This window comes from Callospermophilus lateralis (genome assembly GCF_048772815.1).
Source record: "Callospermophilus lateralis isolate mCalLat2 chromosome 11 unlocalized genomic scaffold, mCalLat2.hap1 SUPER_11_unloc_3, whole genome shotgun sequence".
Taxonomy (NCBI): Eukaryota; Metazoa; Chordata; class Mammalia; order Rodentia; family Sciuridae; genus Callospermophilus; species Callospermophilus lateralis.
Window position 1 is genome coordinate 2,083,564 of NW_027510155.1, and position 72,089 is coordinate 2,155,652.

The following is a 72,089-nucleotide window of genomic DNA, read 5'->3' on the forward strand; positions in this document are numbered from 1 at the left end:
TGTTTTCACCACATGAAATGGTTAACTATGTGAGGTGGTGGATAAGCTACTTAGCTTGACTATTGCTGTGCTTGAGTGTCCTCCCAAGGTTGATGTGATATAAACCTGATCCTTAGTGCAAATGTATTAGGACATGGGACCCTGAAGAGGTGTGCAAGTCCTGAAGGAATTAAGGCCTTTACTACAGGAGTAGCTTCTTAATAAATGGAGATTTGCTTCCACTCTCTGCCACCCAATTCTCTCCCTGGACCCTTGTTTTATTCTGTCCCCCCTCACTGCCCCTGCTATCATGAAATGACAAAGAAAGATGTGGCCCCTTTATCTTGATCTTCCCAGCCTCCAGAACATGAGTCAAATACATTTCTGTTCATTATCTATCCCCAGTGTGTGGTGTTTTATTATAGCGGTATAGAATGGACTAAGACAATTTTGGTAAATATATAAAGAGATCAAATAATTTATACCCTACTCTGTACCATTGGTCTACATATCTATTTTGATGCCAATACCATGGCATTTTTGTTACCATAGCTTTGTAGTATACTTTAAGGTCTGGTATTGTGATGCCTCCTGCTTCACTTTTCTTGTTAAGGACTGCTTTGGCTATTCTGGGTCTCTTATTTTTCCAAATAAATTTTATTATTGCTTTTTATATTTCTCTAAGAAACGACATTGGAATTTTAATTGATATCACATTGAATATATGTAGTGTTTTGGGTAATATGGCCATTTTGACAATATTAATTCTGCCTATCCATGAGCCTGGGAGATCTTTCTATCTTCTAATGTCTTCTTAAATTTCTTTCTTTAATGTTCTGTAGTTTTCATTGTAGAGGTCTTTCACCTCTTTTGCTAAGTTGATTCCTAGTATTCATTTTTTTTTGAGTGAATGGGGTAGTTTTCCTAATTTCTCTTTCAGAGGGTTCATCACTGATGTATATAAATGCATTTGATTTATAGGTATTGATTTTATACCCTGCTACTTTGCTGAATTATTAATTAATTTCTAGAAATTTTCTGGTGGAATTTTTTTGATCCTCTAAGTATAGAATCACGTTGTCAGCAAATAATGATAGTTTGAGTTCTCCTTTTCCTATTTGTATTCCTTTAATAAAACACAGAGACAACCCCACATAAATAGAGTTATCTCATATCAGACAAAGGTGCCAAAAACATACATTGGAGAAAAGATAGCCTCTTCAATAAGTGGTGCAGGAGAATTGGAAATTCATATGCAGCAAAATGAAAATAAACCCCTATCTCTCAGCATGCACAAAATTCAACTCAAAGTGAATCAGGGACTTAAGAATTAATACAGAAACCCTGTGCTTAATAGAGGAAAAAGTAAGCCCAAATCTTCATCATGTCAATTAGGCCCCGACTTCCTTAACAAGACTCCTAAAGCACAAGAAATAAAATCAAGAATCAATAAGTGGGATGGACTCAAGCTAAAAAAATTCTTCTCAGCAAAAGAAACAACCAATGAAATGAACAGAGAGCCTACATTTTGGGAGCCACACACACATTTTTGCCACACACATCAGATAGAGCACTAATCTCCAGGACATATAAAGAATTCAAAAATCTTAACATCAAAAAAAAAAAAAAAACAATCAATAAATGGGCTAAGGAGCTGGAAAGACACTTCTCAGAAGAAGATGTACATTTGATCGACAAATATATGAAAGAATGTTCAACATTTCTAGTAATTAGAGAAATGCAAATCAAAACTACACTAAGATTTCATCTCATGCCAGCCAGAATGGCAGTTATCAAGAATACAGACCACAATAAACGTTGGTGAGGATGTAGAGAGAAAGGTACACTCATACACTGCTGGTGGGACTGCTAATCAGTGCAACAAATCTGGAAAGAAGTATGGAGATGCCTTAGAAAACTTGGAATGAAACCACCATTTGACCTAGCTATCCCACTCCTCAGTCTATACCCAAAAGATTTAAAATCAGCACACTATAGTAATGCAGTCACATCAATGTTCATAGCAGCTCAATTCACAATAGCTGAACTGTGGAAGCAAACTAGATGCCCTTCAATAGATGAATGGATAAAGAAATTATGGTATGTGTATACAATGGAATATTATTCAGCATTAAAAAAGAATAAAATCATGGCATGTGCAGGAAACTGGATGGAGCTGGAGAATATAATGCTAAACGAAGTAAGCCAATTCCAAAAAACCAAAGGCCTAATGTTCTCTGTGATAAGTGGATGCTGATCCAAAACACAGAGCTGGGAGGCATGGGGAAAATGGAGAAACTTTGATTGACAAAGGGGAGGTAAGGTGGGGAGAGTACAGAGGGACAGGAGAGATGGTGGAATGAGATGGACATCATTACCCTAGGTACATGTAAGATTGCACAGGGTGTGATGCTATACTGTGTACAACCAGAGCAATGAAAAGTTGTGCTTCAATTGTGATCTATGCATCAAAATGCATTCTGCTGTCATATATACCTAATTAAAATAAATTTTTGAAAAAGCATTTTATATAAAATATAAACAAATAATGTATAGCCTAAATATCTATTTTTATTTGTCTATCATGTACAAAGCTGGGGTAGGGAAAGAATGTGGTGTTACTGCCCAGGAGTTGAGGTAACCATTCCCTTAAAGAGAAGTGTGTCAAGTCCTAGTCTCTAAACAGAGATGTTTAATAATGATGATATACAATGCCCTAAAAGTAGATTATGATAGAATTGGAAAGTCCATGAGGACCTTAGGTACCAGAATGGAAACCTAAGGAAGAGAAAGGGATCAGTGTGGAAAGCCCAGATCTTCTTCCAAATTGTAGGGTGTAGACTAGCACAGTGGGGTCAAGAGAGAGGCTGTCAATGAGCCCAAGAAGTGCCTGAAGGCATGGGCTATGAGCTTAAACCCACAATCCTGCCTACCAATGCCTTTTGTGGCTTTTGGTAAGTTGCCCAGTCCTTATAAACCCGTTTCCTCACCTCTCCAATGTGGACACTAAGCCTCCTTCACATAGTTGAAAAAGTGACCTCTTATAAAGTTGTGAGCAAAGGCTGGGGTTTAGCCAGCTCTTAGCTAATGCTAATTGTCCTCATTATTGTTATTGTTAGGGGAAAAAAGAGTCATTTACCAGAGATGCATGATGTAGCTCTAGTGAAAGGGCAGTTTCCTTTTCATTATTCCTGAGCCCTCCCCATATGGTAGTCTTCCAAGAAACTCATGTTTAGAGAAGTGGCTATGAGCCTGTAGGCCAGCTCAGATTAGGAAGCATAGTGACCCCAGAGGCTTATGTGCTCAGCTCCTCTCTTTGTCCATAAGTACACCAGCAGGATATGCCACCAGAAAAAATATCCAGGATATCATTAAAGTATTCAAAGCTTTGAACTCTTTCATTCAATTCGCAAAATGTATTTAACGCTTCTTTAATGGCATAACTAAACAACACTTCAAATTGACCCAGATATTGAAAACTAAGAATGTACCATGTAATCTTCTTACAGATTTAAATGTTTCTCTCCTCTTTTCTTACTTGAAAAGAAGATGAGTGCCAAAGAATTACTGAAATGTGCAAAATTTAAGCATTCAACATTCAAAAATGTACAATAATGGGGCAGTAATCTTATGATATACACTCTAATCATATTAAAAGTATTTCAAAATAAAGATAACTTATACCAATCTAAAAATTTGGAATTATAATTTTTTTTCAGTATCATGCTTTAAAAGTGTTATCTTTTAGAGTAAATTTGAAACTACAAATTCAAATTGACCTCATGCATCTGCAACAGAAGAGTCAAAACAACAGTAGGCATTCTTTTGTTCTGACATTTGATTGATTTCTCGACATTTTTCATGTCTATTCATTTAACAGCATTTTTAATTTTAACCAGTACAATTAGCCTGTGGACAAAAAAAAAGGACTGTTATAAGGATCCCAGTCATTTTCCAGCATAAGAGGCTGTAGAGCAGTTATGAAAATTTTATGAGGAAAAGGAATCCAAAATAATGAGATTCGTGTATAAAAAGCAAACCAAGGCTAGTCTGTGTATATTAAAATGGGAAACCCAAATTCCACAAGCTTTTACCCACTGATGTGCAGAGTTGTAAATTTCCATTTGTTAAAATGAAGACAATTGTTTTATGCCTTTATGAATACATCAAAATGACCCCCACTGTTATGTTTAACTGTAATGCACTAATAAAGAGATAAAATTTTGATATGGTAAAGATAATGAAACTAATGTTGAATGTGCAGTGATATGCTATGGAGAGCAAAATATGATCAAGTTTTAAATGATTGATAAAGTAAACTTAAAGGGAAATATTTATTAATTAAAACAGAGATTGATAAATTCTCATGAAAATAATATCAAGTCCTTGGAGTAGTTAAAAATTGATACAGTGAGATATATAATGAGCATTAGAGTTCCTGAAATACCCTGATGTGATGACTATGCCTTTCAATGATAAAAATTAAGGTTCTAGATAGCAGGAAATCATGGGTGAAGAGAGAGAGCTGCTTAAGGATAAAGTTTCAGCTTTGTTGTCCTAACACCGAGGACAGACATATTCACAAATTTTCAATAAATGTGTGTTATGACAAATCAAATATGTGACTAATAAAAACAACTGGGTTATTTTAGGGTTTTTCCAGGGACAATACTAATGAGACATGGAATGCATTATGTAAGCTAGAATCAGGCCATATCTCTAAATCCAGATTAAGTCTGTAGAAGAGAGATAATTAGTTAAGGTACCCTCAGAGATTCTTTTATTCATTTATTCAATATTTTAAAAAATTTATCAAATTCATTCACTTTTCCAGAAAATAATCTGAATTCTGATATTTAATAGCATTCAACAGGCTATTCTTGACTTTCAGGATCTTTTCAGGTAAAAACCTATGTTCACACCACCTGAGCTAATGGATATCTTGAAAGAGTTGGGTATCAAAATCTCTAAAGCTTCAATCTAGTGTTATTCTTTTCCTTAGACTTCTTCAAGGTTTTTTTGTTGCTTTGTTAAGATAAAGTTCAAACTTCTTGGCATTGCTCACAAAGCCTTTCTCAACTAGTGCTCCGCGTGTTTCTGACCTCAGCTAGCTCTACCTCAGTCCTCTGACACTCTTTGAAAAGGCTGCACAACTTAGTAATTCCTCAAAAGCCCTTGTCCATGATGACCCCTTCGTCTGGAATGCCATTCCTGGTGTTATCCAACATACTATGTTCAATAAATCCAACCAGTATGTCAATTCTTCATCTTAGTGTCTCCTTCCCTAGGAAGAGTATATATGTGCATGCACACACAGGCACACACATGAGCCACACCCAAGGCTGAGTCAGTTGCCTGTTTTCAATGCTCATTCTCTGGACTCCTGTGATATTGTGAGTATCTCCATGATACTTACCACATAGCTTTGGAAATCACTAATTGTTTTGCCTCAAATTTCAAGAGGAAATCTCTCTCTTGTGTGATGCTGTGTGAAAGGTGTGTACCATTTTGTCTGTCCATTAATAGCTCTTAAGCAAAAGTACCCTTATTATAATAGATGATAGAGATCATTCTGGAAATGAAGATATTTCAGAGCTTCAAATAATTATGCTTTATTTTGCAACCTAATATTCTGGTTAGACCTTTGTGCATTTTAAATTTTTGGAGTTTATTATCTCCATAATCCATAAGATGTAATACAATTTTACTTAAATTCAGGAAGACACCAAATATTTACATAAAGGTTTTGGTTCTTGTCAGGTCTTTTGGTCACAGCAACCAAAAAAAAAAAAGTTGACTCAAACAGAATTAGAGGAGGAAATGTTTATCTGTGGCTTACAGTTTCAGACGCCTCAGTCCACAGATGGCCAACTCCATTGCCCTGGACCCAAGGTGAGCAGAACATCAGGGCAGAAAAACATGGCAGAGAAAAAGCAGCTCAGAACATGGCACCAGGAAGCAGAGAGAGTGACCTCAGCTCATCAGCAACAAAATATATACCCCAAAGGCACACCCCCAGTAACATTCTTGCTCCAGCCACATCCTACCTGCCTAAAGTTACCAGCCAGTTAATCCCTATTAGTGGATTAATCCACTGATTAGGTTAAAGCTCTCTCCTAACTCAATCATCACCTCTAAACTTTCTTGTATCTTGTCTTACATGAACTTTTGGGGGACACCTCATATCTAAACTATGTCAGTTACCAATTAGGAAAAGTAGAGATTGGATGCTCAATGAATGCTAAAGGCAGTTAGTTCCTCTCTCCTCCATGCTCAATGAGGAAGGACTCTTTTAGTGATATTTCCAGTCAATTGGTCATCCCAAAGAGGTAAGCACAAACATTTCCTACCACCATGACTATACTTCTTCCTTTCATAGACCTGAGTGAAAAATAGCAAGTTAGAAAGCATATAGATATCATGTGGGGAAAGAAAGGTGTTAAGTCATAGAAATCGATTGACTTTAGATGAACTATTCTTAATATTTCCTTGGTAAATTGCATAATTTCACAGAAATGTTATTAATTGAACAGAGATTACAGTTTTGAAAAAAAATTTTTTTAGCTGTATTAAATGTGGCCCAGAGCTAAATTAAGACATCCTTTCACTTCTCCGGGCATAGCATTTTTTCCGAACAGCTGGTTTCTGTTAATAGGCATATCTTTCCTACAGAGCTAGCAAATTTGTAATCCCATGATGCTTGCTGCGTAACCACCCCAGAGCACATAATCACAGAGCACATTCCCGTTGCTTTACAAGGATTTTTTTTTCTTTCAAAGTTGTACTTTTGGGAGACATACCATCTATTTTGTACCCTTGTTTCATGCCTTTCTTTAATTATAGCAACTGATATTTATGGTGGGGAGAAGATGATAAAGATGTACAATTGCCTATTTAAAATATGTGTGCTCACAAATCCTCAAAATATAAAAAAAGTTCTCTGAGCTGCTAAAGAAACATATTGAAAATTACAGATGCATCCAAGTATATAATTAGGAAATATTAAAAAATAGACAATGGCCATAATGTACTCAGGACCAGATGAGTTCCAAAATGTGTTGTGGGTGATGGCCACAATGTTGTCCCTTCAACCATGTCACTTAAGGTTCAACAGGAATCTTCAGTAATTTGCTGGGATATTTTTAAAGTTTTATTTTATTTTATTCTTTATTTTACATAATGATTCTATTCACAATTTAATTATAGAAAAACAATTGTTGAACTCAGTACTTCATTCAACAAGTAAATGTGATTTATGGGAGTTTCAGACTGTGGGTTGTCCACCGTCTGAGCTCATTACTCCAGGAAGGAGGATGCCTAACTTCAAATACATTAATTGAAAATGTGTAGTTATTTGGAAGGAGAATGGGTCTAAGATTATCTTTCCACAAAGGAAGAGGACACTCATTTAAATGGAAGTTGAAAGTGAATATTTCACTTATTAGGAGGAAAAATAATTACACAATTTGATTTTTTTAAGCACATAGAAATGGTTCTTTTCAAAATATCTTCAGAGATCATATAGAAAGCTGAAAGCAGTTTTACCTGCCAGTATAGGAGACATTAGGTAGGAATGATTGCAGGAAACCCAGCAGAGTTGCAGGACAGAGGCAGATGGTCAGAAGATGGGTTTACTTCCTACCCACACTGAACTGGACACTTCCAGAGTGAGGGTGTCCTGAGGCAGGGAGGGACAAATGGCAAGAGCAAGGTTCATGGGAGTGGATACAGGAATGATATGCCATAGATGCCAACTCTCAGCTTAGAACTCAGAACAGCTCCCACCTCCTTCCACACAATGCTGAGAACATCATTTGCTTGTTCATTGATGTGTTGGTTGCAGAAGAAAACAAGGATGTGTGTTTTTGTCCATACTACTGGGCTATCTGCCTGCCTTCAACTCTGGATACTAGGTACAAATCTTATTATTTTATGAAGCATTGGTGTGTTCATCATACTGACATGGAATGATCACTCAATTTGAAACATAACCATTACATTTAGGATAACCCAAATTTCCTCATATACTTCACCTACTCTAAAAATATTCAACCAAAAATTTTGAAGGATGTTTACAGATGCTTACTGTACTAAAAAAACTATCTTGCACTGGATTTATAATACAGCACTCACCCAGCATGTGCAAAGTCCCGGGTTCAATCTCCAGCATCCCAAAAAAGAAAAAAAAAAATAGAACATAGGAAGATAAATATCACCAGTCTTTGATATTAAGAAGATAATAAGATACTAAGTATACCAATAAACTTGAAAATTTCAAAAAATGGGAAAATTCTAAGAAAACATATTTTACAAAATCTAGAATAAAACGAATAGAAAAATATGAAAATTCAATATCTATAGGAGACATTGAATCTATAATTATAAAACTTCCACAAAGAAAACTGAAGTCCAAAATGGTTTTAACCACAGAATTCTACCAGCCTTTCAGAAGAATAAATTCAGCTCTTGCACAAGTGTTTTTCCAGAAGAACAAAGATGGGAATATTTAAAAGATTCAGCACAATCTGAACACCAAAAGTAGCATGAACATATTAGAAATGTTAAACAAAACACCAAATCCTTCCACATAAAAATTATGAGTATGTCAAAGATTGGCTTTGCTCCAGGAGTAATGTTTTCATTTTCCAAAAGTGTAGCATGATTCGCCATATTATGATAAAAAAAAGAAATGTTGCTGGGCATGATGGTACATGCCTGTAATCTCAGCAACTCAAGAGACTGAGGCAAGAGGATCACAATTCCAGGCTCCTCAGCATCATAGTGAGACCCTGTCTCAAAACCAAAAATGGAAAAGGGATGGGGATAAAATTCATTGGTAGAACCCAAAAGCCCAGTACCAAAAACAAAAACAAACCAGAAGAAAATATTACCATCTCAAAAGATGCTGAAAAAATATTTGATAAATTTCACCTTCCATTCTTTTTAAACAGAAACAAAAGTAAACTCTTAGTCAACTTCAGAAAGAAGGACATTTCCATACACAGAAATAAATTCCAGGTCAAATTTATAGATATAATTTCAAAAGATAAAGTGATAAAATTTCCATAACCTGTCATCTAAATGAAACATATCTTTATTCTAAAAGTGTAGGCAAGTTCTTAAAACAAAAAAGTATTAACTAGAAAGAAAAGGTTTCATAAACCAAATTATATTAAGGATTTATTCTCATGAAAAGTCATTAGCTAAACAATATAAAAATAATTATGGAATAGGAGAAGATTTTATAAGACAAATAGCCAACAAGAACTTATACCCAAGTATGTATTGACAAGTAAAACAACTTGAATAAATGGAGAAACCCATTAAAACTAGAAACTCACAAAAGAGTCTACTTATTTTTAGAAAACTTTAGATGCTCCTCAGATACATGGGTACCTCTTCCTCATTTTTGTGGTAGGTACACACTTCCACTCTGCACTTTCACTTTTTATCCATGTTTGTTGGAGGGTCCCTACACTATTCACCCCTCCACTTTCAATCTTCCTTAAAGAGCACTTCTGAAAGAAAAGCCAGACCACCACACCAGAACCCATGAATAATTCATGCCACACAACTTCAACCTGACCCTCACTGGCTCTGGGTGATTCTTCTATTCAACTTGCATTGATTTTATGGAGAAAACTGAGTTCATGTACTCTCCCCTCTTCACATCCAGGAATCAATGTCCCCACCTTTTCTCTAACTTCCAGACTCAGGGAAAGATAGAACTATTACTGTGGAATGCATAGACTTGGAGAACTGAAGGGAATGTTGGAGGTCACGTAGTCAAAGCCTTTCATTTTTAACCCTGATGAAGCAGTAGTCAGGAAACTCAAAGAACCAAGATGTCTATTCAGTCATTTAACTCATTCTTTTCCTAAATAAAGAAAAAAAGAGCTGTGATTTAGTTCTAGCCTTTCCTTTCTTTAATGTAGAGTCAGTGTATTCCTTTGAATTGGCAATTTTCTTATTTCATATGTCACTGTATCAATCAGGAGTACATTAAACTATAAGCAAGATAAAAATCTGACTTGTAGTTGCTTTAAAACATATGGTATATTTTCTTATATTACAGGACAACCTGAAGTTAGGGGTGTTATAATTTGGATCTGAAATGTCACCCAAGGGCTCATGTGTTCAATGTTTGGTCCCCACTCCACAGTAATGTTCAGAGATGGAAATTTGGGTAGGGAGTTGAGTAGATCACGGGGGCTCTGACCCATGAGTGAATTAATAATCCACTGAGGAATTCATAGTTGAATGGACCATCGGGAGGTGGTGGAAACTAGGAGGTGGAACCTAGCTAAAGGGAGAGGGTCTTTGGGGGCATGTTCTAGGGGACTGTATCTGTCTCCAGTCCCTTCTTCCACCTCTTGCTAGGTCCTAGCTACATGAGCTGAGCGGCTTTCCTCCCCCACACACTGCTGCCAGGTTGCTCTGCCTCACCCGAGGCCATAGCGATGAGTCCACCTGACTATGGGCTGACACCTCTGAAACAATACACCAGACTGGGAAGATTTGTCATAGCAGTGACTAAAAACCTGGAAACGATGCACTTGGTTTTAGCGATGGAAAGCTGAACATCAGAGGGGTGCATCCATTGACTCAGCACTCAAGGGTGACAAGACAGGCTTCTCTGCAGTTCTTTGCATCCAAGGCAGGAGAAAAGGGCCAAAGGCATAGGAACAGTCACCGTTGTACCTATTGCAGGCTTCACTCAAATATCTTTCCCCTGCTACTGGATTGAAATAAACCACAGAGCTCTCCTGCATGCAAGGAGGCAGGGGACCACCTTGAGTTCTGCTTGTTGGCTCATTTTTTAATAACATCACTGTCCTCAACAAAATCAGAATTTTTTTTTTTTTCAGTAAGGAAGCAAAAAGAACTCATAGTGGGCTGGCAGCCAGCAATCGTCTCTGCACTCTTGTGCAGAGAAGCCACTGTCCTCAAGTGACCCACAGGCTCAAGCCCTGAATAACCTGCCACATACCATGTCACTTTGCCCCTGTGTCCCAGCTACTCAGACCCTTTCAGTTCTGTCGGCAGGCCAAGCTCTTCTCTTCAGGGCTCTGGGCAGGCTGTTTCCTGCCAGAGGACTCCCTTCTCTAGGCTTCCAGGGCTGGCTCATTCCCATTCCTTCTCTGCTGAGACCTTCATCTTTCACTGAAATACCACCTTCTTGGAGGTGGTATTTCCTGACCATCCTATTTTTAAAAATTTCTTTCTCCATCATTCTTGGTCAGCAATGAGGGATTCTTTTCCTCTTAGAAATTGTGCAACTTGAAAATAGTCTCATATTATTTGTTAATGTTTCTTTTTGATCATCTTCCCTACTCATGTAGCTTGTATTACTCAATTTGTTCATCCATTTGCTATATAATGAGCAGCAACTATGTGCCACGCATTATCCTAGGTGCTAGAGGCAGCAATGAACAATGCAAAAAGACCCTGATCTCATGAAGTTCACATTCTAATGGGTGTAAAACCCATTAATAATAAGCAATTAAAATGAATAACATGTCTCTTCCATCATGTCTCTAGAATATATCCCATTGTTTGATGTTTAATAAATATTTATTTAATGAAATAGTAAGTAAATATCACTCACAAAACACCATGTGCATGAGGGTGCAGCCTTCATCCTTTTGAAACTACATCTGTAAGTAACTGGAATGCTTTTGACAAAGAACAAGAAGAATCAGAATCTGCACCATCTCTTTAGGCCTGGAAGTATAATTAAAGAAAAGTATCTTCATAAATCACTCATTAAGGCAAAGTTGAATGACTCCATTATAAATAATCTCCAAATAATTCGATCAACAACTAAATTATTTGTTTAAAATATTTAGACAAGAGGTTTAATGAGAAAGAATGGCCTGTAAGTATCTATAATATTTTTTCATTGAACCAAAGAGACAATGATAGATGAAGACTCTAAGCTAATCCCAATAAGAACTTTAATGATGTAAAGAACATCAAAAGATGATTTTAGAGAAGATTTTAGTGCTTAACCACTATTTTATTATTTTAACGAATCCAGGACAAGAAACTCTGGGTCAGATAGATTTTCAGCCCCTTTTGTCCTGTACGTAAACATTTTTTTTTTCCATTTAGACCCATTAGGAAAACCAAAAATGAAATCATACTTATTAGAATAATGGGGATGTGCATGTTATACTTTACAACAGATGATGATACCTTATTATCTTAATGGATGGGGATGAACCAAAAGGAAGAGCCCCGGCTGTGAATTACAAACCATAATGTGCAGTCTAACGTAATGCATCTCAGCGCCCTTCTAAATATTCTGCAGGTGTGTTCGGGAGGAAACAGATTTGGACCTCAGACTCATCTCAAGGATAAGCATCAGTTCCTTCATCTGTAATTTTAGTGTGATCACTTATTAGTCTACAAGACTGTTTTAATTGACAGTGAAAAAGTGTTTTACATGCTACAAACTACTAGGCAAGAAATTGTTGATATACACACAAACACCATCTCTTTATAGATACAGGCTGTATGTGTTGAGTGAAATTCTTCAAACTTCTGTTCTCACTTCACAAGAATTTTGCAATTGGTCCTTATGTTTTATTTTTATTCAATTTTTTCCTCTGGTTATGTCACCTAAGTTACCCTCCAAATTAGAACATAAATTTTGTTAGTTTTTAACATGTTAAATATGCTCCTACTCAAGAGTAACATATATTAAACAAAGACATGAAAAGTTAGAATACATGTTTGCTTCGGTTAACAAAACTGAAAGATCCTTGGGACAAAACAACATCTTATGTTTTTGTTTGTACAGTCAGTGCTAAATAAATGCTGATGGACTGATAAGCTGATAAAAATTGGATCTTTCTTAAATTCACAGAAAAAGATTTTCATTTGATCCATATACTTTTTGTATAACTGTTTATACAATATTTTTATACAATTTAGGTGTTTTCGTTATTATACAACTCATCCTTGGTGAAAATATTTTCACATAAGAATCTCTTTCATTTAAATTGATTGTGAACACTTACTGTGTGCTTAGCTCTGTCCTAGACAGCAAAAGCAACACAGTTTCTTTGTCACTTGGACCGTTGTCAAAGCTGTCAGTGATCACACATGAACTGACCTTAAATAAGAGACAATTTTACATAATCAGAACTTTTGAAAATATTCACATTCTAGGTCACAGAAATTTTTGCCTGTAGAAGTTTAGTCTATATCCCACAATGTGACCTTATGGAAGATGTGTTCATAATAAAGTATCCAGCAGGCACACTTACTGAGTATAAGTGACTCAATAAGATTTGTTTCCACAAGTCCTTTTCCTTTTATTGAAAGAGAGGTGGAGGAGGAGCACGAGAGGAGAAAGAAGAGATGGTATCTAAAATAACCACATACTGCATGTGTCAATCCATTGAAAGATTTACAATTTTCAGGAAAATCTGATGATGATCAAATCTGTAATTCCTACCACATATAATGAATGTTAAGTGGAAATTTGATTCATCTTCTCTAGTATCATTGTATGAATGATAGCATAATCGTCTTTGAGATAAAACATGCTTCTTCCCTAAAAATATATTCACATCTTTCATTCACATTAGAGATGAATCCATTCATCTGAGCCCATTTCCTTGTCTTCAAGGGAAAAGGAGAGAAAACATCTTTCTTTTATCTCCCAAATATATGTAGGTATTGCAGGAGATCTATAGATATAGAAGCACACATTTACATGTCAGTGACTCCTGGCATCTTTCTCTCTACTCACTGTTTAGTTCTGTGTTACCGCAAGCTCTCCACCTTCAGGTGCTGCTGGTTTACTGAGTAACATGCTTTACTGACCGACGGCACATATGCTCAGTGCTACACTGTCCCCTGAGTGTCGAGGCTAACCTGTTCATTTAAACCAAGCTAGTGCTGGCAGGGAGCCCAGATTACTGGGGCACAGCAACTACATGAAGCTGGAGACTATTCACAGAGTGTTATTGGGGATAAATATTACAAATAGTTGGTACAGAGCTTAGGAAGTCTGTCCTCCCAACTATAGGAGAGCAATGTTGGGAAAACATTCTCCCTCTTCTCAATTCCATCCCTCCATATGCAGTTCTGGTCCATGATACTCAATGCCAGGAGCCCTACTTTAATATGAATTCAAGAAAAAAACTTTTTCTATTAATATGAAAAGGACCATAGTCAGAAGTCTCAAGAAACTTATAATCTTTATGTATATGAAGAAATCAACTATTAGGGGTTAGATGTAAAATATCCCCCAAAAGTTCTTGTCCTGAAAACATGGTGTCCAGTGCAGCAATGTCCTGAGGCGGGCTTTTGGGAAGTGATTGGATCATGAGGGCTTTAACCTCATCAGTGGATTAATCCTCTGATAGATTAATACTTTGAATGGACTTCAGGAAAGAGGTGGAAACTGTAGGCGTTTGGGGAATGGTTGGAAAATGGTTGGAGTTGTGCCCTTGGACTACATCCTGTCCCTGGTCCTTTTGTCTGTCTCTCTCCCTTCCTAGCTGACATGAACTAATCAGCTTTCCTCTGCTACACCCTTCTTCCATGATTCCGCCTCATCTCAGTCCCAAAGCATTGGAACTGGATGACAATGGACTGAAATTTCTGAAAACATAAGCCAAACTAAATTTTTCCTTTTAAAATTATATCAGGGACTTTGATCACAGTGACAAAAGCTGACTAATACAGCCACCAAAATGTTTACAGGAGGTTTTCTTCCTCCCAAGACTATTATTACTTATTCCTTAGCTGAATCTGTGGGTGCATAGACATCAATGTGAGAGTAAAACTTCACAGGACCACTGACTCTCCCTTCTTAAGACATTTAAAAAAAAAGTATGATATTTCAGATGATGGCCCTTCTACTGACAAGTACCAAACAAAAATCAACCTCAAAAGGTAGTTTTTTATCCTATTAATTATATTTCTTTGAAACAAGTCATCTTTGTTATCTCACACAATCTCCCATGCAAATAAGTTTTAAAAGTCTACAAGTTTTTATTCTGAAATTTTTCATAATATTTAATTTGAGTGTTGTTTTGCTTTCTCTGGCTTAGAGAAGCCAAAGACAGATATCTTCATAATTCACTATTGTATTTTAACTTTTTATACTTAAATTCCACCTAAAAACACACCAACCACAAATATACACATTTTTTAATATGCTGAGACGACAGGATAAGCCTGCACTCATATTTTTTTTTTATTATTTCTTTGTAGTTTCATTTGATTTCTCAAGATACTGGTTGATGCTGAATGAGGTGACAGACTGTTTTGATTTTACCATTTGGAGAGTTTCATTGACTCATTAAAAATGATTCAAAAGGAAGGAAACATAGTGCCATAGAAAGAGACAAAGACAAAACATACAAAACATGAATTTGGCAAATTTCAAAACATACTTCCAAATATTTCATGCAATAAAAAATTACAACTATATATTTTTAAAATAGCATACAACACAAATAGTACTTAAAGAGGATTTTATAGCTTAAATGCTTACATTTTAACCTAAGCAGACTTTAAAATTAATTAGCTACCTTTCTCGATTTAGAAAGTTTTAAAATTTAGAAAGATACAATAAATACAATGAAAGGAACAAATAATGGATATACAACCAGAAATTAAAGAGACAGAAAATGAAGACACAACTAAAAAATAAGGCCAAACTTCATTTTTCATATTCATACCACCCAAAGAGATCTATAGATTCAAAGCAATCCCTATCAAATTTCTAATGGCATTTTTTACATAAATATAAAAAAATCCAAAAATTTATATAGAACCACAAATGACCCCAAAGAAAAAGGTAATTTTGAGAAGGCATTACATTGGAGGCATCACATTGCCTAAAAAATGTATATTACAAAGTTAGATATGCAGATTTTAATCTAATACAAAAAAGAAGACTTAGCAAAATAATGAGGCCACCAATTTATTAACATCAAAGAGTTAAAATGTTAAAATAATTCAACAGAAATTTGGAACAGTGAAACATGGGAAAAAACAGAAGGGACAAATAAAAAAATAAAATGATAAACCTAAATCCAATTATGTCAAAAGTTGCACTAAAAATTATTAGTCTAACCACTTTACTTAAAAGGAAGAGATTCACAGCAAGGATAGAAAAAAATCAGCTGTACACTACCTATGAAAGAGATGTCTTAACATACAAATGTGAATAAGTTGAAAGTAAATATATATTAAGATACATAACAAGTATACCTATAGACACAAGAAGGCTAGAGTAAGTGTATGAACATTAAATTAAATTAATATAAAGGGTAATACAAGTGATTAAAAATACTTTATGATCACAGAATCTGCAATTTATTGGGAAAAGAGAACATTTATAAATGTGTGTGCTAAATATAAGAGCTCCAAATTATAAGGATCAAAATTAAAAATCGAGAAACAGACATTTCTAGAGCCACCAGCAGAAGCTTAGCACTGCTCTCCCAGCAATTGACAGGACAATTAGATGAGACATCAGTAAATATATATCTAAACAATATCATCATCTACCTTGATCTAACAGACTCTTATTGAATGTTTCATCTATAACTGCAGAATATTCATTCTTTTCAAGTGCCCATAGTATATTTACCAATTCAGACCTAAACAGAAAGCTCCAGGCCCAGAATTCTTAGTCACCAATTCCATCAAACATTCAAGAAATATTTTGACACAAACTATTTTTTAAAGTTTTAAAAAGAGGAAGGGACATAACCTAAATATTAGAACTTGTCTAAAGCATTGCCAAAAAATTGGAGACAAATATTCCTCATAAATATAGATGCAAAAACCCTTTTAAAATGTTACAAATTAAATGCAATAGTCTGTTTATAGTGGATAGTATATTAGGACTAGGATGAATTACCAGACAATGCAAAACTGACAAACTTAAAAAGCTACCAGTGTAAATCATCGTACCAACAGAATAAGAGAAAATGCATATGAATATTTCAATAGATACAGAAAAAGCATTTGACAAATTCAACACCCATTTATGATAAAAGAAAAAAGCACTCAGCAAATTGGGAATGGTAAAAATCTAACTCAAGATGATAAGCCTACAGTTAACATTACATGTAATGATAAATAACCAAACACTTTCCCTCTGAACCTGGGGACAAGAAAAAAATGTGCACTTGTGCAATGTCTTTTTAACATACTGAGGACAGTTCTGGTAATGCTTTCTGACAATTGTAAAAGCCATAAAATTAAGAAAAAAGAAATAAAACTATGGGTATTTTCAGGTGATAAAGTTGTATACAAAGAAGATGTCAAAGAATCTATAAAACCACAGAAGTATTAACAAGTAAACTCAGCAAAAATCAGTTGTTTTCTTACATTCTACTAGCAGAAACTAGAAAATGTAAAAAAAAAAAAATCCATTATGATGACATCACTAAGCATTAAGTATTTAGAAATAAATCTGACAAAATATTTTCAAGACTTTTACACTGAAAACTATAAAAATTTATTGAGAAAAGAAGACCTAGATAGAGAGCTATATTATATTCATGGAATGAAAAATAATATGATTAAAATGACAGTTATCCCCAAATAGATCTGTAATTCAGTGCAATGCCAATCAAAATTCCAAATTTTTTTTTCTTCCAAATTAACATTCATCCCAGGAGCAGGATGAATCTTTGAAAAGCATGGTAAATGTTAATTATCTTGACTATGGTATTGGCTTCACAAGTGGACATATATGTCCAAATTAATAAATGGCACATTAAAATACACAAAATTCACTGCAAACCAATTATGCCTCAATAAATTTATAAGCAAAATATAAAAACAGGAGGAAGTTTGATCACCTTAATGCCTATATATATAAAAACAGACAAAATAAGCAAATTCCTGGAAAACTACAAAATATAAAGACTGATCCTGAGAAGATAGAAAGTCTTATTTTAAAACTAATAAATTGAGATATTTAATTTTTTTAAAAATAGTATTATCCCAAATAAAATATCAAAGGTCAGATGATTTTGCAGATTAGTTTGATCTTTTCCCTCCAGAATTGATTAATTCAAAATCTTTCAAGTAATGGAAGAGGCTGCCCTTTCCAACCAGATCTGCAAGTCTAGTATAACCAAAACAGATCGTGACAATTTGAAAAAGGATATCTAAAAGCCTACCTTAATCTTGACATGGTACAAAATTCCTAAACAGGATATTAGCACAATGAATTGATTATATAAAAATAAAATATGTAATGCCCCCCCCAAATTTAAGGATTTAGGAATAAAAGATCACATGGTTATATCAACATCTATGGAAAACACATTATATGAAATTCAATTAATGTTTTCTCATTATCAAAATAAGTATAGAATAAAATTACCTTAATTACAAGGTGTATTTTCAAAAACCTATGGTCAATATTGTTTGGATGGGGAAACCTAAAAATTTGGCTGTAGTCTACTCAGTGCTTTTGTATAAATTAGAAAAAATAATCTTCCTTGATTGATGGATGGATTAATATTTAATAAAGAACATACTTAATGATAACTATTACAAGATTTATGATTCTTGTTATAATACTCTGTATAAATGCAAACCATATTCTTGAGCAGAATAAATTAGAAATATTCTTCATAATAGTCAAGAATTCAAAAAGTCATTTAAAGTTCTTATTAAATACATTAAATACATTTTTAAAAGATGTGTACTTATTTATTTATTTATTCTAATTAGGTATATATGACAGAAGAATGCATTTTGATTCATTGTACACAATTGCAGCACAACTTTTCATTTCTCTGGTTGTACTCAATGTAGCATCGCACCATGCTTACAGTCATACAGGAACCTAGGGTAATGATGTCCATCTTATTCTACCAGCTTTCCTACCACCATGCCCACTCCACTTTCCTCCCTCCCCTTTGCCCAAAATTCCTCCGTTCTCCCCATGCCCTTCCCCATTATGGGTCAGCATCCACTAATCAGAGAGAACCTCTAGCCTTTGGTTTTTTGGGATTGGCTTATTTCGATTAGCATAATATTTTCTAACTCTATCCATTTACCTGTAAATGCCATAATTTTATTCTATCTTAATGCTGAGTAATATTCCATTGTGTATAAATACCACAGTTTTTTTTAATCCATTCATCTGTTGAAGGGCATCTAGGTTGGTTCCACAGTTTAGCTATTGTGAATTGTGCTGCTGTAAACATTGATGTAGCTGCTTACTATAGTATGCTGTTTTTAAGTCCCTGGGGTATAGAATGAGGAGTGGGATAGCTGGATCAAATAGTGGTTGCATTCCAAGTTTTCTAAGAAATTTCTATAATGCTTTCCAGATTGGTTGCACCAATTTTCAGTCCCACCAACAATATATGAGTGTGCCATTTCCCCTATGTCCTTGCTAACACTTATTGTTGTTTGATTAGTACAAATCTTGCTTTCATAAAAATAAAATTCTTTGACAATTTCAGTGCTTATTTTCTCCAATATATCATCTCAGATAGAAGCAGTCATTAGGTAGATAACTCTTTTGTGGGAAATTATTTAAGTAGGCTTTAATAACTTTGAACATGAGGAATTATGTTATTCACTTTTTAGTGATATTAATAATATTGGCAAAGTTAAAAACTGTCTAAAAATAATGAATATATCCAGAAAAGTTTCCAATAAATTTTACGGCAAATATCTCATGAGTTTTGGCATGAGACTCTGGAATTCATTTAGCATAAATATGATATCACTATAAACACTTTTTAAAAAATAATTGTAGTTTCTTCCATGATTTCAATGTTAAAACAACCACTAAATTTTGGCTTGTGTATCATTTTGTATAAAAGCTTATTAGTTACTATATTTATATCTGGCTTTGTAATTAAAATATTGATAAATTTAAACACTGAATATAATAATGCCATCTTGATACAGCAAGCAAATGTTGAATGATATGCAATTCAACATGAAATTCCAAATTTGGCAAGTATATTACATCAATTTTATCTATTCCCAGTTTAAGACACCAGTTAGAAAATTATTAAGCAAATATTATTTTACACGTTGTATCACAAAGTGTTATTTAAACAATTCCTTGTCAGAAGTTAGAACAGTAAGTATTGACCCCATTTGGAAATGATAATTTCTAAACGATGGAATAAAATATCAAAAAATTCTGATTTTTTTTAGAGTAAGACACTTTATTGCCTGTTTTGGAAAAACAATTACAATAATCAGTATATAAATTTCTTACATCTAAAATCAATAAGAACAATTTTAAAAATTAATAATTCTAAGTATTATATATTAGATTAATTATATAGTAAAAAATCGGAACCCTAGAAAATGTGACCCTGATAATATAGCAGAAAAACATAAAGGCCAACTTGTTGGGGGTCTAGAATTCAGATTACATAAAAACAGAAATATGATTACCAAGTGGGAAGGTTACCTAAGAGAGTTGCTCAAAGAAATAAGTGGAATAAAGGAAATCAAATCTCCATTAAAGTGAGGAATTTATTACATTTCCCCCAGTTATTTGTATTTCTGTTCAATTTATTCTATATTTGTTACACCACTTATAATATATAGTTTAGGATGAGTCCATCATTTTATGTTATTTCAATGAAGATATTATTGTAAATTTACTTCTTTCCTTTTGCTCATCTATATCATCAATTTAGTCCACCCCAAAATATGTACTAAGCACCTGTTATGTACCAGACACTATTTGAACCATATATCATGAGTGAATTAGATTAAAAATCTCTGCCCTCAAAGAGTTTATATTCCAGTGAGAAACACAGCTACCAGCGTATATTCTGTTACTTAGAAATCTCACTGAGTTCGAATAATAGTGCCAAAGTGGAAATAAAAATCAATGGTGGCCAAATTTAAGCATATAGCATGTCAGCAATTGTCAATAGAGTATTGAAAGAAATAGAGGTAAGTATTGTAGCCTGTTACCAAACTGCGTGGGTGTGAAGAATTCTTGTGGCAATACATGCCTAGTTAAGAAAAAAAATAAACTTCCACAACTGAGGATAAGAGCTGTTATATTTACTGAGCTACATCCTGAATATAACAGTTACTTAAGGACAATGTTCAGTGCCAGATAAAGCAATCCCTAAATATATGTCAACTAGCAATGTAAAATGGGTTCATTGCATCCTTGAAAATCCTTCATAATAAAAGATGGCGTACAAACCTGAGCCCTTTGCTGGGCTAGTAATTTATATTCATGAAGAGGATGCATCCTGCAGTGATCATTTAATTAACAAATATAGAGCATTCTAGAGAGAAATGATCCTTCCCTTATGCCAAATGTGTCATTCAACATCAGTGTCACTGCTGAGGTATCAAGAGTGTCAGATAAATCTTCAGATACCATATACTCTGTGCAGTGGAAGTAATTTCACTGGGGATAAAACTGCCATTGGGCTCAATTACCTCCATGCAGTCTAATTCTGGAAGGTAGGCAGGCACTCTTTTAAGCTTCAAAATGCTTCATCACCAGAATGATTTCCCTGGACATGGAATATGTTTCTCTTCAGCATTAAATGCAGTTTAAAACCAAACAATCTTTGGGAAAGATTTTAGCAGGCACTTTAGCTCTCTCAGTTAGTGGGTTTCTTAAAAGCATGCATAGCAATGAGGAAGCATAGTCATTGCACTGTATTACCATCCAGATTTTTAAAACAACCTACAGAGAAGGAGTGATATTTTATCAATGGATTGTGAAATGAGTCATTTATATAAGGTCAACAAAGGTTTACAGTGAGCATAGACAGATATTCAAAATCCACTAGGACTTGCTCATGTTTACCATTCATTTCCCCATGAATTTTGTGTGTTCCTTATAATCTATTTGCATTGAGCTTTCCATTCATACAAAGTACTTTATAATGAAAGAGTTACTTAAAATCATTTAAATTTGTTTTTAGCTCACAGGCAAATGGTAACTTGTTAAAAAAAATACAGCAAAGTTATTACACCATAAGCACAATACAATGTGAATTTCATTTTTTTAAAGAATAATAAGTACTCTTCTGATAAAACAGTTGAATTTTGATAGACCAAAGAATGCATTCTGCTGTAGGGAACCCTGAAAATCAGATTATTTAATCAATATCTACCAACTTATTTTTATTATCTTGCTCAAATAATTCAAACATAATGTTTTAATTTTAAGAAAGTAAATTTTTAAAAAACTCTGTTTGCCAATGCAACTGTTTGTATATTGAAATTTTATGTTACTACTTTGCTACATTAAAGTATTTAAGAAGTAAAAAAAAGCATGAATGGACATTTAGTTATGCCTCGATGTTTCAATTAATTTCTAACTAAATATTTCAAAATACTGAATTTTGAATGTTCTGCATAATATATTGAAGTTTGGTCACCTTTACAAAGAAAATTTTATTTTCCAGAATATGCACAATTTCAAAATGTGTTCAATCTATGCACAATTAGCAATCTGTGTTTTGTTCTTTGGAACTGCTTAAGTTGTAATAAATACCTTTTACACTGAGTGATCTCTTAGTCAATAAGGAAATTCTTAAATATGTAATATGATATTTTTATTTTTTTCTAGGGAGAAATTTTAACAGAGAATTAGAAGCTGCTTTTGCTAAAACACTGACCCTCCAATTAGGCCTGCAGATGCCCAATGGGTAACTCAAAGCAGGATGAAAAGCTTGACATCTCTGCCATCATTTTGTCTCTACCTTTTATCAGCTTAGACTCTGGATCAGGTCCCTGCTCAGCTCTGTACACAGGGACGTGAATCACTGAAGGATATCTGTGCAAAAATGGGAAACACAAGTTCGACTAGCCCTGAATTTACCTAACCTATCTCATAACACACCAGAATGTTCTGGTTTTCAACCTCATGGGGCCAACACTTGCCCAGTGTTACTGTCTCAAGAAGATGTCCACACTGACCTGTGGATGTAGGTCCGCTTCTCACCAACAGGTGCTGGGGGTGCTGCTGCAGGCTCGGAGCAGACTTCCATTGCATCCCCTTCATCCCTGAGAACTGCAGTTGACAGGTAAGCATCAGACCCCCGAATGGCTGGGTTGCAGAAGACAGAGTGTCAGCAACGGCTCAGCATAACTCCCACAGCCCTGGCTTCCCCCAGAAATAAACTTTCAAGCAAAGGACTCTTTTTTTCTTGCGAAGATATTCTTACTCTGTTGGCATAGTCTAATTTTACAGTGCAATTTCCAGGCTATCAAAAAAAAGGGGTGAATGCTTATGGCAAGGTCACAGTTCACATATTATGCCCTGTATTTTATATATTTAAATATGATCATACTCTGTCTTTCAAATATAGTGTTTTTATGGTGCCACATGGTATAAGCCTACCAAGGGGGAGGATGCTCATGGCTTTGGATGAACTCCATAGGCCCCTGCTGGCAGCTTCCTAACTCTGAAAACTAGGGCATGTGGGATTCAGCCCAGATGCAAGTATGGGAAAGGAGTGCCTGCCATTCCTCCATCCCTGTTTTGCTACTCCTGGCCAGGAACTCCTCTGAGATTTCCCTTTGCGGGGAGGCTACCCTATTTGTGTAACACCTTTGAGTACTGACCCCCATGGTCAGAATGTCAGCTACCTGCAGGTATATACAAACAAAAAAAGCCTCCACCCATTCAAGCTGCTCTCACATCTCCTAAGACCAGAGGCGGCCAACAACCCTACTCCTCACGTACCCTCTGCTTGTCTTGGGCTTATCAAACCGGAAATCCGCGGGGTACAGGTGGAACCTCACCATGTGATCCTTCTGGTCTTGGCTGGTCTTAAACTTCTCTGGGCAACCTTCAATCAAGCACTGGTACTGCAAAAGAAAGGGTGTCACCTCCCTGATCCAAGTCCCTAGCACAACGTGTGCCCAGCCTGATTAATTACCCACCATGTCCTGCCTCTCCGCCAGGATCTGGAAGAGGGAGTCATGCCACTCCAGAATGAGGGCATCCAGCAGGTGTCCGGAGGGGAAGGCGTGGCTGCAGAGGGAGTAGGCATTCCCGTGTAGCATGTTGTAATGGTGCTGGTAGTCCTCCAGGGCAGCGAACACCTGGCAGCAGCCGGGGATCTGACAGGTGAACTCAGGCACCCTGGGAAAGGAGGCTAATCTCAACGGAGGAGGCACACTTGGCTGAAGCAGAAACCCCAGTGTGACTTTTCATCCAGAGTAAGAGGCCCAATAAAGCTCCTGAAGTTCTTTTGGAACTGGGAACTGAACTCAGGGGTGCTCTACCACTGAGATACATACAACCCTAGCCCTTTTCATTTTTATAGTGAGACAGGGTCTTGCTACATGACCCAGGCCGGCCTTGAACGCTGGGATTCGAGGAGTGCGCCACCGCGCCACACTCCAAGCCTTACTTATTAAAAAATGAAATTTCCCTAACAGGCCACAGACGGAGTAGAAGCCAGTCACCAGATGTGCCAACGCTTGCACCGGAGGGTCTCTGTGGAGGGATCTGAGCCCTCAGCTGCACAAGGTGGTGCGGGGGAACGGGCGCTGGCGGTGTCGCTCACCTGGATCTCTCCGGCTCCTCGGCCACCTGCGTGAGCACATCCTGCCGGTAGAGATGCTTCTGCACGTCCCGGTCCTACAGGAGACAAGCGCTGAGGTTAAGGCCGGGGCCCGCCCCTGCGCCCCTGCACCTCGAAGAGCTCGTGCTCCCGCGGGAGGCGCACTGGACGTGCCACAAAGCGGAAGGGCGCCGCCAGGGCCGCGGGGTCCCTCTCCACTGGCAGGTGCTGGCCGCCCCGGGAGTGCGGGCCAGGCGGGCGCGCGGTGCGGCGGGCAGCAGCATCACCCTTCGCGGCGGCGCTGCAGCCCGTCGAGCCGGACGTGACGTAGCTGCGCTTCCTGGGGCGGCCCGCGAGCGCAGCGGCTATGGTGGCGGCGGAGGTGAGTCGGCGCTTAGCTGGTTCTTGCAGCTTCTGCCCCTGCCCCTCCCTCTGCCCCTGCCCCTCAGGCCGCATTCTCCGCCCGCCTGCACCGGCAGGATGCGGCCGCCTCTCCCCGGCCCCGGAACGGCCCTGCAGCTGGGCCACTGGACGGGGAAGTTGGCGTTCCACTGTGACCTGCCTCCGCCGGCCGAACTGCGGGGGCTTCCCGAACTCTGCCCGGCGGCCCTGCCTGTGTCCTGCGGGCTCTGCCTCTCCCGGCTCCTCCACTGTCCATCACAGGTAACGGGGCGAGGAGGTCCCAGGCGGTGCTGCCACCCGAGCCCACCGCCGTGCAGGGGGACGAAAGTCGGAGGACAACCTTACCTAGTCGGCGGCGTGGAGCCTTCACTCTCCCAGCGCCGCGGTTTCTACTTTTTTGGCGCTGGGGCTTGAACCCACGAGCGCTTTACCACCTGCTCCATCCCCAACCCCGTTGATTTTGAGCCAGGGCTTGAGCTTACGGTCCTCGTGCCTCAACCTCCTGAGTCTCTGGGATTGCAGGTATGGGTCACCCCACTTTGTGGAATGGTTCATCTTTGAGCATGGCTTCTGTGTACCTGTGTGCAGTGCCAAGGAATAGAGGCCCTGTTCCATTACTGTGGTTACATGAGCGCCTCTTGATTGGAAAGTAAGGTGCTGGGGACTTGGGCACCGCTTCAGGCCTCCTCCTCTCACCTTCATTCTTGGAGACACTTACCTTGTCCAGGGCTGGAGGTTCATTTAACAAGCTTTCCATTACCCTGAGGTTAGAGTTCCAGTTGATGAACCCTACAAAATTAGCATGCTGTGGGAGTGTGTGCTGGGTCTCCGGTTCTTGAAGTCTAACTCAACAGCTGTTTCTGTCTGAGCTGTTGGTGCAGTACTTTTTAACCTTTTGGGTCACAGAACCTTTAAAAATTTGTTGCAAGACCATTTCCTCACAAAATTCACAGACAAATGATTATGATTATCTTTAAGGGTTCTTTTATTATTTGTGGATCCTAACTTAAGAACCCACACATAGGTGTTTTGAATTGTTCATATGAAATCTTTTTAATTCTTTTTAGTTGTAAATGAACAACTAAAAAGTTTTATTTATTTTTATGTGGTGCAGAGGATTGAACCCAGTGCCTTACACTATTGTGTATGCATTAGCCAAGGGGAGCAGCACAGCCACTTCCTGCTGGCCTAGGGCTAAGTGTGCACATAGTCTCCCAGGAGAGAAGAGCCCACAGGGCCATTCGCACAACCTGCCTCGTGCACTGCCTGAGTGGTAGAGTGTGCTAAAAGCCCAACTTGTGAAGGAGCAGCACTTTGGGTTGTCAGAAGGGTGTAGCACTGGTGAAAGCAGTGAGGCCAGCTAGCATGCCACAGCTCCCTGAGGAAAAGGAGACAAGTAGAACTGACTGCACAGGGGTAGGGGAGGGGGAGGGCATCGTGGTGTGGGGGGGCCTGGGCTGGGCCAGGTGATCTGTTTTGTCAAAGCATGAAGTTAGTCAAATTTGATCTTTTAATTTTTACATAGAGGTTAATTTTATGAATAACTCTATTCTTTCCTTTAGGAGAGTGTGTCTTGTGATGTTGATCCTCAGAGCTGAAACCATGAGTGAATTTAGGATTCATCATGATGTCAATGAGCTGCTCAGCTTGTTGCGTGTCCACAGTGGAGATGGAGCTGAGATCTATCTGCTGCAGAAGAACCAGACCCCGTATGTCACAACCACCGTCTCTGCCCACAACGCCAAGGTGAGCACTAGTCCTTGCTGCAGGGCCATGCACGTCAGGGTAGGTACTTGTTTCTGGCAGTTACAGCAGCTCCCATGAGGGAAGCCACAGTACTTGTTGAGTGCTTCCCATGGGCCAAGGACATGCTCCACTCTGCTGTTCTCCTGGCTCCTGGTAGCAGCTGCTGAAACTTCACATTGTGTAGATGAGTCACTGGAAGCCCAAGTGAGCTGGCTTTAACCCTGACGTAGGTGCTACCCTGCTGTTTCCCAGGGAGGGGCTCACAGAAGCTCGGACATTCCTACAGGTAAAGAGCTACCGCTGTAACACATTGAATTTTTTCAAGGTGTTTTCTCAGTCACATTACACATTATTTAAAAAGATTTTCAGTGAAAGATGGTTTTAAATTTGAAATCTGTTTCTAAAACACACTGTGAAGTTTCACTTTTTTGGATAAAAGTCAGGACAGTCAGACAAGCTAATAGGGTAGGGTGGAGGGAGACACGCAAACTTCTGTAGTCATCGTCAGCATACACAAGTCACTGGGTTAAATGTGTCCTAGAGCCATACATGGTAATAAATCCTATGGGGACTAGAGTTCAGAGTGTGAAATGAAAGTGTGAGCTACCAGGAAAAGGTAAGTGCTTATTATTTGCTCTTGTCTAAGAAGCAAAAAGTGAGAGAAACTGTAGAGGAATTGTGGATAGGTTTGATCAAAGGTTTAGGTCAATTTTCTTAGTTTTAGGTGTGTGATTATTTAGCCCATATAATTTAACTCTTTTTGGTCTTGTGCTTAATTTTCTTAAAAAATTTTCCAGCTGCTTAATTGCCATCAGATTACTCATGCTTGTGTTTTTGAGGTCAAAATTGCAGAATTTTCTCGTACTCCTGAAGATTTTCTAAAGAAATACGATGAGCTGAAGTCTAAAAATACAAGGAACCTTGACCCTCTGGTGTATTTGTTGTCAAAGAGAACAGAAGACAAAGAGGTAAATGCCCTGTGCATCCTCTGCTCCACCTGACAGGGTCTGTCAGGCGCACCCTTGAGTGTCTAGAGGAGTCTTATGTACCATGGTCACTCAGGGAACCCCTGTGCCAATGCAGGTAACGCCTCTTGTATTCTTCTTGTGCACCCTGTCCCTTCTCTTACTGACTTTTTCCTATCCCATGCCGGGAACACTTTGAGGGCATGTGGAGTGTGCTTGGTGAATCAGAATGAACAGTAACTCACAAGGGACATAGACCTGAGAAACTGGCACAGCACCCTGCAGTGGTGGGCTTTTGCTTTTTACCGTGTGTCGTGCTGGGCTCCTGCCTAGTACATGTACCGTGCATCAAGGTGACAAAGCTAGTGAGTGGTGTGCTAGGTTGCTGTGTGGAGGGGTGTGCCAGGGGCTCATAGACCAGTAGTGCCAGGATAGGTTAGAGGAGGTGGTTGCTGCTGCCCAGGAACCACAGGTGATGCGTAGAGAAGAACTTCTCCTTGGTGGCACAAGAAGGTATTGGCTCTTTAAAAAGGCTGTGAGATTCCTTCCTCTGACATTTGGGAGGTATGGTAAGTGATACCATGTAGCATGATCCTCTGGAGAGCAGAATGTGGCTGTTGGGCCATGGGAGTCTCCTGCCCTCCACAAGTGGTGTGTAGGTTAGGAAGGAAGGATGGGGTTTGCTCTGCCAGGGCAAGGGGGCACATGCTGGCCCAATGTGAATGCACAATTTTACATATTTTCAGACTCTGCAGTATTTGCAGCAGAATGCAAAAGAAAGAGCTGAGCTTGTAGCCACTGCTGCGGTCTCCAGCACTACCAGTTTCAGCGGCCCTGCAATGGCCTTCAAGATGTCCATGCAGGAGTTTGAAGAGCTGAGGAAGCAGCTGGGCAGTGTGACCACAGGCTCCACACTACAGCAGGTACAAGTCCACCATGGCTGCTAGGTGCCACGGTAGCAACAGCAGTGGGTGCCAGCTGGGCAGGCTTGTCTCTATTGTCTATTAAGAACAAATCCAATTTTAGAGAGGCTAAGACTGATCATGCCCTTCAGTCAGGAATTCTGGATCACAAGAGTGAAGAACGGTGGTGAGATTCTAGTAGGGGCCACCTGCCACAGACTCATGGAACATGGGTCACACTCTGATTTCCCTCCTGAAACCTATAGTGGTTCTGACTCTGCACCTCTCAGTCATCATGTGTCTGCCTGTGGTGGCTCTGATGCTGTTGTGTTCGTAGGTCATCTGGATTTTCTTCTCCTGAGCTTGCTGCTCTTGGCTTGATTGTCCTGCTCTGGTCTGTACTTGTGAGTCTCAGTCTCAGGTGTGTTTTTGATAGCTGATGCAGACCCTTCTCTGTGGCTCTGGACCACTCTTTAGAGCCACATTCTGCCATGTGTCATATAGCCTAGCACATGTGCTAAGGACAGAGCTGAGCTGTTGGCATGCCATGTCTGCCGATCGAGTGCGGAGCCTACGTTCTCGACCATACAGCCTTCACACTACTCTCCCCATGAGTACCTGTTGCTGGAACAAACCAAGTTGGTCCTTCTGCAGGCTGACTGGCCAAATATGAGCTGGCCACCCTCTGGTGTCCAGTCCTCTGGGAGGGTTGACCTTGATACTGCCTCTAGATCTGTCCTGGGGCCTTCCCCAGCATGCCCTTTGCTGGTGCCTCTTTGTCCAGCAAGTCCTGTTGGACTTAATCACTTCCAGGAAAAAGTGACTTGGGTTCTTCCCATGCAGAGGGTTCTGGTCTGAAACACAGGCTCCCCACGCTCACATTGCTGGTACTTCAGCCTCGGCCAAGGCCTGGGGAGAGGACTGGGTCTTTCCACCTCTTGTTCCCCAGGCTTTGCATCATGAGTGGCAGGTGGAAATATATCTTGTTTCCACATAATTAAGCTTTGTGTGTAAGTTTGTTCTTTCTCTGCCACAGATGGGTCATTTCCACAAATGTCTTGGTTCTCATTGCACTGATGTGTATCTTCTGTTTTTGTTTTTAAAATATTTTTGTTAGTCTCTGGAACTTACAAGAAAGATGCTTCAAGATAAGCAAAAAAAAAAAAATTCAGGCCAGCAGCTCCCTGTCTTCCCAGCTTGGGTGTATGAGAGACCAACTCTGGTCGGGGATTTCCTAACTGGCTCCAGCTTGAGCTCAGATGTGGCTTTACCCATAGGTATGTCATGTCTTCACCGTCTGATACCCGGGGATTTCACGATGAGTTGCTTGCACGGTGATGCTGGGCAGGGAAGGAGACCACAGGTGACATGCCTGTTCTCAGCATGCTGTTGTGGGCAGGCTGGCCATGCTCCACATTCTGTCCCTGCCCACAGCAGACACTGACTTGCTGGGGTCTTCACCTGGCTCATCTTGTGCCCTCTCACTAGAGTTGTGGGGCAGGCTGCAGCTGGCTCCTCCCAAGTGTGTGTCCTGGTGTCTGGAATGGTTTGTAATGACCTTGGGTTCTGCAATGGTGCTTGAGTTAGCACTGTTTTCTCCAAGGCCTTGAAAGTCCTGTGTCTGGTACATGGTGTGGTTGTTTCAGGACAGGCCGTTGGGGATCTGGAACTATGTACTGGCACACCACAGGTTGTATGCAGCAGTTCGTAAGTCCTTTTTCCGGACTGAGAAACGAGGCTACAAATCAAGAATGTAGCATAGCTGTAGCATCCTGCTCATTGGCTCGCAGTTGGATCAAGAGAAAGTGTGGAGTGGCACACCTGGCTCCATGCAGTGTCAGTGGGAAATCGCTCTTGCCTGCACAGGATGGTGGGTAAAGTCCAGCACTTTTCTCCTGTCCCCAGGCAAATGTGATCCTGTTGCAAGTCAGTGACAAGGTATAGAAAATGATCTATCTGTGTGTGTCTTTTCAGTTGTAACTTAAGCTGACAACGCACAGCTGAAATTCAGCTGGGGTCCTATTGAGTGGCCTCAACACAGGGCAGGCAGACTCATGGGCAGAACCAGGAGCTGTCCACTGGAGAGTCAGGAAGTGCTTGCTGTGGCCTAGACTCTGGAGTGGCACAATTCTTGCAAAATTGTGAAGCAATTAAAAAATAAGATTCCAGACCCCACAAGAACCTAACTGGAATCCTGGGCAGCCCTGGAGAGGCAGAGAAGAAGGCGTGAGACCTGAAGTCTGCTGTCCGTGCTGGCAAGGAGCATGAGAGATGGTTTTAGAACCTGTAGGGCATCTTATAAGAAAATGTATTTCCCCATTCTGGAAACGGCTGCACAAAGGAGGGAGATATTATGTGACAGGAATACTACACACTGACCCTGGGTATGTTGGTGAGTGGTTTGATGGAAGCCTGTGCAGCTGTGGGCAGGCCTTAGGGACCTGGGTCCCCATACTCTCAGGACACCCCACTTGTGGCTGTTCTGGAACCGACTGGCCTTGCCACATCATGCTGTCACCACCCCCAGGTGCCCTGTGTACAGATCTTTGCAGTGCCTTGAATCTTGTCACTCCATGTCAAGGAGTTGGCGAGGCCTTGGGCCACCATCCTCTGCTGAGGGTCACTGGAGCAACGGAGAGAAGTGGGACTTGAGATCGTGGGTCTGACTTGTGTCTGGCATTGCTGGAGAATGATCACAGATCACATTTTCACCCTGATTTTTGTATCTATCTTGTGGTCACCGGACACTGCCTTGCACAGCAGTGTGCAGGGCTAACAGAAATTTTGTCAAACCAAAGTTTGTCATTCAACATCTTCCTGAGCTGCCTCAGGTGCTGCAGGCACCGGCAGGCATCTCGGGATGGCAGGAGATGCTGGAGGGTAGCCTCAGTAGGTGTCCTCTGACTATCCTTACAGGTTCCTTGGATGGTCATAGGGAAACCTCACTGTGCCTGCACCATTTGGTCCTGTGTTCGAAACAGATAGTTTCTTGGAATTCAAGAAGATATTGTTTTAAAGGCCTTTCTTGTCTGTGCACAGCCTGGGCTTCTCAGTTGTGACTGTAGAGGCTGGTTACCTGGCTGCCCAGGGTCTCTGAGCTCCCCTTGCTAAGTGACAGGCAGCTAATACTGCATAGGATTTCATTTTCTTTTTCTTTTTCATACCAGGGATTGAACTCAGGAACATTTTACCACTGAGCCACATCCCCAGCCCTTTTTATTTTTTTATTTTGAGACAGAGTCTTGCTAAGTTGCTTAGGGCCTTGCCAAGTTGCTGAGGCTGTCTTTAAAATTGAGATCCTCCTGCATCAGCCTCCAAAGCTTCTGGGATTAAGGAGTATGTCACTGGGCTTGGCCTAGCATAGGTTTTCATTTGCTTGGCCTAAGGAGGACCCTGCAGTGTCCAGGCATATATCCTGCTAATGCCCGTGGTGCTACAGGGGGACCTGTCCAGGCTAGGGTAGTGGCTTGCTGATTGTGTCCATCAGTGTGTGGGGGGTTACCAAGAAGGGAACAGGCAAGAATGACTGGTCTTTGGGGAGGCTGGGCTCCCAGCATGTCTGTGTCCTGCAGGCACGCTGCCATTGGCCTCCCAGGAGTCAGCTGTGGTAGAGCACCTGCTCTACGTGCTGGTGGGTGTTGATGGTAGGTACATCACTGCCCAGCCCCTGGCTGGGAGACAGAACCGCACTTTCCTTGTGGACCCCAACCTGGACCTGTCCATCCGGGAGCTGGTGAACAGAATCCTCCCTGTGGCCGCCAGCTACTCCACCGTGACCAGGTGGGCTGGGCTTGAGAGTTTGCGACATGGGAAGGAGGTCAGGCCTGTTTGCTGCAGAAACACCTCCTCCCTTGCTCCTGGCATGTTGCAAGGGTCTGATAATCACCACTTGGCCTCCTCCCTCTTGGGACAGGTTCCTTTGGGGGTGAGGGCTTGAGTGTCATTTGCTTCCTGGATGAGGAGAGACTTAGAAGATCTGAAAATGTGAGTTTTGCCTTTTCAAGGATGTTTGATGCATTTTTCCTGTAGGTTCATTGAAGAAAAATCTTCCTTTGAATATGGGCAGGTGAACCATGCCCTGGCGGCTGCCATGAGAACCCTGGTAAAGGAGTACCTTATTCTAATCACTCAGCTGTAGCAGCTGCACAGGCAGGGCCTGTTGTCACTGCAGAAGCTCTGGTTCTACATCCAGCCAGCCATGTGCACTATGGACATCTTGGCCTCCCTTTGTATGTTCCTGCCTGATGGAGGGCAGCAGGTGGCAGGCTCCTGATAGCACATGTGGAGGGAGCCCAGGATGGGCAGGACACTCACTCAGGGTTGACTTTCTGGAGTATGGTCCTGAGGCAAAGCCTGTGGCTTGCCATGTTAGTGGTCTGCATGCGGAAGGCCCTATAAGCTTTCTTTGATGAGCTTTAGTTAACAGCTACAGCTTTACCATCTGGGCGTTCCCAGGGAGAAGCACTATCCAGCAAGGTTAGGGTGGACCAGGAGGCATTTCATAGGCAGTGAGCGTCTCTCCTTCTGCAGCCACCTAGGTGGATAGAGGGGAGTGCATGGGCAGGTCTACACTGAGCCTTCTGCATGACAGGACCTTTAACTATACGGGGGACAGCCAGGCGCAGGAGCTGTGCCTGTACCTGACCAAAGTGGATCTACAGGGGCATCATCCATGACCCTTACAGGTAGGGCTTCAGAAAGCAGCCATGCCTGCCTGCATCTCCCTGTGCAATCTGCTGCCACCCAGGGAGAATCTGGGATGGGATGTTGCTCTGCAGCTTTTTTCTGCTGAGTGAAGCTTTTGGGGTCACCTGGAGTCAGTCCACAGTCACCTTGATGTGGGGGCGTCTCCTCAGCATGATGCCTCCAAATTCATAGGACAAAAATGGGCCAGTTCCTTAGGGGTTCTGTGGTGTTGAGATGTGCTTGTCAAAACTTTTTGAAGTATATTTATGACATAGAATTGTGTTTCTTTTTCTTTTGATGCTCAAAACTGGGGCCTTCCATGTTGAGCACTCCCTCTTCTACGCAGCTACATCCCATTCCCTTTTCTTTGCTATTGTTGTGGTGGGCCTATCAAGGAACCCAGCTTCTACCTCGCTGTATGCAAGTGATGCTAGAGGCTCTGTGGAGGGTGTCTGGTTCCCCTTGGTGACACTGGGTGGCCTGTGCTAAGGGAAGGATAGATATGCAGTATCGGACCACCTGCCTCTGACCTAGGGTCATTGATTACTCCAAAGTGAGGTCGGAGGTTCATTTTAACTCACAGCTGAGAGGTAACTATGGCGAGTCACCTTGCCCTGGTAAGACCTCTCTGGAAGTGGCACTCCATGGTGGCCTGAGCATCTGTCTGTGGCTTCCAGTGAGTTCATGGTGGAAGAGCATGAACCTCGGAAGGAGAAGATTCAGGAAGACTACAACGACAAGTATTGGGACCAGCGATACACCATGGTGCAGCAGCAGATCCCATCCTTCCTGAAGAAGGTGGCTGGCAAGATCCTCAGCACAGGTGACTCCATGGTGTGGAGCTCTCAACCCAGGGGGCCTTCCCAGGGAGATTGTGGCCTCCTGCTATAGCACATCCCTACTGGGATGGTTGCAGCCTTCTAGCTCCAGTGCCCATGGGGTGATTTTGCCCAGGGGGTCTTCTTGTGTACCAGGCTGCTGGCCTCTGGTGGGTCCTGAACACTCAGGCAGTGGCCTTGTTTATTCCATGCCCTGACCAGGAAGCTGTCTCAATCCTTTACATCTTTGTTTTTTAACTTCTAAAATGTCACCACTATGGGAAAAACCATTGAGGATACACACGACCTTCATTTTAGTCAGTCCGAATGAGGTTAGGATCCGATTTAGGTGCTAGTGGCCCCCAGGACTGTGGTGTGTGGGTTCTGAAAGCTGAACTGGCACAGAAAGGGCCCAGTAGGTGATTTAGCACCCTGGTTCTCCTCAGGCCCATGTGAAGTTACTTCCACTCTCTTGATTGGAAAACCCCACGTGTGAGAAGCCTCTGCAGGCCAGGCGGGCTTTTGGCCCTGTCCACTGGTGTTGGTTGTCTTTCCAGCTAGAGTGGAGTGTGAACAAAAGTCTGCACTGTGCCCAGCCCTCTGCCCCATGCTTGTTGGGCTAATGAGGCTCTGGGCGGAGGTCGGTGTGGCAACTCCTCAACTTCACCTTCCTCTTATCAGGAAAGTACCTCAATGTGGTCAGAGAGTGTGGTCACGACGTCACCTGCCCCGTGGCCAAAGAGATCATCTACACACTCAAAGAGCGAGCATATGTGGAGCAGATTGAGAAGGCATTCAACTATGCCAGCAAGGTGCTGCTGGACTTCCTGTTGGAGGAGAAAGAGCTGGTGGCCCACCTGAGGTTGTGCTTTGCTCACCCTTCAGCACAGCAAGTAGGGTGCTCAGGGCCTGGGACTGAGGGTATCATGTTCCTCCTAATAGTTGTCTTTATCCCTGTAAGAGCTATCTGGCCGCCTGGGACCTGGCACCTGTGTCACCTGTTCTGTGGGCTGAGGTGGCCCTGTCTAGTGTAGGTCTCTTGAGTCCCAGGGTACTGTGCCCACAGAACTGTCTTGCCTGGTCCCACTGTGAGATGGCTGTGCTCCAGGGTGGCAGCCCTGAGCTGCATGCTCAGCACCTCCTCACCTCCTCCCTGGCACAGGTCTATCAAGCGCTACTTCCTGATGGACCAGGGCGACTTCTTTGTGCACTTCACGGACCTCACTGAGGAGGAGCTCAGAAAGCTGGTAGAGGACATCACGCCCACACACCTGGAGGTGCTGCTGGAGCTGGCCCTGCGCGTGAGCACTGCCAACACTGATCCCTTCAAGGACGACCTGAAGGTGGGTGCGTGGGGCTCCCAGCATAGCAGCCTGCTCCTGAGGTGCCTGAAGCGGGGTGGGCGGAGCCCCGCCCAGCATCTTCCAAGTTGGCCAGGGTTGTCACATGTCTGGGTGGCGCTCTGGTTTGCCAGCCCTCACTGCATGTCCAGGGATGCCTGTCAGTTGGTTCCTGCAGTGTGTTGGTTTGGTTCAGCATCAGGTAGTGCTGGCCTGCCAGGGTCATGTGCGCCTCCTCGTGATCTTGGGAGAGTTTGGGAGTGTGCTCTGTTTGAGGTTGGATGGGGTTTCCTTTCAGACCCTCCAGACCCCATCAAGCCACGTGCTGCTCCTGCCCGTCTCTGCTGGGCAGTTGTGTGCTGGTGTGCAGTGCAGGGGACTCTGCCCTCATTTCAGAGTTTAGTGATGAGTCCTCTTGTCTTTCTCAGTGTAGCTAAAATGTTGTCAATTTCATGGCTGTTTCAGGAGAACCTAGGCTTGTTAGTCTCCTCTGCTGTGCTCTGCTGTTTGCTTTCTTGCCTTTCTTTCTGCTGCTCGGGGTTTACTTCACTCTCCTCCTGGTATCCAGGGCCCTGGGGTGAGGGCACTGGTGTAGCCCTCTCCCCTCCTGGTGTCCCGGGCCATGGGGTCAGGGCCTGGTTTGAGGCACTCCTTTGTGAATGTTGTGAGAGCACTTTTTTACTGCCTCCTGTGAGTTCTGTGTATTGTGTGTCCATTCCTCTTAAGGTAGTTGTTAACGTCTCTTGAGATTTCTTCTTTGACCCATTGATTTGGTGTGTTAAATTTCCATATATTATAAACTTTCCCTTTTTCCCCGTTACTTATATTTAATTCTGGTCCATTGTACTTGGAGAATATACTTTGATCCCAGTTTTGTAAAAAATGTGACTTCTCTGGGGAATGTTAGTATGTAGCTCAGTGGTACTCCACTTACCTGGCAGATGTCAAGCTCTGTGTTTAATTCCTAGCACCACAAAAAACAAAAAAGACTTGCCCAGGCCTCACAGATACCTGGAGAAGGTCCACATGCCCTCTGGAGCAGTGTGCTGCTGCTGCTCTGTAGGTGTCAGGCTGCCCACTGTTCACGTGGGTCCTCTCCCGTCTTACCCTCTCACCTGGGTACTGGGTCTCCACTACTCTGATTGAACTTCATTTTCCCTCTAATTCTGCCCTTTCTTGCTTTGTGTGTTTTGGCACTTCTTAACTTAGGAGTGATTTCATGGGATAAATTCTAAGTAGTGACTCACTGGGTCAGTGCCTGTGCCCTGTGCACCTAGGCTGACCCCTTTGAGACTGAGTCTCAGTCCTTGTCTGAGGAGTTGAGGATGCCCATCGGATATCCCCATCTGCCCTCTGTGCTGCTGATGGGCAGGAGGGGCACTTGTGTGTTAAATCTGGTGGGCAACTAATCTGTTCATGGGTTGTGTTTCTTCTTCCTTTATTCTTTGCCCCCACTTATTCTTTTCCTTTGTTTTTTCTTGTGTCATTTTCATGATTTGTGGGAACTCTTGTCACACTGTTCTGCATGCAGTTGGCACTTAAGAAACGTTTGACTGAATCAATGTTGTGGACAGTACAATTTGTCTGTAGTTTCTATTCTTAAAATCTTACGGAGTTTTTGCAGTGCTGGGGACTGAGCACTGGGCCTTGTGCCTGCCTGTGAGGCAAGTGCACTACCACTGAGCCCCATAGCCTGTGATTATGGTCCTGTCTCCCACCACATAAGTTGTGGAAGAAAGGTGTCAACCTTCAGGAACTGTTTATCCAGTCTTCCTTGTGGTTTCTTCTTTATACCAGCAGCAGGAGGCATATAGAAAGTCATCTGCTTTTTTCTTTCTTTTCCTGTCTTATTGGGAGGTATAGTTTTTGTTTTTCTCTGCAGTGCTGGGGTTGGAACCAGGGCCACCTCACACCACTGAGCTGCATCCCTAGTGAGTTTTGAATTAGGATTGATGGGTAATTGTGTGGCCTTTCAAGCCAGCACCTAATATCAAGGGTCAGGATTTAGGAACCTAATTTGCTTCTCCAGGTCCTGATAGGCAGGACTGAGTGAAGGCCTGGAATGTCTCTGGTCTTTTCTTCTGAAAACTGGATGCTTTGTTTACTGCTTTTGCCCCCAGATTGACCTGATGCCTCATGACCTCATCACTCAGCTCTTGCGGGTTCTGGCCATCGAGACCAAGCAGGAAAAGGCAATGACCCATGCTGATCCCACTGAGCTCACACTGAGTGGCCTGGAGGCCTTCTCCTTTAACTATATCGTCAAGTGGCCCCTGTCACTGATCATCAACAGGTGAGGACCTGGCTGTCCATTCAGGCTGCAGGAAGCAAGAGCCTCCTCATGGGCCTCCTCACCTCTGGTGATGCCTGTCTGGGCACAGGCCTCCTGCTGACCCCTGCCTGGGCATCCTTCTTGCAGAAAGGCACTGACTCGCTACCAGATGCTCTTTAGGCACATGTTCTACTGTAAGCACGTGGAGCGGCAGCTGTGCAGTGTTTGGATCAGCAACAGGACGGCCAAGCAGTGCGCCCTGTATTCTGCAAAGTGGTACGTCCATCAGAGTCCTTCCTGTTCCCTCCAGGAGCGGTGGCTTTGCTTTTAGACCTTCACAGCCACAGCCTTCTCCTCAGTCCTTTGATGGCATGGTACCTGCCCACCTGGGTCTCTCTGCAGGACCCAAGCCCCTCCTGAGGGTGGGAGCCTTTGTCCCCTCTCCTGAGTGCACACAGCAGCAGTGTGTGGGAATTGCTCCACTCACAGGCCTTCTGTGCCCTGGTCTGTGGCAACAAGTCCTGTGTGGAGAAACAGTTGATGTAATATTTAAGAATTTGCCTCAATAAGACACAAAATATGGAGTCTTTGTAGTAGTTGTTCCCATGTTGGTCGCCTACCAGCCCTGTTGCCATAGATAACCAAAGAGGCTGTTCTCTGTGTCCACGGTGGGCTGCTTGACACATCCCTGCAAAGTCTGCTAGACGTGTTGCTTACCTGATAGCCTGATGCAGCCAGAGGTAGGAGCAGTGTCCCTAGGTGCAGCACTGAGGCGTCTGAGCTGTCAGCAGCATGCAGGAGCTGTGGCCATGAGAGTCCACTCTGCTGGTGGGCAGCATGTGGGACACAGTAGAGGCCCAGCTCTGCTGGCTCCCCTGCAACCAACCCTTGTTCCCTCAGTTTCGCGGGAGCCTTCACTCTGTGGCAGCGGATGCTCAACTTTGTTCAGAACATCCAGTACTACATGATGTTTGAAGTGATGGAGCCAACCTGGCACATCCTTGAGAAAAACCTCAAGTCCGTGAGTTTCAGCTCCTGAATCCTGGTGCTGGAAAGGCTCTCCTAGCCTGGGGTGTTGCACAGCAGCATCTCGGGAGCCACATGCTGGGGCTGCCGTGAGCATGTCCTGTTGGAGGGAGGAAGCAGAGAGCAGGCAGCAGCATCTCTCTGACACAATGACGCGAGGGAGATAGGAGGTGGCTGTGCGACAGGTACTTCCCTATATATCACAGGCCAGAGCTGTATTTAGCAATGTTTCTGAGGGTCAGGCTGGGTGCTACTGTGGCAGTGCTGAGCCTCAGCCCTTCACAGGCCTCCAACATCGACGATGTCCTTGGCCACCAACCGAGCTTCTTGGACACCTGCCTGAAGGACTGCATGCTGACTAATCCTGAGCTGCTGAAGGTCTTTTCCAAGCTCATGTCTGTGTGTGTCATGTTCACCAACTGCATGCAGGTAAGGTGGGGTGGATGGTTTGGGCCATTGTGGCATGCAGCCCTGCCCGTGCCATCTCCAGTGCTGGCAGAGCCGCTGGGTCTTCCCGACCAGTACATTGCTTCCTGAACATGGGCTTCCTTGGGGTCCTGCCCTGGTCCTTTTTGAATCCCTTTGTGTTTTTTATTAAACCTTGAATTTTTTGATGTGCCTAAGTATTCTTCAGGAACTTGTCGTAAGTACTTGCCCCCAAACAGTACAGAAAGCAAGTGTCAGTGGGCAGAAGGGGCAGCCTGGGGGCTGAAGACTGGGGAGCATGAGCATGCTCTGCAGACAGCACGTGGGGAGGGGTCAAGATCTGGGAGGTGGGAGACATACATGGTGGCAGGTTACAGGAGAATACATGTGGAGCCTATCCTTAGATACTTAGGAGCCATCTTGAGTTCCAGAGTAGGGAAACTCATGTACAGGTTTTGTTTTCAGAAAATCAGCTGCTGATCCCCAGGAGGTTGTGGCTTAGCTGATGCCCTCTTACCTGCACCCTTCCTTCCTACAGGCACCTGAGTGTCCGTACCTTCAGAATGGGCACAGCCCTCAGCTCCTGCAGAAACTCAAGTGTTTTCTGTAGAACATTACCGTTGGAGCTAACAAGCATTTTCTCTTGACCCTGCTCTAGAAATTTACACAGAGCATGAAACTGGATAGTGAGCTGGGCTGGCGGGCACTGGAATAGGGCACCATGCTGGGGCCACCCACAGAGTCTGAGCAGGCTGAGGAGCACCCCCGGAAGGAGACTGCCAAAAAGGTGCATAGCCTGAAGGCTTTTCTAGACCCAAGGAGTCACATACCCACTCTTGTGGTTGTCACCCCTGTGATGAGAAGACTCAGTTGGGTTCCACAGGGCCATAGGAGTTCCCATCCAGCCTTCTGGGCTCAGGGGTGTGGCCACCGTCACCTGTAGAACAACTGCATGGATGTGATGAGGGCCTGACACTGGTGGGAACTGTAGGTGGCCTGTCAGGTACCCAAGGTGAGAGGTGGGAGCAGGGCCCTCACACTGCAGCTAGCAGAGAGGAGGCAGGGCAGCATGTGGGGCCTGAGGCCAGGAAGGGTGGGAGACAGTTTGTCTTGCTTCTTGAGAAGTGACCAGGAGAAAGTGGCTGAGCTTGGAAGTCTAGAGTGAAAATGTAGGGTGTGCCACCTTTGGCTCTTAATTGTGTGAGGCCTACAAAAGTCCCAGCCCGCCGGGTGTTTGCTGTCTTACTGTGTGCCACGGCCTCAGGAATTTGTTGACATCCTAATTTCCTGTATTTTGTTGTGTGAAAATGTTCCAGTACTCCTTTTTTTTCTTTTAATTTAAAAAGGAGCAGGGAAGGAGAAAGAAGCAAATGCCCATGGGCTCAGTGCAGAGGCTGACTGCCAATTGGGCCGCAGGCACTCACTACCCTGGGCTATGTTTCTAGTGCCTGGCTGAGCACGTGGATGCCCTTCATCTGGTCTCTGGCTTTGAGACCACCATCAACAGCTTTGATAAGAACTTCTCCGCCCACCTGCTAGACCTGCTGGCCCGTCTGAGTGTCTACAGCACTAGCGACTGTGAGCATGGCATGGCCAGTGTCATTTCCAGGTCTGTTGCCACCTGCCAATGCCCCTTCCCCTGGACCCTTGCTCCCCCTCCCTTGGTAGGATGGTGGAAGGAAAAGGATCTATCTAGGGCTTCTTGAGCTGGAGGAAGTGGGAGGCCTTGAGAAAGGGTTCACAGCTTTCGCCAGGAGAGGGTGATGTCCCGCATGCCCTTGGGAATGTGCCCGCGTGGACAGTGGGACCACCTGGTGCACTGTGCCATTCAGCCATGTCCCAGTTCCTGAGTGGGGGCTTCTGAGGTGGCCCAGCACTCAGACTTGCTGCCAAGTTCCCATCCCTGGGGTCCCCTCAGGCTCCTGTGGCTAGGTGATGTGTCAGAGGCCAGGAGAGGAGTCTATGTGCTCCAGTGTCCTTACCCTCTAGGAGAAGGCTGCCAAGATGCCCGTCAGCACTGCTGTCTGCCTTTTGGTTCCTGTGTGTTTCAAGATCCCTTCTCAGATTTGCATAAAGAGCTGAGGCTTGTGCTGGGGGGCTTGCACAGGCAGGTAGCGCAAACACCCCTTGCCTTCAGCCAGGAGAGGGCCTTGAGTTGTGTCTAATTTGACCCCTACCTGTGTGGAGAAATGGTGCCACCAGCACTGCGTCCTTGCAGGTCCCTACAGCCATGCGTCTCAGTGGGGCTTTGCCCACCTCTCCATGAACCCTGGCTCTCTTTCCCTCCTCACAGGCTGGACTTTAACGGCTTCTACACGGAGCGCCTAGAGCACCTGTCTGCAGAGAGGAGCCAGAAGGCAGCCCCTCAAGTGCTCGTCCTGCGGGGACCCCCAGCACAAACACCCAGGGTGGCGGTCGCCACACAGTGAGCCCCTGGCTGCAGCTCAGAGGAAGGGCTGGGCCAGGTGTGCCATAGTGCAGATGGGCTTGGGTCTGAGCACCCCCTTCCTTGAGCACGTATTTTGCGGTTGTCCTACTTAGACACGTGTGTGGAGTGTGTCATTGCTGTAGAGTGCTGTCTGTATTGCTGTCTAGCTCAGGGCTCCTCGTTCTCCAGGTGCTGGGTGTCTTGATGGGCAAGCTGCCCAGAGCAGGGTGAGGTCTCCTGGACTTACCTGATTTATCTTCTAAAATCAGGCTTCACCTTTTTTGGTGTTTTTTGTCTCAAATAAAGACAAAGTAAAAACAAGGCATTTGATTATAAGATGTGGTATAGGTGTGTGGCGTGGTGGTGCACGCATGTAATCCCAGCAGTTCGGGTGGTTGAGGCAGGAGGATTGCAAGATCAAAGCCAGCCTCAGCAATGGTAAGATGCTAAGCAACTCATTAAGACCCTGTCTCTAAATAAAATACAAAATAGGGCCGGGGAAGTGGCTCAGTGGTTGAGTGCCCTTGAGTTCAATCCCTGCTATCCCCCAAAAAAACCATGGTGTAGGGGATGAGAGCTGCCTGCGGACTAGGGCTGCAGGTTCTCAGCACTGCTTGCTTCAGAAACTAGGGTGCAGCAGTGGACCTTGCTGTGAAGCCATTCCTCTGGTGCCCAGGCAGCTGCCTCCTCCCTGAGGTGCACCTCCTGAGGAGTGGTGCCGAGACCCTTCTCCTGTCCCCTGAGGGCTGGGTTCCCTCTGTTCATCAGATGCTGGCATTGCTCACTAAATGACTGACGTTCTGCAGTGGGCAGCCCAGCTGTGGCACTGCTTGGCCAGGGTAGCATGTTCTGGTCATGCCCAAGTCAAGCTGCCCTTCTGATGAATTTCATGTATATCATTTTTAAAATCCAGTTCGAGGGCTGGGGATGTGGCTCAAGCGGTAGCGCGCTCGCCTGGCATGCGTGCGGCCCGGGTTCGATCCTCAGCACCACATACAGACAAAGATGTTGTGTCCGCCAAATACTAAAAAATAAATATTAAAATTCTCTCTCCCTCTCTCTCCTCTCTCTCACTCTTTCTTAAAAAAAAATCCAGTTCCACACATCTGCCTAGTGGGCAGTGAGGAGGGGCCCAGGAGGAGTGGTAACCAGAGGCCTGTTTCTGGAGGCTTGGAGCCTCACAGAGGAGGTTTCCTGAGACAGGTTCCAGGGTGGGCAGCTGTGGTGGCTGCCTTGCAGAGGAGCATCTGCAGAGCCAGGGCTGCTTGGCTTCAGCCATCAACTGCTGCTTCCCATCTGCAGCATATGGAGGCACAGCTAAGAACACAACGTCCACATGCCACCCCTTTGCCACAGAGAAGTGCCAGGCGTGAGCAGAGGAACCTGTTGGCCTGTGTCCTGGCCCTTCCTGCTATTCCTCCAGGGTTTGCAGGGGGAGGGCGAAGCTCAGGGCTGTGGACTCTGGGCTCCCAGATCCTCCTGCTGGATTGAGTTGAAGTGGAATTGGGTCTGTCCTGTGGGATGAGGTTCTGTGGGTGTTGTTGGGCTGCCCTACTTGGCCCTGATTGTTGAGTGTTCATTACTGGTGCCATCTGCAGTGCTGCTTGGTTAGCTGAGGCTGCCCTGGCAGTGGTGTCTTGTCTATGCTCTAATGTGACTGGAGATGCGACACCTTGAACTTTTGCTGTCACATGACTTGCCATCAAGGAACATGGGGAAGAAGTGAAACTGGGTGTGGGTTTTTGGTTTTTTTTTTTTTTTTTTTTTTTTAATGTGGAACACTGTACCTCATGCCTCCTAGGCACGCATTCTAGCATTGAGCCCCATTCCCAGCTTTGGGATGGGCGTGCATAAGTCATTTGTGAGCTCAGGCGGAAGCCAGCCTTACCCAGCAGTCCCTCCCCTGCTCACAGTGGCCTGTGGACTCCTCTAGCACTGGCACCTGGGACTGATGCAGACAGCAGATGGCTTCCATCTGTGCTACCACTGCCTAGCTTCTGACTCTGCCATCATGCTGGGGCAAGGAGGTGACAGGTTCCCTCCTGCCCCTTTAAACTTAGCCTGAAATCTGTCACCTTTCCGTCTCCAGCCTACTGTAGCCATCTCCATGTCTCCCTGTCTGGCCCCTGATCCTCCCCTGCATCACAAGGGAGGCTGAGCTGCTGGGCTCTGCTGAGGACCCTTAGGTTGCCCCTGGCTGGAGTGAGTCTGGGAAGGCTGTGAGGTTGGCCTGCACCTGCACCCCAAAGCCTGGCCAAAAGTGGGGGATGTTGCTGCAAAGGACAAAGGAGGACCCACATGGATCAGGCTCTGATTCTGGGGCCACTCCTGCCCTACAGGAAGGGCAGAAAACAGGGCTGCACGGGGAGCTTGATCCAAAAGGACCCCATAGCTGGGAATGGACCCCAGCCTAGGCAGCCTCCACACCTACATGATCTGTTCTGGGACCCGCAGGTGTCTGGCTCCTCCCCAGTGAGGTCTCGGGGACCTGGAGCAGGGCATAGGGCTGGACCTGTTTACCCTGCATGGGGTTGCTTTTCCCCTGGAAGTCAGAGGATTCACACACACAAGTCACTCACTGCCCCTCAGTTGTCTCCTTGTAGCTGGACCCCACACACAGCTCAGGCAGGCCTGGGAGAGGCGGTGCCTCGTTCTCCCTAGGTACAGGTGTGTTACTAGGAGTTGTAGGGAGTGGCATGCCCTTGTTAATTTAGTCCACAGTTATGGGGGGACCAGCAAGAATGAAGGGTTACCAGGAAGCCACCAGGAAGTGGACTCAGTCTAGCCCGGCTGCCCTGGAGGCCCTCCCCAGGTGCGTGTGCCCCACCCCTCTGCCACGCGATTGGCCAGGCTGGTCCCCAGGCGGGTGCATAGGCTGGAGCCCGCAGAGCTCTCAGTTTAGTTCTGCAAAGACCCTCCAGACCACAAGGAGACCCTGGACAGCACCATGGGCGGCCTCGGGCTCTGGCTGCTCTGTGCACTGTGGCTCCAGGGTGAGTGAGAAGAGGATGGTTCTCAGGAATCCTCTCAGGACGTGGGGCAGGGTGGCCTTCTGATCGATGGCCAGGGCTCCAGCTGGGTCACCTGGCCTTCCTCAGGCTGGTTCCTGGGGGAATGGGTTACCTGGGTGGTCACTCAGAGAGGCCAGGGTATGTCAGAGGCCAGAGGGAGGAACTTTGAGAAGTGAACTGTAAGAGAAGCTGGCGCCTGGGGTGGGGCGTTTCCCTGTCAGGACCGTTGAGACCACAGGGTTGAGGGTTGCAGGGCGGCTCCAGCTGCCAGAAGAGCCAGGTTCCTGGTTCCACTGTGGGGCTGCGGGGTGGCTGCCCTGGGAGCTTCCTGATGAGGTATGGTTTCAGCCTGGGACTCCTAGAGGGCTGCTTCAGTCACCTCTCCTGGAGGTTTGTGATGTGTTCAGGGACAGAAGTCTGAGGTAGGTGGTCTCTGTTACAGAGAGTGCTGGGTCCTGGGTCTGCAGCTGGATATCAAGGAACTTCCAGGACATCAGGAAGCAAGCAGCCTGGGGTGGGGGTGGCTGCTGTTGGCTGCTATGTGCCCTTAGATGGGATCCTGAGAATGTAGGAGACAAAGAGACTTGTCCCCAGGCCCTATGTGTACTTGTCCCAGGTTGGGCTTCCAGGGTCTCTGGCACACATGGTGTGCCACTCAATCTGCCTCCCCCCACTCCTCCTCCTGAGATCTTTAGGCACAAAGCCCTCACCTGGGCTGTGGGGTAAGACCTTCTAGTCACTGGTTCCTGGGCCATTTGGTGATAGCCTCAGGGCTCCAGCTGGGTCACCTGGCCTTCCTCAGGCTGGTTCTTGGGGGAATGGGTTACCTGGGTGGTCACTCAGAGAGGCCTGGGGGCCACTTACGCAGGAGGCCTTTATGTCTGCTAACCACTCTTACCCATAGCAATTGCACTCAGCCCATCCTTGCCCCCCGTGGAGCAGTATGAGGTGGTGTGGCCCAAATGTCTGCCTGGTCCCCGCACCCGCCGAGCTCTGCCCTCCCATGGGGTGAGTCTGATGTCGCCACTAGGCAGCCCCTCAGAGCCTTTCCTGTGGGGTGCTGTGTGGGTATCTGGGTACTGTAATGCACAGCACCAGGGCTCACAGGCAGACAGGCTTGACCTGGGTCCCTCCCTCCAGGGCTCACCTTCTTCCTTCCTCCTGCCCCACCCTGTGCCAGAGCCTGGGGCCTGCAGGTGGGCATCAGGCTTATTGCCTCACCTCCAGGAGCCCTGCCAGACTGGGGGGAGGGTCCTGTGGCCCCAGAAAAAGGGCAGGGGTGCTTGTGCTGGTCCACACCACACCCCAGTTTTACTTGGCAGGGGCTGATCAGCCAGATTCCGCTCCAGAAGAGAAGTGGGATGATGGCTCACCGCAGGGTTTTGCGTGTGTCTGACACACCTTCCGGAGCTCTGGGCTGGGCCGGGATTTCCCCGGGCTGGGAACTGAGAAGGGCTCCTGGCCTGCCAGGAGGATTCCTGAAGCCCAGTGGGTGTGCGGACCCACCTATGGACTCTGGGTATCCGTGAGGTTTGTGCTTGAGTGTGTGGATGTGTTTCTAGTGAGGGGCCTGTCCTACCCTGACCTTGCCTCTGTGCCCCAGGGACCTGCCATGGACCCGTGGACCTGTCTGCTGCCCTGGGCTCCCACCTGCCCAGAGGCAGATGTACATTGTCCAGAGGGTCGCAGGCTTAGCGTGTTAAGTGTGGGGCTGGGGTGTGTAGGGAGCAAGGTCACAGGGTGCTGGGAGGAGGCTGGCTGGGGTGGCACTGGAGGGGCCTATGCACCCTACCCCTTCTCCCACTTTGTCTGCTGTCCTGGCAGTAAGGGCTGCCCAGCAGGATATCCATCCCATCCCGCTGCTTCCTCCAGGGAAAGGTGGCATTGTCCTTACCATCTGGGGGCTGGTGGAGAAACAGGCCAGGAGGCGTGAAGAGCCTTATGTCTTTTTTGGCTCCCCCTTCCCTTCCACCTTCTGGTCTGTCTGAGCCTGATGGGCCCAAGAGTCACCTAGGGGCTCTTGGGCTGCCTGGAGTGCAGGCCCAAGGCTGCAGGCTACTCAATCCTGACCCCCATTCAGGGCCTGTACCCTGAGAGTGTGAGCTATGTTTTTGGGGCTGGAGGACACACCTTCACCCTGCACCTGCGGTTAAAAGGTAAGCAGGGGGCTGGCCCTCAGGTTGGTGCCCTGGCCAGCAACAGTGCAGGCTTCAGCACCTGCATCCCCCATGCTAGAGCTCAGGGAACTCCTGCGGTTCTTTTCCAGGGACCTGCTGGGCATGGGCTACACAGAGACTTATTCAGCTGCCAATGGCTCTGAGGTGACAGAGCAGGGGCATGGGCAGGTAGGCATGGGGCTGACTTCCTGGGGCCAGCAGGGCCATGGGAGTCAGACCTGTGACTTCTCACACTTCTACAGGACCACTGCCTCTACCAGCGTCACGTGGAGGGTCACTAGAGCTCTGCTGCTAGCCTCAGTACATGTGATGGCCTCAGGTGTGTACTCAGACCCTGGCAGGATGTCCCACTCTACAGACAGGTAAACTAAGGCCAAGAAAGAAGGGGCTTGGGATTAGACTTAGAGAAACGCTTCCTTCTTGCACGTGTTTGAGACGTGCAAAGGCACTTGTTGGACTTCTGTGAGGAGTTTCCAGCCCTGACAAGCCTGTGGGGTAGGCCCACCCAGCTTGCTCTCCTGCTTACTGGGCCCAGGTGTCACACATGGGGAGTTTGTGTTACTGGTTGGGGTGCAGATCAGAGCCCCTGGTCTTCCCAGATGGGCAGGTGGGGATGGGCCGGAGATGCCCACTTTTTCACTTGGCTCCGCTTCTCAGGGTCTTCTTCCGGGTGGGCTCTGCCATCCATGTGATCGAGCCTCTAGATGGAGGTGGTGAGGAAGGGCAGCATGCAGTGTACCAGGCCAGGCACCTGCAGCAGAAGGCTGGGACTTGTGGGGTCAGCGATGCCAGCCTGGACAACCTTCTGGGGCCTCGGGTCTCAGCAGCCTTCAGGCCTCAGCCCCAGGTAAGCAACATCTTGCCCCACCTGGTTGGTCCTGCCCTGGGCCCTTTGCTTGGACCTGCATATTTCTGTCTGAAGCCCCAGAGCCATCCCCAAGCCCTGGAAGGTGGCTGTGGAGCAGACTCTTTTCTGCTTGGAGCTGCCTGATGGTCCTCCCAACACTGGGCAGTGGTGGTCTCTGGGGCAGACTGTGCTGGAAAGATTGATGATTCTCCCCAGAGCTGACCCCTATCCCAAGATACCCGCTATGTGGAGCTGTATGTGGTCACAGACAGCAAGGAGGTGAGGGCATGGGGACAAGTGGGCTGGGCAGGTTGGGACATAGTGTTGGCCCAGCCTGAGGGTTCTGTGTCCCAGTTCCAGCAGCTGGGGAGCAGAGAGGCTGTGCGCAGGCGTGTGCTGGAGGTAGTGAACCATGTGGACAAGGTGGACTGCAGTCTTTGTAGGGCTCTGTGAGGGTTCCAGCTCCTGCAGGATTTTCAGGACCCCTCAGCAACACAGGTCCATGGGGAGCCAGGTAGCTGGGGGAAGGGGGAGTGGCCACAGTGGGTGGAGCAGGAAAGACAACCAAGAGAAGGTCTAACTCAGGGCTCTGTGTGTTGAGCTTGGGACCTGGCCTGCATCTGTGCCCTGTCCCCCAGAAGCAGATGGGAGGGAACCCCCTGCCTCCTACCTCATTGACCTTCCACCAACCAGGCCTGACCCAAGGATTTCTGTCTTCTGCAGTTTTATCAGGAGCTCAATTTCCGTGTGGTATTGGTTGGCCTGGAGATCTGGAGCAGAGACAAGGTCCCCATCAGCCCCCATGCCCACATCACCCTGCAGAACTTCCTTTCCTGGTGGGCACAGGACCTGATGGGGAGACACCCACATGACAATGTGCAGCTCATCACGTGAGAGGGCCTGCACCCTAACCCACCATGGCAGGGCCCTGGTTAGCCCAGGCCTCTAGGACAAACTCTCCAGGCAGAGCCATGAGGCATGGGGAGGGCCTAGGGGAGCCACGTTCAGGCCATCAATGTCATGTGTGTTTCTAGGGTGGCCGACTTTACCGGGACCACTGTGGGACTGGCTCAGGTGTCTTCCCTGTGCTCTCGGGCCTCCGGGGCTGTGAATCAGGTAAAGGGAACCCCTGTCCAGGTTTACTGGAACTGGCCTGTGGGTTGGCAGCCAGCCCAGAGGCTGAGCTGGACACATGGAGGCAGTCACGCAGGTCCCTGAAGCACACCTGAGAGGTCAACTCTGTGGGGACGGGTTCAACACCTGTTTTTATGTCTTAAGGGGTGGTTAGCAGGAAGTGGCACCAAGCCCCAGGTGCTGAAGGTGAGGGAGCACCTCACCTTCTGGATGGATGGGTAAGGCGCTGCCCCAGTGAGCTCAGCCCTCTGCACAGGACCACAGCCAGAACCCCATTGGCGTGGCATCCACCATGGCCCACGAACTGGGCCACAACCTTGGCATGATCCATGATGAGAATGTCCAGGGATGCTACTTCCCCTTGCCGTGGGAGGATGGTGGCTGCATCATGGCTGCCAGCATGAGGTAAGCCTTGTGGGACACAGTGGGTGGGAAGGGGCAGTGTTACAATGGCCCCTGACAGCCATACCCCCTGCTCTCAGCTACAAGTTCCCCAGGACGTTCAGCTGGTGCAGCAGGACTGACCTAGAGAGGTTCCTGGAGAAACCCCAGACGGGCTGCCTGGCCAATGCCCCTGACCCTGATCGGCTGGTGGGAGGCCCTGTGTGTGGGAACATGTTTGTGGAGCATGGGGAGCAGTGTGACTGTGGCACTCCCCAGGTATGTCCTGCCCCACCCCCACCCTCTGCTCCTCAGCATCAGGGATGTGGCCTCTGTCGTTGTGCTGAGATGACCACCCAAGCCAGGTGCCCTGTGCACCACAACACACATGGCTTTGGGGTGTCCCATGTCAGTTCTGTTCTCCTTTGATCCCCAACAATCTGTAAGGGAGTCCAAAGGAGAGTGGTCATTGGTTGCCCCTGGTGGTTGGTGGGGTCCATCCACCCTGAAGTTGGCTCTTGCCCAGGGTGCAGCTGCTCATGCCCCTGTCTCCCAGGACTGTCAGAACCGCTGCTGCAATGCCACAACATGCCAGCTGGCTGAGGGGGCCAAGTGTGCCCATGGAACCTGCTGCCACGAGTGCAGGGTGAGCCCAGGACAGCGGGTAGGAGGGCAGCCACACCAATAGCAGCAACTCCTGGGCCTGTTTCACATTGAACCTCTCTACGGGCCAGGTGAAGCCAGCTGGTGAGCCATGCCACCCCCAGAGGGACCAGTGTGACCTGGAGGAGTTCTGCGATGGCCGGAGTCCAGTGTGCCCAGAGGATGTCTTCCAGGAGAACGGCACACCCTGTCCTGGGGGCTACTGCTTTAATGGGCACTGCCCCACACTGGCCCAGCGGTGCCAGGAACTGTGGGGTCCAGGTAAGGCCTGTGAGCACAGGATACAGGCCAGTCTCTGGGGGTGGCTGTGGTCCTTGGCCAGGCTAATCTGCTCTAGCTCCTAGGTGCACAGGTTGCTGCAGACACCTGATTCTCCTTCAGCATCTCTCCAGGCTGCAGAGGCAGGATCACCCCCATCTTGGGCAGGTGAGCTGGACTGCACAGGCCCAGGATACAGGATGTCCCCAGAGAGGAGTCTAGCTTTGTAGGGCAGGTGGCCCTCCACGTGTTCACCCTGCCTTCCAGGATCCCAGCTTGACATCAGCATCGTGGTAGAAGGGAGGAAGTAGGGTAGGGAGGGAAGGAGGGTTTTGCCTATTTCCTGGAGTGCAGGGCCATGAGTGTGGTGCACAATGCAGCTGGGACCATGTCCTGCCCTCTCTCTACAGGGCCGACAGATGTGGGGTCCTGTACTGTGCAGGGGGCCAGCAGCCCCCAGAGCACAGTTCCTGTACATTCAGTTCCTACTCCAGCAATTACCAAGCTCTGCACATGGACAGCAACGTCTCTGCCTATGAGCCTATGCCCCAGGGCACCAGGTGTGATAAGGGGAAGGTGAGCTGAGTAGCCCAGATGCCCCATGCAGGCATGTGGGCAGCCCGGACACGAGTCCCACACAGGCCCCTCTGCAGATGGGTTTTCACACTCAGAGGTCTGTTGGTAGAGTGTGTGTGTGGGGGGGGTTCTCTGTACACTTTCAGGTGAGATTGAGGTGGGAGAGGGAGGCAGAGACACCTGTTCCCAGTTCATATTCTGGAACCCATAGCATTGCCCAGAACCCAGGACTCCAGAGGTTCTGGGCCTCCAGAGGCCTCCAGGGATGGTCAGCTGACCTAGCCCTTTGGTTTTGAGAATAGGGCCAGGGCAGGGGTCCAGACAAGCTGCTTAGGAGGCCCCCCTCTGCCTTCCACATTTGCTGGGAAGGGCGCTGCCAAGACCTCCAGGTCTACAGATCCAAGAACTGCTCCGCCCAGTGCCACAACCATGGGGTGCATGTGACCTCAAGGGACAGCTGCCCCCTGCCTGGTGTCCCAGAAGCTGCTGCCACTGCCTGCATCTGACAGAGCCACTGGTGGTGACAGCATTGGATGTAGGAATGGGATCTCAGCCTTGCCCAGTGTGTCCATTAATGGGAGATCTCAGCAGCCCCCTTCTTGGGGCTGAGGCTGGAAGGGGTGACCTGGAATCAGGTCTGTGGTCATGCCCCCCTACAAGCCCAGGGTTTTGACCTGGGAAGGGGTGCAGAGGGCCTCTGCTTGCAGAGCTGGCTCAGGGCCCTTATGCTGCAGGAATAGCCTGCTGCACTATGGGCTACATTCCCTAAGACCCTCTGTCCCTGCAGGTGTGCAACCACAAGAGGGAGTGTCACTGCCACGCGGGCTGGGCACCGCCCCACTGTGCAGAGTTACTGACAGACATGCAGACTGGTAGCGCCTTTAGGACCAGATCTGAATTCAAGCCTGCACCTGGTCCTTGCGATGTGATATTTAGGGGATGGTTTGCAATCAACAGCCAGTCCTATGGCAGCCAGAAGGGAGCCTATGTCCCACCTCCTAGATGATTGAAGGTAGTGTCCAGCTCAGAGTAAAATATGCCATCCTCTGCCCAGTGCTCCGGCCCTTCTTCAGCCTGGCTGAGAACCTAGGGTCAGTCAGCCCCACAGTATCTTCTTACCCAGTGGCCACTGAGCGTGTAGCTGTACACAGCACCCCGACCTCAAGGGCCTGGCTAGGCTGCACCTATAGCACTGTGGACTGAGAACCTGCCCCCCACCTGCCATGCCTTCTGACCCTTTGCTGGGAGCTGGGAGCTGGGAGCCCTGGAGCCCAGGGCATGGCCATGGCCGGCTGGGGAGGCTGAGGGCCCTCCCACCCAGGCTGTCGCCTGTGTTCCCTAGCACCTGGGAGTCTCCTGGTCAGCGTGCTGGTGCCCCTAGTGCTCCTGATGGCCATGTTGGCCACCCTGGCAGGCGTCATCATATACCACAAGGTCTGGAGCCGTGTCCCCAGGAGGTGAGAACTCGCTGGTTGTGACAGATATGTGTGTGGAACATATACTTCCGGGCCTAGAGCTATTGGGAAAGGGCCTCCACTACTGTTTGAGGAAGAAGCCACTTCTCACACAGGTTGGAGGTCCTGTGGACTGGGCTCCCGCGTGTCTGTAGCAGGGCTTGAGCCCAGGAGGTGGCTGGGACCCACCCACCTCAGAACTCTGCTGGGGCCCTTCCTTTCAGCGGCTCAGACAAGGGTGGTCTGGGCTAGAGGTGGGGTATGGTAAGTCCAGAGATGGGGCCCCCACCTCCAAACCAGGACCATGAGCACCCCTTTAGTATCCTGCTGTGCCCTGGGCCAGTACCTTGACTCCAAGCCAGCTGCAGCAGGATAGATTTGCCTGGGACCTCTGAGCATCTCTCCAATGTGACTGGGCCCCATGGATTGCCCTTTCAGGGACATGCAGTTGGTCTCTTTGTGTCTTATGGCTGTGACTATGTGCATTGCAGCCTGCATGGGGTCTGCCAGAGCAGAGGGACCCCAGAAAAACTAGGCTGGGGGCACAGCCAGGACACCTGAGCCCTGGTCGGGACACTGACTGCTATTTCCTCTCTTCCTCCCCAGGCAGGTAGCACCCAAGACCACCATGGGGCTCTCCAACTCCCTGTTCCAGAAGGCAGGCAGCAGTTGGCCAACCAAGGGCAGGGCTCCAGGGCCCCCAAAGCTGGTGTCTACCACGCACCCCAGCCAGCCCGTCAGAGCCACTGTGGCCCCAAAGAGTCTGCCCCCTGCAGTAAGCACCATCCCCTGAGAGGTACCTGGACCCCTAGGCCTCTCTCTGTCCCAGTGTATAACCCACTAGGGACATCATGTTAATTAATTCATATGTCCCTGTGTTGGTGAGGGCCAAGCGAGGCTGCTCTGGACACCTGTGGTGCAGCGTCCTAGGGTCTGGGAGTTCAGGGCTACCTTTTGGAGATCTGTATTTGGAGTTTGACCTTGAACTTGTGGTTCTGGGGGTTCTCAGCCTTCATATTATGTACAAAAAGAATAACTGAGAAACTCACCTGTGATATACATAAAGCACATTGCTCCCACTTATCTGTAGCTTTTACTTTGTCTGAATAACATCCAATGGTATTGCCACTGCAGATTCTGAACAGAGAACTTGCACTTATTAAATGGTAAACAGGGACTGCAGAACCAGCAGAAAGTGAGGAGGATTGAGTCATTGTGTAATTTAACAGAGCTATTCAATGGGATAGTTCTCTGTTTCAGCATAACTCCTTCCTCGATAATTTCCCAGAGGCAACTGGAACTTAAAACTAATAAGAACATGGAGAACTTCAGAGTAAAAGTAAGAGTACATAATGATGTACTTTTAGGGAAGTATGAACTGGGGATGTGACTCAGTGGCAGAGTGCTTGATTCACATGTGTGAGGATGTTCAATCCCCAGTACTGCAGGAAATTGTGTGTACTGGATTTCCACAGTGCCTAGGCAAGGTCTATTTGCCTTGGTTAAAAAAGCAACTATATGTATCTTTGTCAGTTACAAGCTTACAGTGATACCCAGAGATACTGATTCCCAAGGCAGGAAAAAAACAATGGTCATTAGGTTAGGAGAGAAAGTTCCCACCTTTTAAGAATGCAAAACAGAAAAATGTTGAAAACAAAAATTCATCAGACTGCTGCCAACTTACTCACAATTTAACTATTATAGAAATTAAAAACTGGTAAATTATGTCCTTAAAACACTCGTATAACTATTAGGCTCAAAGTGAAATTATCAATAAAAGATGCTATTACATACCTGAAATTAAACAGGCAAAAAATATGCACATGGGTGTGTGTCTCTACATATATTTTGCATATATATATATATATATATATATATATATATATATATATATATATATTTGCATATATATATAATCTTGTCAGAAGATTAGCCTCACTAGATATTTGCGTTTATAATGTTAATACATTTAGAAAATATATATTTTGTTTGAAAATAGACAAATAGCTTCGTAAAAAGCAAAGAGAACAAAATCATCTCTGAGAATATAAATGAACTTAGTATTATATATACTATATAGTAGCTTATTATATTATTATAATTTATTATTATATTACATAATATCATGATAAATATCATATATTATCTATAACATTGTTACTAAGTGGGAAACAGCATTACTTAGTAAATGTTTCAGGGGTATTGGATGTTCTAGGCAGAGATATATCAACATAGATATCACACATTTTTTACATGGGTACATTTGAGTTTTATTGAAAATGACAATAGAGGAAAAGTATCTCAACACTGCAAGAAAATATAAGTACCACTTGTGTGAAGTGCAGGTGCATAAGATATTTCTATGCAAGAGTGAAAATCAAAAAGACATAAAATAAAATATTTGAATATATTAAATTGTATAAAGTGTTTATAATACAAACAGGTGATAAACAGTGTCAAAATAATGGCTAACAACATGAAAAATATTTAGAGAAACATATTCCAAACTTAGCTGTTTAAAATGACTTCTTATCCTGCTCCTACATTGTCTTTAAAACAGAAATCAAGCAAAACAATAATCTCACATATGAGGGAAGAAACAGAATTTCTAAAAGAAATCATTTAAAATCATTAAAATAATCCTATCAGAAAGTTAACTCAGGAAATATCTTGAAATAATTGTAGCTTCTACTAGATTGACGTAAGATAAGAAAAAAAGACCAGTAGTTAGACTATTGAGATAATCCTGTTGTAATGTTGACTAAGATTAATCTTGCCCAAGACCTGCAGTTATAGTAACATGTTGTTTAGTATATAACTCAAGCATTATTGAAATCACTCAATCTTCAAACCTCCCTGGAATGCCATTAGTGACTGAGACAAAAGACATGATAATAGGTGTGTGTGTGTGTGTGTGTGTGTGTGTGTGTGTGAGAGAGAGAGAGAGAGAGAGAGAGAGAGAGAGAGAGAAAGAGAGAGAATAAATGGATGATTGAATACAAGGTAGACATGTATTCTATATGCGTACATGTATATGTTTATGTATTTGTCTCTATTTTTAAAAGATTAGTAAGGAAATCATATTAAAATAAAATGTATATAGAAAATTAAGACTGGAATAAATAGAAGTCATTCTTTAAGTTATTTCTTTAATTATGCTGTAAACTAATGAATTCCTAAATTTTTGTAGAAATCTGGATTCCCATTTTCAAGTTTTAAAAGAGTAAAGACAGGAATTTTTACAAAATTTTACTTTGAAATTTCAAAACACATTCAACACAATATGTCTGAGAGAATAAGTTATAATCATCTTTGTACAGTCACTTCACAGTCATTCATGCTGTCTTTAGTTGCCATTTAAAAGTAATTTTTTCTATCTGTGTTTTTCTCTTTTTCCTTATTAATTTACCACTTTAAAAAATCATTATCTTCACCAGAAAAATATCCTGGGTTATCCATTTAGTATACTTAACAAAACTTTAAGATAATAATCAACATATTGAAGAGCTGAAATAATTGAATAAAATGTTCTGAACTTAAAATTAGGGTTTGCTGAATTAAAAATAAATAAATAAAAAATAAATAAATAAATAAATTTACTAGGATGCCTAGTAAATTTCAAATTTCAAACAATCACTGTTTTTAAATTATTCTTTTAATTTTTAATTTTACCATGAGTATATCCCACATAATACTTGAGCTTTATTTATATTTTATTATTTAATTTTATATTTATTATTCATCAAAATCTTACATTTGATTCATGCTATATTTTACCTAGACATTCTATTGTTGTTGCTTTTTTTAAAATATTATTTTGTTTGCAGGATGAATAATCTTTCAGTAAACAGAAAAAATATAATACTACAAAAGTCTGAATACATACAATAGAATAAATCTAATAAAGTGAATAAATCTTTTAACATAACAAAAACTCATTCTTAAATATTTTCCAAATATAATGACCAAAGTAAAACCTCAATAAATTTTTCTAAATGTATATGTGTTATTGAAAACTTTCCCTTATTTAAATATAATAACAATTTTACAAATTACAGGAACATTCTTCTACTTGGAAATGAGACCAAACAACACACAGAAGTTCTTTTGACACTAAACTTTCTGTCAAAAAGGGATTCAGAGCTAAAATTATAACATAGATGGATAATAAAATAATAAAATAATAGCATTTCTGAACCTACAAATTATTGTTAATTAGGTGCATAGAAAAAGCCTGAAAAAATTTGTAATATATGTCATAGGTTAATTAAGAAGCTCATTAACAACAACAACAAAAAAAGACAGAGGTAATTTTTTTCTATTCCAGGTAATTAGAAAGAAGCATCTAATTAATATAAAAGCAAAAAATTAAAGAGTTAAAAAAGAAGCAAAAAAAGTAGGAAATAATTTGTTTTTAGAAAGGATAAGGCAAGTAGTTAATCTAATAAGGGAGGAAAATGGAGAAAAGGGGAAATATATAAATATATTAAGTAAATATTAGAGTTGTAGAGCATCTCAAATATCTATATTACTTATAAGGATTATCTGACACTTAAAGAATAATTTATGGTTGATAAAAAGCAAAATGATATTACATGATGTTAGAAAAACTATTCGATAAAATATAGATATTTTATGGAATATTTGGTTGACTATCTTGGAATATTAGCAAATATCAAATAAGTCATGGGTTACATTGGTTTTCCTGGCAAAATTGTGTACAGTAAAATTATTATACCAGCTCCAAATGGACCCTAATATCACTTGGATTGAATAGGTGTGGTTGGGCCCTATGTGAGCTCCAACCTCAGTAAGACTCTTAAGTCAAGCTGACCCTATTCTGCCCAGACACCTCACCCTGCTCCCCTACTTCCCCCTTCCTGCAAGACTCCACTCAGGTAGTAGCTGACACCCCCACCCACCTGCACCCTAACCACAATGCTCACAGACATTAGTCTGCTTTCTGAGTATGTACAGGGGGTGCCAATTCCAAGAAGTAGTGGAATTGTGCCTCCTCCTCCTGCCCCCTCCCCTTTTTGGTTCCTGAGGTTTCGAAGCTTGCTCTCCACATTCAAATAGTAAGGGCTAAGCCCACCTCCAATGCATAACTTAGATTCTGACTTATGAAAGTTTGGCTTAGAGGAAATCTGCTACTGTTGTCTCTGGCAGTCTGTCAGATTCTCCTGACAATAAATTTGCTTCTACTTAGCTTTGGTGAGTTGGAGTGATTCAGTCCTGTGCCAGTTTCCTAACATTGGTGCACTGGCCAGGAACTTGTCTCTCAATGACCTTGCTCTCCCCTCCAGAGTATCTGAGCTGTTTTGGGATCCTGTTTTGGGATCCTGAAACCAAGGGCCCAGGACAATCACCTCACACCCCTTCTGTCTACCTAGCACTCTCCCATGTCCACACACTGGCCTCATTTGGGAGCGTGACCTTCCCTTTCCCTCTCCTCCTCCCAAGGTTCCAGCTCAGCATGAGGACCCTTAGAGTTGACTTAGGTCCTGTTCATTACTGGGTAAATTCCTCTAGATACAAACTTACCTTTGCTTTCCCCTTACCCACCTTAAACAAATCTCCTATCCAGAGTACACAATGAATTAAAGGACATCCAGGACCCTCCAAATTAACTTAGGTCTCAGCTCACCACCAAGACTCTTGACATTGCTGAGCTTCTATTCCTCTGGTTTTGGGCTGCCTACTCAGGGGAGGAAGCCTGATCCTAGCCACCAAGACACTGCCTTCCCGTGCCCCATCCTTGGGCTTCATATCCCTTTGTGTGATTGGGAATGGGGTGATCTGACTACCTTCTGGGTCTCAAAAAGGCTTTGGTTCAGGGGCCAGTGAATTGGGTACAGCTTACCCTTTTCACTGAATGCCTCCTCCTCCTGGTTTGGTCTAGAGCCTGGGATACCTACCTCTAGCCACTCCAGCTAAAGAAAACTCATCACAGTGAACTCCCAATCCAAAAATCCCATCTGATTTAATTTTCTATTGCCTCTTCACCCACTAAGTCTTCCTCTGTTTGACTTCAGATATAAAGGCCCAACCACTAATTTCCACTCAGTCAGGGCCTTTTTATCATCTGGACAATGGATCCAAATTGCCACCTAATGGCACCTTCGATCCCAACATTTTGAGGGATCTTTATAACTTTTATCAGCACTTGGATAAATGGAAGGAAATCAATGCATACAAGTTTCCCTTTTTCTCTGCTCTAATCATTCCCTCTATTCTTCTTACCCTCCATGCCAATCCTGCTCCCTTATGTCAGTCCTCCTTGGGATCCAGTCCCTCTTTCTTCAAGGCACTCTTTCTGATTTCTCCCCTGAGGAAGTTACATAATTCCACTCTCCTTTATTTCTTTCCTTTACTCTTCTAACCATTAGCCCCCATGATTTTAGCTTTTCTAATCTCAATTTGGAGTCTCAAAATTTCCATTACCCTCCTACTGGCTGGAGGACTAGCCATCACTGCTCCTCATAATTGGATATTTACCCCAAAACTATTACTAGCGATTGATTATCTGGGCCTCTATATACAGCTCCACCTCTAGTTTTTCTATTGGAGGAACACAGATTCCTCCATCTTTCATGATACAAATAAATCCTACATTCCCCCTTAATCTGTCCTTTAGAGCCCCCCAAAAAAATAAATGATCAAGTAAAAACTATTGCTAATCAGGTAAATTGGGAAAAGATTAAAGGAATTATCCAATTACCTAATGAAAATCCCAACCAAGTTTTGACCCGAATTACTGAGTACATCACCAACTATAAAAATTTGGATGTCAACAACCCTAATGGCAGTCTCCTTCTACCTTTTAATTTTGTCTGTGGGTATACACCTGACATCCACAAAGAACTCAGACAGTTAGAGATGTGTCCTGAGTCTCCTCAGCAGCTACTCTTAGCTAAAGCTTTCAAGATTTTTAACAATCAGACAGATGAAACCAAAAATGAATAGGTGAAACATCATAAAATTCAAATTCAGCTCCAGCCTCAAAAATTCAAAACCAAAACAAAGTTTCTAAGGCTTATGCCTCAACCCAACGCTATAGAGCCTCCAAAATACCCACAGGGCCCTGTTTCCAATATGGATGAACTGGACACTGGGCAAAACCTGCCCTAACCCAAGACCCTCAACAAGTCTTGTCCCAAATGTGAAAAAATGGAGACAGTAGCAGATTGGTTGCCCCCTGAAAAAAATACCCCTCCCCTCAGTGCAGCCAGTTTCCCATGTCTCCTAATACGCCCAAAGACCCCAAATTAGAGAAATGATAAATTGCCAAACATGAGACAAACATTCCTCTTCTAAAGAGATTTTAAAGACACAAGACGCCAACAGGCCCAGAAGTATTTAATTACTTCCCTGTGCATGGGAACATAGTAACTTCAAAATTCTCTCTCCCTCTCCCTCTCCCTCTCACTCACCCCCTCTTTCTCTCTTTATCATTCTTAAATATAGCTAAACCAAATTAGTTAACTGGAGATTCTCTCATGTTACTAAACTTAAATGATTAAAATTGAAATGATTAATGGCTATATATATTTTTTTCCCCTAGGACTACACTTTGAGCAAATTTCAACAAGGTGATGTGCAAGTTGGAAAAAAAAAGTTGGAAAAAAAAAAATATATATATATATATATATATATATATATATATATATATATATATATATATATAAAATTTTAATCAATTAAAGCTATTTGAGGTTTCTTCCTAGGGTCAAGATATTAATGTCCTTTATTTATATTAGTACATTAACCTTTTGACCTTGGATTTAATATAATTAGTAAAATGACCAAGATTTCTCAAAACATTAATTTTACTCTTAACATTGTGCTTTTAAGTTTTATTCTTTAAAGCAACTAGTCTTGAGGTTTCTAAGATTATGATCAAATGATGACTATTATTTAAAAATTTTGTACTGTCGCAGGATCTAAATTTTTCTTTAAAAGCTAAACTTTATTAATATAAGTACATCAATGTAAATGTAATGCTATTGCTCTTCTTTATACATTAAATGTATTCATATATTCCAGATGTACAAATCTTTAGGGAAAAAGATTAGGAAAAAACATTATACAAAATTGATGTATAATTTTAAAATAATTTTAAAATTATAAGGATAAAATATTTTACTGGAAATTTATTTATGCCATTTAATGTTCTTAAATTAAACCTGTCATCAATAAAATCTACAAAATTTCATGTTACTTTTACACTGGGATAAATTTAAATGTATTGTTTAAGTTGATGAGAGCTTAATCTATCTAAGCATTACTACTGTAAAACACAAAAAGATTCTACTAGGGGGTGTTATAGCTCAGTGGTAGAGCACCTGCCTGGCATGTGTGAGGCAATGTGTTCTATCCTCAGCACCACAAATAAATAAATAAATAAGCTATTGTGTCCATCTACAACTTCAAAAAAATTAATTTTAAAATAAAAATAATTATTTTACTACTTTTCTACAAAAAGGTTAAAAGCTTGCTCTCAACTTGCAATAGCAAAGACTAAGCCCACCCCCAATGCATATCCTAGATTCTAACTGTTTGTCTTAGAGGACATCTGCTTCTGTTCTCACTGTAGAGGCAGTCTGTTAGATTCTCCTGACAATAAGCTTGCTTCTGCTTAGCTTCAATGTGTTCGAGTGATTCGGTTCTGCACCAATTTCTTAACACCACTAATATTACCTATTCAAAACATTGAAAAACTCATGATTTATAAACATAATATACCAGATTCATATATTTTCCAGTCATTATGAATAAAAACCTAATTACATTTGTAGATGCCCAAAATGATCATAATGTTATTACTTTTTATTTGCTATAAGAAGTCAATAAACTATAAATGTGGGATAATATCTCCCCAATCTCTTTATCATTTGTCTCCAAAACCAGAATCACACTGAATAGAAAACACTGAAATAACAGTAAAAGAAGAAGCCAGGCTTGGTAGTGCACATTCAAGAGTTTGCGGCAGAAGGATCGCAAGTTTGAGCTCCACCTGGACAACTTAGTCTTGCAGTGAAAAATAAATAGTGCTGGAGATATATAGCTCAGTGGTAGTATGTCCTCTGGTTCAACCCCAGTACCACAAAAACAAATAAATACATAAAGAAAAAAGAAGAAAATGAAGGATGAGGAGGATGAGGAGAAGAAGAAGGACAAACAAACATACAACTGGGAAAACATTATGAATATAATAAACTTATTCTAAAATGAATTGAAAAATAATTCAGGATAGGCAGAATCATTCTGAAATGAATGAAAATAATGTGTGAAGATAAAATTTAGTAAATACTTAAACTTATTGCACAGTTCCAGCATTTTAAATACTGACACCAACAAGTTAATAAACTGTGTTGAAAAAACAAAAATATGAAGAAAAACTGGGAAAGACCAGAAAACTAAAATTAGAATTTGATGTTACATTTGAGCCTTACAAATCAATATGTATATCAGAACCCAAGAATCACAAAATGTTTGTCTCTTATTTTGTAAATAGGAAATGTATTCAAGTAACAGTTAAGTAATAAATGAAACTTTTAAATTACATTATTTTATTTTGGTTAAAGTACCTTTTATAAGGATCTCCTACAAGTTAATTCCCAAATTCTACCAAAACTGACCCTTACATTAATGAACAATATATACAGGTAATTAACAGAATGAAAAAAAATAAAATATTTAAATTTGTTTAAATTTATTTAACATAAAGAACATGAAAATTAAGTTAAGTACCATATTTTATCAGTCACAATAGCAAAGATAAAAATCCTTGAAAATACATTATTATTGTTATGCTATTTAAGATATGAGGATACAGTCAATTTCACATGTGAGTTTAGAAATATGATAAATGTTGATGTCAACTTGCTAATGCCTATCAAAATTACAAACCTAAAAATTCTTATGAAGGTGAATTTTTTATTGTGTGCAAGTATTTTGACATGTACACATATTACATTTGTTGATGTATACAAGCATAACTCACTTTATTGTGCTTTCTCTTTATTGGGCCTCAAATATATTGTGATGTTTTATAGATTAAAGGTTTGTGACAACCTTGAATCAAGCAAGTTTATCAGTACCATTATCCCTTAAGCTAAAACCTAATCCAGAGCAAGGATTTAATTATTTTCAATTCTATGAGAGCTGATTTTGAGGAAGCTTCAGATAAAATTCAAAGATATCACAGGTTGACTAATGAGAGTTTAGGAAAGAAGCCATTTCAAAGTCCATTGTGAAGCAGTGAGTGCTAATACAGATTTTGCAGCAAGTTGTCCAGAAGATCTAGCTAAGATAATTGATGAAGGTGGCTACAATAAACAACAGCTTTTAAATGTAGACAAATCAACCTTCTATTGGAAGAAAATGCCATCTAGGGATTTCATAGAAAAAGAGAAGTTAATGTCTGACTTCGAACTTAAATCTTGTTAGGGGCTAACACAGCTGGTGTCTTTAAGTTGAAGATAATATTGATTTGTCATTCCAAAAATCCTAGGGCCTTTAAGAATTATATTAAATATTACTTGTTTAGCTTTTGTAAATGGAACAACTTTGCATGGCAACATGTTTGTTTATGATTCTTTAAAGATGTTAAGTTCTCTGTTGGTACTTACTGTTCAAAAAAGAAGATTCCCAAGAGCTATGATAAAGTTGCAAAAAGAAAGTATTTCTTTGGATATCTGCTATCAACATATCCATTCTGCAATGCATGGATCAAGCAGCAATTTCAATCGCCAGGAACTAATGTTTAAGAAATACATTTTGTAATTCTGTAGCAGCCATATTGATTTTTCTGATGGATCTGGGCCAAGTAAATTGAAAAGATTCTAGAAACAATTCACATTCTAGATGTTATTATTAGTGACTCATTGGATGAGGTAAAAATATCAACATTAACAGGACTTTGTAAGAAGATGATCATACCCTTTTGGACTTCACTGAAGTAAGGAATGTGGTATAAGTAGAAAGAGAAAAAGAATTAGAAATGGACCCTGAGAATGTGACTGAAGTACAGCAACTCATGATAGCCTGTCATCCAGTAGTGTCTTTAAGGACATCCAAGAGTATGTTCTCTTTGTGTTTATCAATGAACAATATATAAAGGTTTTTTTTTTTTATAAGTAAATGACAGTCTGAGTAAAAACCAAAAAAAGTTAGTTTCCTCACAGGAAAAATACATAGGCTTTTCTGGAGTTTTTTTTTTTTTAGTTTTATATATTTATGGGGAATTTTGGATTAATCTTCATTTTTTCTTGTTGATTGCTACATGTTTAAAATTGTGAACTTTAAAGTTTGTGTATCTTGGAAGTTCATTTTTTATTATGAAGTAATTCAGAGTGTCCCAAACCTTCTTCACTTTTTTTGGCAATATATCCTGAAAACAGTATCCCTTTTTCCCTGTAGTTTCAGATTTCCTTTAGTTTTGATTTGTTGTTGTTGTTTTTATTCTGTTCAATTTGCTATTTTGTTCTTTCCAATAACTACATTATATATATCCAAAGAACTATCTGTCAAGTTTTGTGCAGATATGTCTGTCTGTCTTTCTCTCTCTCTCTCTCTCTTTCTATCTCTCTGTCTCTCTCTGTCTCTCTCTGTCTCTCTCTCTCTCTCTCTCTCTCTCTATATATATATATATATATATATATATAATTTAAGAAATTATTAAGCAAATATATATATATATTTATATATATTTGCTTAATAATTTCTTAAAACTCATTTCACTTTGTGTTTGTTTTCATAGCATTCTGTAGCAGGTACTCTATGCTTTTACCATTTTCAGTACTTCTGTTTTCACTGTTTACAATGTGAAAACTTAATTTTCTCTTGCAATTTCTTCTCGATATCTGCCAACCCACACCCCTCTCTTTCTGATGCTTAACAGCTCTACCTTGAGGTTTGCATATATCATCAAGCTCTCAACAATGCTCTTTTTTTGGCAAATTTCTTTATTCACTGTTTTTCACTTCAGTGTTTACTCTTATATTTTTATAATTTTCAGTGTATTTTGCATATTATGTTTAACTATCAAACCTCATTTAATGACATGAATTCTTTTTTTGGCTGGTGTTTTGAATTAAATATATTTTGATATGTGGAAAAGGCAGTATTCAAGGTCAGAAAAGTCTATGTGCAGAGTGATTTATTTTTACACTTTGTTTTTTCCATTTGTAGAGATATTCCCAATTAATAGTGTTCCACAGGGGGAAAAATATGTTTGGAGAGGCTGGGATTGTGGCTCTGTGTTGGAGCACTTGCATGGCACCTGTGGCACTGGGTTTGATCCTCAGTACCACATAAAGTAAATAATTAAATTAAAATAATGGTATTGTGTCCCTTTACAACTGAAAAAAAAAACAGATTTGGAAGGATTTCTTTATTTGGCCAAATGACTCCGACTTTCCTTTTGAGGCAGCAGAAGTGATCCATGGAAGCTGTCTCTAATAGCCCTCACAAAGCCTTCCAAATCCTTCTTTAAGTATATTATGGAAACCTCATTGAACACCAGTTGCATTCTGTAATTCCTTCTTTTAGGTAGACTGTCAGTGGTACAGAACCCTGTGCTTAGGTTGAAGCCCAAGTTTTCATTTCCTTTTACTGATGACCATTGCATTATTTTCTTAATTTATAGGACACAAGAGAGTCATCTTTTTTGTCCCATTCATAACATAAAATATGTTTTAGTATTTATCACAGGGTTCATGCCTACAACGTAGGGCTCAACCCATTGCAGTGTGTGGCCTACAGTGTGTTATCAGCAGTACCATAGGTTTCAAAATAATTTTATATATTGCATTCATTTTCTCTGTTTATTTTTTCATTGTTGATATACCTTTATTTTATTCATTTATTTATATGTGGTGCTGAGAATTAAACCCAGTGCCTTACACATGCTAGGCAAGCACTCTACCACTGAGCCACAAGCTCCTTCATTCAAGTTTTATATTACATTCAAGTCAATTTTGTATTGCTATAGAACACTATTTACTATTGTATGATCTTATAGTAGTTAATGGAAGGTCATATTATTTTAATTTTCTTTACCCTGATGTATCATTCATAAATGTCAAATTTAGAGGCTAGTATGTGTGTTCTATCTTAAATTTTATTCCAGTCTGATGGTTGTCCTATATACATACTTGGCTAATTATTAAATTCTTGGTAAGAAAAGCAACCCTATTTTCTTTAATCTATTTTAAAATTATACTCTTTTGAGAAGTACTCTGAGGAATTCATTATGCTAACAATACGAATTGACCATATAATACATATCTTCATCACATCCCATTTGAAACTATAATGTAAGATATAGATATTCTACACACAGGCTTGATTAAATATATAAATCACATCTTCAGAAAAATATTTTAAGTCTGAATTTATAGGGTTTGCAAATGTCTTATATACTAACCATGGGATTTTTTGTATCTCAGATTGTGTTTTAGAGGAAAAGCATCCTTCTTAATGACCTAGACTCTTAATAATTGACATAATTTAACTCTGGTTCTAAAGGTGAACATAAATGGGATCCACTTTGTATACTAATTACATGTATGGCTTTCAACTTCAAGATTGAATGCCTTTGCATCATTCTGAACAAGGTAGAATAATTTTTAAGTGTCAAAAAATGTCATTTTTGATAGTTACAACAAATGAAACAGTTGCCAAGTGATCTATATTTTTGGCAAACTGTCTGTGTTAAAGACATTTATAATATCATACATCAAAAATTGTCTAGCAAAAGTAACTATTCTAAGAAATGTACAAGTTTGGGGGAACAAAGATGTTCAGGAATACAATTATGCTCAATATTTTTAAATTAAAAGTAAAATAAATTTATTAAATTTTAATTCAATCTTTTATTTTATTTACTTAATATTCAATTACATATGACTTTCATTTACAAAGTGTTATTTGTCTCATTATTATAAGAGAACCTAGACCATTCTGTCTTAAATTTATATTTCTCATGAAGAAGAAAAAATATTACCTCTTAACACATAATACAGAATTTGAAATTAAGAACTATTAAGAAATTTATCTATGATAGCTCTAAGATAAGCATTAAAGTTTTGTTAGGTTGCACACCCCTGTAAGCCCAATGGCTCAAGATGCTGAAGCACGAGGATGGTGAGTTCAAAGCCAACCTCAGCAACGGTGAGGCATTGAGCAACCCAATAAGAGCCTATCTCTAACTAAAATACAAAATAGGGCTGGGGAGATGGTTCAGTGGTTGAGTGTCCCTGAGTTCAATCCTCAGTTTCAAAAACAAAACATAACAATTTTTACTATTCAGTTTTTGTTTTTCCTAAGCAGAAATAGAGTGTATATTTTATCTTATTTTTATTTCTCAAAACCTAGAATATAACAAAACTAGTTAGTAAATAATAAGCCAAGTCAGTAAATAAATAAACACTAAAACAAAATTTTTTGTGTATCAAGGTGGTTGTGCTCTACAGTTATAATCCAGCCCAGAACCAATCACTTTGAAAGTTGTGCATGTTCCTGTTCTGAGGGACCATATTTGCCTATGGAGGGACATGTCCATGTGTATCTATGGCTTTTACCCAGACCCAGTACCTCAGAACTTATGTTTTGTTGTAATTATTGTTGTTGTAATTATTGTTGTGGCTCTTGTTATATAAATTTCACATTTATATAAAAGCTTAAAAACTTGTACTTAGTATGTCCATATCTTCTTTATGGTCACTAAATGTTGAGTCACAGGTAGGATGTCTCATTACAATTAGTATACTAGTATCTATATGTTTTGAACCAGGACATTCCCTTATATAAGTACAGTATGATTGAAAACACAAGTACATTAATATTAATAAAATTCTACAATTATTAACATTTTGTTAAATATTTAAAATTCATCTTTTAGCAAAAAAAAAATCCCCACAAATCTTGATTAAGATTCAACCTATGTATGTATATTACATTCAATTTTTTCTTTGTTCTTAATTTAAGTTGGAAAGGCCCTTCATACATTCATTTTATCCATGTTCTTGATATTTTCTAAAAGTTCTTGCCAATATGGAAATGATCAACGAAGGGTAAGTTATGTGAGATGAAAAAAGTACTGATGACTATAGTACTCCCTACAGCCAAACTGGTGGTACTATATGAACATCAAGAAAATAGTAACTATAACGAGTTATAACCAATACATAAGATAACAATCTATGAGTCCATTTGCTTATTTATTCATATCAATATTCATATTGAATAAATAAGCAAATATATAAATGTCATTGATGGGAAAGCTGGTTCTTATATTATACTTTATAACCTAAAAATGAAGAAGCAGTGAGAAAAATAGAAAAAATATTTTGTAAAACAAAATATCAATACAAGTTAAAATCTGTGCTGTCAAAAATCATCAATGGATGCTCTGTCAAAAATGCAACTAAAATTGAAATATTAACATAGTCTGATATTATTTCCTTTAGACCTTTATTGATGAAAAAAATTAAAACAGCATCCTTATAATGGAAAACTTCAATAAACTCCACCTTACTCAGTGATAAAAGTTAAAATCACCAATAATGAGATGCCAAATATACCAATATAATGTACTGAGCATTGAAGAACAGTACTTCATTGACATTCTGGTCAGAATGGATGACAAGAATCTAATGATATAAAAATATGAGCTAGAGCCCAATAAAGGAACATTCTGCAACCTAGCTAACTTATATAACTACAGACATTCTGTGGGGTTGTTGTCGTTTGATTTTTGTTTGTTTGGTTTAGCCATTCTCTCTTATGAAGTTTATTTTTCCAGGTTTTTCTTGGATTCTCTCTCTCTCCCTTCCCATTTCCTTCCCCTCTCTTACTCCCCCTTCCCCTCCCCCTCTCTTCCCACTTTCCTCCTTCCATCCCTCAAAAACACATATATGTAGGTAAGTTCTATGCATATATCTGAGATCTTCTGCACATAACTCAGTAATGCTATCTCGATGTTACTGTATAAAACTGCATAATGGACACCAATCTCAGCTTAGCTGACAAAGTACTCATTTTGTAAGCACTCAGATAACATAGTTCATCTTTTGTCTATCCACTCAACAACCATTTTCTTTTTGACTTATTCATCATGTTCTGCTTCATTGTTCTATGATAACAATGATCGATCTCAAGTTTTGGATTATTTAAGGGAATCATCTATGACTTATCCCCAGCAGAGTACTTAGTTGGTAAATAAATTGAGTTTCAAGTATGTGTCATATTTGCAGTTCTTAACAGTTTCCTTTTTGTTGTACACTGAAACAGTCCTGGTAAATGAACTTTAGCTTGGATTGTTTCCCTAAGTCCCTAACTGCATTCAAACAAATTTACCTGCACAGCTCACAATTTCATCCTCACAGTTGCAATCTCAAGTGTTCTGGAGGGAAATTCATTTTCCTTTGTTTTCCCATTGTTTATAGAGCCATATATGAAAATGCAGGGTGAAGAAGAATTCAAAATAACTCCTAAAATAAACTGTTACATATAATATTTTAAATTTGCAAGAAAAATCAAACAGTTTTTGAAATGATACAGAGCTTTACATTTTATGATGTTATGAGAATGCCCTCAAGTCTGAGAGACATTGCTGGCTATGATAAGTTGCAATCTCTTTAATCTTTCTTCCCATAAAGTATGTGAAACATTTTTTTACTATATGATTTTTTTATTCTACTAACCAGTGATAAGACCAATTATGTAGCTGACTAATTTTATATTTTTGTGTTTGAAATAAGCAGAAATTGATTCACCCTTCTATGTGGTGCAAACAAAAAATCTAATAGAGATTCAGATTCAAGAGTTTTGTTTATTGGAACTTTCCAATAAGAATATGCATAATTAGGAGGAAAAATGCTAATAAAGTTCCTCATGTATATGAGAGGCTGGTAATTAAGCCCAATATTTGTTATGGCTCACCTTTTCTAAACTAAGTCCAAACTAAACTAAGGGACAATTTCTAAAGTACTGGTTTTACACTTGAAGATAATAAACTTAGGTTCTAATTACTTTAGGGACTCCATTGAGTGTGCATATCTAGTTTTAAAACTCATTATCAGCATTAACGTGGTAGAAATCATCTTTCCTCATTCTTCCTACAGGTTTAAATAATAAAGAAAAATGTGCAAATTTTGAAAGCATTCTATTTTTCATTGTACTTACATAATTAGAATAAAATGAGTAGCATTTCAGAAAAATCATTAAAGATATGGTTACACAAAAGTTGTCTAAAATTAGGAAAATACTAAATTGATGCTTATCAATGTTAGAAATAGGTTTGTGCAAGAAATAGCCAATAAAATATCTATAGAGATACTTTTCATTGTTATTTGTTTATTGCATTAAAATGAGCCAGCAACTTACAAACTGAGGGCCAATATGGCCAATAGTCCAAATCCAGCCAAAAGGGTTCATTTGAATGTTTGAGGCTGTTGTCATAAAGTTTTATTGCAAAACAACACATCTATTATTTTTTAATGTTTTCATTTGTCATTAGGGTCATACATAAATTAGGGTTCATTTTCTCATAATCATGAAAACATGAAATATAAATTGCTCAATTTCAGTCCCCAATACTTTTTTTTCCCGCCCTTTCTCCTTTCCCCTGTTTCTCTTCTTCTACTCTACTGGTTTTCCTTCTATTTTTTCTATTTATTTATAGTTATTTATAATTATTCTCAAATTGAGCTTTATAGACATGCATAAAAGTGAAGTTTGTTGTGGTATATTCATGTACATATAGAGCATATTTTTTTAAAATTTATTTTAAATAGGTATATATATATGACAACAGAATGCAATTTTTTTATTCATTGTACACAATTGCAGCACAACTTTACATTTTTATGGTTGTACACCATATAGTGTCACACCATATGTGCAGTCATACATGTAGCTGGGGTAATGATGTCCATCTCATTCCACCATCTTTCCTACTCCAAGCCCGACACCTTTGCCTCCCCTTTGTCTCATCAAAGTTCTTTCATTTTCCCCATGTCCCCCCAATTATGATCAGCATTCACTTATGAGAGAGAACATTTGGCCTTTGATTTGGGGGGATTGGCTTACTTCACTTAGCATGATAGTCTCCAACTCCATCCTTTTACCTGGTCATCTATTATTTATGTGATGTTTATGACTTTTTTTTTGCTACAGTAATACTATGGAGGAATTGTCATATGGAACATATGGTCCACAAAACATAAAATATTTACTATCTGACATTTAACAAAAAGTGCTTGATGATACCTGTATTCAAAGGAAATGTTTTGAGCAAATTAGTTTCTGAAACTTGTGAATTGAATGTGTGTATTTATTGATGGTAGGAAACACCTGATATAGATGTACACTTAATTTATATTTTAATCTAATAGTGAAGAAAAAATTGCATATTAAATGAAGTTTAGAAATAAATATTTAAAAATTCTCCATTTGAAAATGTAATTCATTCCTAAATTGACTTCAGAAGATGAAATACAGCTAGACATGACTGTATATTATATATTTTATAGAGTTTTGACCTTTTCAAGCACACTATTTACCTTATTTTACCATTTTAGACAACACGATTGTTAAAATCACTATAAAATTTCTGGTGCATTTCTATTTCTTTGTGTGCTTTTCTTATAGATTTGACTATGTAATATTTTAGTCTCTGATTGGCACATTTATTTATTGAGATCAATTTCCCTTTCTTTTAGAAACAAAGAGTGATATTCCATTTAGGATATTGCAAAGTAGTGTTCCTAAAGAAATGTTGTAAATGTAAGGTCACTACTGAGATGATTTCTTGGTCATTTGAGCTGTACCTAGACCAATATCTTTTACTTAATCATGATCATTGATTTTTATACAAAGGATTAGTTAAACCTACATTTTACACTCATTGATTTTATGCTCAACAGTTGTTCTAATGTTTAGAATTTGCTTGAATTTTGAAATAGGAGTTCATTTTAAAATAGGAATGTGACATTTTAAAATTTTCATCCATGTGCTTTTTAATGTAATTGTAATGCCTCTGTAGAATAATATTTTAAGTATAGTTAATTGAACCCAAAAATTTCTCTATCCATTAGAGACACTGACGCTGGAGTTCTAAGTAAGCTGCTCAATGATGCATACTTTCTCATTGAAAAGTTCCTTATTATATCTTGATCTTCTTTACTATTTACACAATATTTGTAGAAGGATACTTGAAAGAGGAATTGCATTTTACTGTAAATATTTTGGAGAGTTTCCAAAGTAATTGAACTTGCATTCATTAGAATGTGGTAAGATAATTAACAGTAGAACATTTATGAAAGTCCTTTATAAAAGGTTTACAAGTCAAGAGGACACATACAAATTCTCTAACCTCTCAGAGTCCAGGCCACTTCACTACCTTGTCATATTTAAACATAATCAAAAAGACTGCCCAAGTAATTGAGCAAAAGTAGTTCTCTATAGGTGACTTACAAACTTGTTCAACCAATCCAGATAAATGGACAAAAAATAAATAACCATTTGACTTTCATGACCGTGGAGTACATATTAACCTTTCTTTTCTAATCAAATAACATATTTCCTGTTGTTACTCAAAATAAGTTACAAAACCTATGTTGAGTATTTATTTTATATATTATTGGTCTAATATGTAGGAATGGCCACATCTTCTGCTAATTTGCCCTTAATTTGTACCCATTCATAATTAAATCATGTAGGATTTTATATAGGCTTTCTTGGGTACTAATAAACAAACTTGAATGTATATATGTAAATCTAGCTTTTAAATAACACATTTAAAACTTATAATTTATTTTAGCTTAAATTATTGCCTATTTTAGCCCTGGGATTTTTCTTCCTTAGAGGCATAATTAACTAATGAAAAATGGTTATTTCTCTGAAAGTAAAAAAAAAAAAAAAAAAAAAAAAAACAAGTACATATAATATTTGCATACAAATGAGAAAATATAAAGTCAATATATTTAATGAAAACAATTGTTTAAAATTACTTATATGTAGGGCAGCTTTATATATAGAACTTTCTATAGAAGAGGCAAGAATT

The 72,089-nt window shown here is 42.1% G+C and overlaps 3 pseudogenes; 2 read left to right on the forward strand and 1 right to left on the reverse strand.

Moving 5' to 3' along the window:
* Positions 1–22,614: 22,614 nt before the first annotated feature.
* LOC143385822 (zinc finger protein 511-like) lies at positions 22,615–24,787 on the reverse strand (annotated as a pseudogene).
* Positions 24,788–26,507: 1,720 nt separating this feature from the next.
* On the forward strand, positions 26,508–41,515 carry LOC143637804 (gamma-tubulin complex component 2-like; annotated as a pseudogene).
* Positions 41,516–44,461: 2,946 nt separating this feature from the next.
* Positions 44,462–52,808, forward strand: LOC143385843 (disintegrin and metalloproteinase domain-containing protein 8-like; annotated as a pseudogene).
* The last annotated feature ends 19,281 nt before the right edge of the window (positions 52,809–72,089 follow it).